The 72,089-nt window shown below is 45.8% G+C and overlaps 1 protein-coding gene across 2 annotated transcripts; it reads left to right on the plus strand.

The window, feature by feature from the left end:
* Positions 1 to 19,584: 19,584 nt before the first annotated feature.
* On the plus strand, positions 19,585 to 50,671 carry LOC123043485 (F-box/LRR-repeat protein 15). Of its 2 annotated transcripts, none has more exons than XM_044465951.1 (17): positions 19,585 to 20,396; positions 22,150 to 22,411; positions 22,506 to 22,638; positions 23,747 to 23,846; positions 23,927 to 24,124; positions 24,209 to 24,479; positions 24,590 to 24,688; positions 24,773 to 24,861; positions 25,307 to 25,406; positions 25,510 to 25,680; positions 25,883 to 26,035; positions 47,834 to 47,994; positions 48,098 to 48,296; positions 48,760 to 49,223; positions 49,317 to 49,380; positions 50,070 to 50,159; positions 50,247 to 50,671. In XM_044465951.1, the coding sequence occupies exons 1-17, from the start codon at positions 19,978 to 19,980 to the stop codon at positions 50,304 to 50,306; spliced, it is 3,033 nt and encodes a 1,010-aa protein (XP_044321886.1). In that variant the 5' UTR covers positions 19,585 to 19,977; the 3' UTR covers positions 50,307 to 50,671. The 2 variants fall into 2 exon arrangements, with proteins under 2 accessions (XP_044321886.1, XP_044321893.1); XM_044465958.1 differs by lacking the exon at positions 19,585 to 20,396 and adding an exon at positions 21,514 to 21,539.
* Positions 50,672 to 72,089: the final 21,418 nt, after the last annotated feature.

Genomic DNA, 72,089 nt, shown 5'->3' on the forward strand with positions numbered 1-72,089 from the left:
CGAATATAAGATGAAAGCTTTATTGATCAAGGTGGGGTTCTGTGACGCCTTTGTCTGGTCGTTGAACACAAACGAAGTACGCGAAGTTGCAGCTATGGCGAACTTTTAATCTAAACAAAACCCAAAGTCTAAACGATGCCCTAAGGGCTATATATATGGAGGAAGAGGGGGGAATTTCGTGGCCCTTGGTGGAGGGGTCCGAAATCAACCCTATCTCTTGTTTCCCCTAGCATCACATTCAAGCTCAAAAGTCTTATTAAAATCAGGAAGTTGGAGTAAAGGAGCATGTGTCAACTTATCTTTCAATACCGAGAAGGCTTCTTCCTGTGCGGTACCCCAAAGAAAAGGCACATCTTTCTTTGTAAGCTCATTGAGAGGTGCAGCAATGGTGCTGAAATCTATGACAAAATGCCTATAGAGTCCAGCGAGGCCAAGAAAACTCCTCACTTGTGTGACCGTTTTGGGTTGCGGCCAACTCTCAATAGCTTCAATCTTGGCTTTATCAACTTCAATTCCCTGTGGAGTAACAACATAGCCAAGAAAAGATACTCGGTCGGTGCAAAAGGTGCACTTCCCAAGGTTACCAAACAAACGTGCATCACGTAGAGCAATAAAAACAGCACGTAAATGTTCCAAATGTTCTTCCAAAGATCTGTTATAAATCAATATGTCATCAAAGTAAACTACCACAAATCGTCCAATGAAAGCACGTAAAACTTCGTTCATTAATCTCATGAAAGTACTAGGTGCATTAGTTAACCCAAAAGGCATGACTAACCACTCATATAATCCAAACTTAGTTTTAAATGCTGTTTTCCATTCATCTCCCAATTTCATACGAATTTGATGGTAGCCACTACGCAAATCAACTTTGGAGAATATTGTAAAGCCACTCAATTCATCAAGCATATCATCTAGCCTAGGAATAGGATGACGATAACGAATAGTAATATTATTAATGCCTCTACAATCAACACACATACGTGATGTACCATCCTTTTTCGGCACTAGAATAATAGGAACAACACAAGGACTAAGGGATTCGCGTATATAACCTTTGTCGAGAAGCTCTTGTACTTGACGCATAATCTCCTTCGTCTCCTCTGGATTGGTACGGTATGGTGCACGGTTTGGCAGTGAAGCACCGGGAATTAAGTCAATCTGATGCTCAATCCCTCGAATAGGCGGTAATCCCGGTGGCACGTCTTGTGGAAAGACGTCAGCAAACTCCTGCAAAATGTTAGTGACAGCAGGAGGCAAAGAGGAAGGCACGTCCTCGAATGAAAATAATGCCTCTTTGCACACAAAAGCATAGCAAACAGATTTGCTGGAATCTAGCTCATCAATATCAGATTTGGTGGCAAATAAACATGCACTTTTCAATTTAATTTCAGAAGCAACACTAGATGGTTTATTATTAGGCTTCATTTGTTGCTCAAATTCTTTTGCCACAATCTGATTTTCACTCTTATTCGTCTCCTGTTTTGCTTTATTAGCTCTATTAATATCATCTTTCAAAATGGAATCAGGAGTCATAGGAAGCAAAGTAATATTTTTATCCTTATGAACAAGAGTATAGTGATTGTTTCTACCATGGTGTACAGAATTTTTATCAAATTGCCATGGTCTACCAAGTAATAAGGAACATGCTTGCATAGGTACCACATCACAATCAACATAATCAGCATATGTAGAGATACTAAAATGCACACGAACAGTACGTGTTACCTTAACCTTGCCGCTGTTGTTGAACCATTGGATGTAGTAAGGATGTGGATGTGGTCTTGTGGTGAGAGAAAGCTTCTTGATAGAGGCAAAGGTGTCCCGTCTTTCGATGAGATAGTGGATTTCGCTTTGGTGGAAGTCGACTTTGACGATCCGACTACGAACGTGCGAGGACGTCGCGCCTTAGCAATCGCTAAACCAACTCCGAGAGGTTATTGACCACGCCGGAGCACGATCAACCTGACCACGAGGGTCTGTTTCCTGCGAGCAAACGAAGAACAAGCAAGAAACTGAGATTGCAATCTGGATATTGCGAATATAAGATGAAAGCTTTATTGATCAAGGTGGGGTTCTGTGACGCCTTTGTCTGGTCGTTGAACACAAACGAAGTACGCGAAGTTGCAGCTATGGCGAACTTTTAATCTAAACCAAACCCAAAGTCTAAACGATGCCCTAAGGGCTGTATATATGGAGGAAGAGGGGGGAATTTCGTGGCCCTTGGTGGAGGGGTCCGAAATCAACCCTATCTCTTGTTTCCCCACACATACGGACTCTAAAAATAGCCTATACTTATGTATTTCGAAATTACATGGGCCTGGCCCAATAATAAGGTGACGCAGCACCTAAAATAGCCTCGGGACGAAATTTATGAAGTGGCATCTTGTATATTTCGTCCAAGGCTTCATGCACCCATTATGGTGGCTTCAAAGTCCTGAAATCATCACTTGTAACTCCGTTCTTGTTCCCTTTGCGCATGCCATCATCTCCATGCTTGTTCTTGCTCCAATGTTCATCCTTCTCCAAGCTAGGCCCTTCATTTGTAAGCAAAACAAATGTATCCAATTTAGGCAGCATCATATTCTCATGAACATTAGAATCATTACCAAGAAACGAAAGTACCTGGTAATTTAGTTGGCGTGCACGAGCTCTAGTAATTGGTCCAGTATGTATAGCAGCAGGGGCTGTGGGTGTAACAATTGTATTGATGTCCTCATCATCCTCCCCTTCTTGAAATGAAGTCGTCCTCGACGGAAGTTCATCTTCCTCACCCAAATAAGGCTTCAAATCTGCAATGTTAAAAGTGGGACTAACCCCAAAATCTGCAGGCAGCTCAAGTTTATATGCATTATCGTTTATTTTCTCTAACACCTTAAAGGGACCATCAGCACGTGGCATTAGCTTTGATTTGCGCAAATCAGGAAATCTATCCTTACGCAAATGTAACCAAACAAGATCTCCAGGTGCAAACACAACATGTTTTCTACCCTTATCTCCAGCAAGTTTATATTTAGCATTCATACGCTCAATGTTTTCCTTAGTTAACTCATGCATTTTTAAAATCAATTCAGCACGTTGTTTAGCATCAAAATTAACCTTCTCCGAAGATGGAAGAGGCAACAAATCAATAGGTGCACGAGGTAGGAAACCATACACAACTTCAAAAGGGCACATCTTTGTAGTAGAATGCAATGAACGATTATAAGCAAATTCAATATGAGGCAAGCATTCCTCCCACATTTTCTTATTATTCTTCAAAACAGCCCTAAGCATAGTAGACAACGTTCTATTGACTACTTCAGTTTGTCCATCAGTTTGGGGGTGACAAGTAGTACTAAAAAGCAGTTTAGTCCCCAACTTAGCCTGATGAGGACATCAATACAATTGTTACACCCACAGCCCCTGCTGCTATACATACTGGACCAATTACTAGAGCCCGTGCACGCCAACTAAATTACCAGGTACTTTCGTTTCTTGGTAATGATTCTAATGTTCATGAGAATATGATGCTGCCTAAATTGGATACATTTGTTTTGCTTACAAATGAAGGGCCTAGCTTGGAGAAGGATGAACATTGGAGCAAGAACAAGCATGGAGATGATGGCATGCGCAAGGGGAACAAGAACGGAGTTACAAGTGATGATTTCAGGACTTTGAAGCCACCATAATGGGTGCATGAAGCCTTGGACGAAATATACAAGATGCCACTTCATAAATTTCGTCCCGAGGCTATTTTAGGTGCTGCGTCACCTTATTATTGGGCCAGGCCCATGTAATTTCGAAATACATAAGTATCGGCTATTTTTAGAGTCTGTATGTGTGGGGAAACAAGAGATAGGGTTGATTTCGGACCCCTCCACCAAGGGCCACGAAATTCCCCCCTCTTCCTCCATATATACAGCCCTTAGGGCATCGTTTAGACTTTGGGTTTTGTTTAGATTAAAAGTTCGCCATAGCTGCAACTTCGCGTACTTCGTTTGTGTTCAACGACCAGACAAAGGCGTCGCAGAACCCCACCTTGATCAATAAAGCTTTCATCTTATGTTCGCAATATCCAGATTGCAATCTCAGTTTCTTGCTTGTTCTTCGTTTGCTCGCAGGAAACAGACCCTCGTGGTCAGGTTGATCGTGCTCCGGCGTGGTCAATAACCTCTCGGAGTTGGTTTAGCGATTGCTAAGGCGCGACGTCCTCGCACGTTCGTAGTCGGATCGTCAAAGTCGACTTCCACCAAAGCGAAATCCACCATCTCATCGAAAGACGGGACACCTTTGCCTCTATCAATGAACTTCTATGGTTTGTGGTGGAGGGGCAAAATTTCGACAAAATTGTGTGAATTTGTGGATTGAAAGAGTGAAAAGACTGGGGAAAGCTAGGTCTACCTGCTACAAACGAAATCCACGGATCAAATCCAACAAAACTTCATCACAAAAAAATTTGGGGCTATTTTTGGTGGGGAATTTTCGAACTTGGGGAAGAACACAACAAAACAAGGCTAGAAACAAGGGTAGGGGCTCCAAATCCGTGACCAACCAAAGCTCATGATACCAAGATGATGTAGGGTGGATACCCTAGGGCCGACCTTTCATGATTGGAGCAGATCCCACGAAGAACACGAGGGGAAACACGAGGGGAAAACGAGAGGAAACACTCAAAATCAACGAGAAACGATCACACATGTGCTAGATCCACAAACATAAAGAGTGATACAAGATCCAAATGCAACAAAGGACGATACAAGAGGCGGTAGTTCTTCTCCATGAGGAGGTCTTGAGGGGTCTTCCCGTTAGGGGTCTTGAATCCACTTGGGGGATCTTCTCCGTAGAGGTCGCGAACTCCGATGGAGAAGGTATCAAGTGGATCAGTAAAGCTCTATCTCTCAAATGAGCTAATCCTTTGCTAACCCTGGAAAGAGGGAGGAGGAGTATATATAGTCTAAGTGGGCGAAGGGGTACATGGCAGGCATCGGTCGTCCGGCAGCTACCGAACGTCCGGTGGCTCGTGAGGGTCCAGACGTCCAGTAGTGGTTGGACGTCCGACATTTTGGCTCGGATCAGGCGGGGTCGGATTTCCGGAGGCGGTCGGACGTCTGGTCGTCGGTCGTTCGGAGACTTCGAACTTCCGTTAATTTCCCTTCTATTAGGTGACACCGGTCATCCGGTGGCTGGGAGGTGTCAGACATCTGGTCCACGTCGGTCGTCCAGCCGTTGTACCGTTCGCAGTCTGGGACTTGGCTGGCTGGCTGGCGCTTTAGGCGTCGGACGTCCAGCCTGGTCCGGTCGTCCGGTGGCTGGAGATTTTCCGGCAGCTCTTCTTCTTGTTCCTTGTACTTGGTGTCCTCGCCATCTCGCCCATTGGGTGTAGTTTCTCCGTGGCTATCCTCTAGGTACCTAATCACACATATTGTTTCCGCTTGAGGTAGTAGCCATGTCTCACATGTAGAAAGTGATGGTTCGGAGAGGAGCGAGTTCACCTTAGTTTCAATAGCCTTTGCTCGAGCTCTTGTCATTGGTCCAAGTGGTGTTGTGGGAGACGTAGGTAGGTCCATGGGGATGACCGTAGGATGCTCCACATCACCTTGCCTCTCTGATCACCGTTGATGTTTGTGCTAGCCTTCTTAAGGCAAACTTGTTAACTTATGTCTGTACTCAGATATTATTACTTTCGCTGACTCTTGTGTATTCAAGCTTATGTATTCGAGCCCTCGAGGCCCCTAGCTTGTAATATAAAGCTTGTATTATTTTAATTTGTGTTTAGAGTTGTGTTTGTTGGGGAACGTAGTAATTTCAAAAAAAATCCTACGCACACGCAAGATCATGGTGATGCATAGCAACGAGAGGTGAGAGTGTTATCTACGTACCCTCGTAGACCGTTCGCGAAAGCGTTATATCAACGTGGTTGATGTAGTCGTACATCTTCACGTCCGACTGATCCAAGTACCGAAAGCACGGCACCTCCGAGTTCTGCACACGTTCGGCTCGGTGACGTCCTCGCCTTCTCGATCCAGCAAGAGGGGCGAAGTAGTAGATGAGTTCCGGCAGCACGACGGCGTGGTGATGGTGTTGGTGAAGAAAAAACTCTGCAGGGCTTCGCCTAAGCACTACGAAAACTATGACGGAGGATAAACTAGAGGGGACGGGGTTGCCGGCACACGTCTTGGTGTTTCTTGATGTGTCTTTGGTGCTAGCCCTACCCCTCTATTTATATGTTGAGCCCTGGGGTCGAAACTTGGAGTAAAAAGCCTCCTCAAAGTCGGTTTCACCCGAAAGGCAATAGTCCTTCTCGGACTCCAGGGCTAGACGCCAGGGTTCCCAGTGTCTACCCCCTAGACGCTAGGGTTCCTGGCGTCTAGCCTCTGGTCTCCGCGAAACTTCCTTTTGCACTTTCCAAAAGCCTCGTGCGCTTTCCCCTTTGGCCCAGATAAAGTGTTCTCGTGCCCCAACATTTCGAGAATCATCCGGAACCCCTTCCGGTGAATTCTGGAACCCTTCCGGAGATCAAACACCACTATCCCATATATCAAACTTTATCTCCGGACCATTCCGGAGTTCCTCGTCATGTCCGTGATCTCATCCCGGACTCCGAACAACATTCAGTCATCAACATACATAACTCATATAGTACTATATCGTCAATGGATGTTAAGCGTGCGGACCCTACGGGTTCGAGAACTATCTAGACATGACCGAGACACCTCTCTGGTCAATAACAAATAGCGGGACCTGGATGCCCATATTGGCTCCTACATATTCTACGAAGATCTTTATCGGTTAGACTGCATAACAACATACGTTGTTCCCTTTGTCATCAGTATGTTACTTGCCCGAGATTCGATCGTCGGTATCTAAATACCTAGTTCAATCTCGTTACCGGCAAGTCTCTTTACTCGTTCCGTAATACATCATCCCGCAACTAACTCATTAGTTGCAATGCTTGCAAGGCTTATAGTGATGTGCATTACCGAGTGGGCCCAGAGATACCTCTCCGACAATCGGAGTGACAAATCCTAATCTCGAAATACGCCAACCCAACAAGTACCTTTGGAGACACCTGTAGAGCACCTTTATAATCACCCAGTTACATTGTGACGTTTGGTGGCACACAAAGTGTTCCTCCGGTAAACGGGAGTTGCATAATATCATAGTCATAGGAACATGTATAAGTCATGAAGAAAGCAATAGCAACAAACTAAATGATCAAGTGCTAAGCTAACGGAATGGGTCAAGTCAATCACATCATTCTCCTAATGATGTGATCCCGTTAATCAAATGACAACTCATGTCTATGGTTAGGAAACATAACCATCTTTGATCAACGAGCTAGTCAAGTAGAGGCATACTAGTGACACTCTGTTTGTCTATGTATTCACACATGTATTATGTTTCCGGTTAATACAATTCTAGCATGAATAATAAACAGTTATCATGATATAAGGAAATAAATAATAACTTTATTATTGCCTCTAGGGCATATTTCCTTCAGTCTCCCACTTGCACTAGAGTCAATAATCTAGTTCACATCGCCATGTGATTTAATACCAATAGTTCACATCATCATGTGATTAACACCCATAGTTCACATCGACATGTGACCAACACCCAAAGTGTTTACTAGAGTCAATAATCTAGTTCACATCGCTATGTGATTAACACCCAAAGAGTACTAAGGTGTGATCATGTTTTGCTTGTGAGAGAAGTTTAGTCAACGGGTCTGCCACATTCAGATCTGTACGTACTTTGCAAATTTCTATGTCAACAATGCTCTGCACGGAGCTACTCTAGCTAATTGCTCCCACTTTCAATATGTATCCAGATTAAGACTTAGAGTCATCTGGATCAGTGTCAAAACTTGCATCGACGTAACCCTTTACGATGAACCTTTTGTCACCTCCATAATCGAGAAACATATCCTTATTCCACTAAGGATAATTTTGACCAATGTCCAGTGATCTACTCCTAGATCACTATTGTACTCCCTTACCAAACTCAGGGCAGGGTATACGATAGGTCTGGTACACAGCATGGCATACTTTATAGAACCTATGGCTGAGGCATAGGGAATGACTTTCATTCTCTCTCTATCTTCTACCGTGGTCGGGTTTTGAGTCTTACTCAACTTCACACCTTGTAACACAGGCAAGAACTCCTTCTTTGACTGTTCCATTTTGAACTATTTCAAAATCTTGCAAGGTATGTACTCATTGAAAAACTTATCAAGTGTCTTGATCTATCTCTATAGATCTTGATGCTCAATATGTAAGCAGCTTCACCGAGGTCTTTCTTTGAAAAACTCCTTTCAAACACTCCTTTATGCTTTGCAGAATAATTCTACATTATCTCCGATCAACAATATGTCATTCACATATACTTATCAGAAATGCTGTAGTGCTCCCACTCACTTTCTTGTAAATACAGGCTTCACTTCAAGTATGTATAAAACTATAAGCTTTGATCAACTTATCAAAGCGTATATTCCAACTCCGAGATGCTTGCACCAGTCCATAGATGGATCGCTGGAGCTTGCATATTTTTTTAGCACCTTTAGGATTGACAAAACCTTCTGGTTGCATCATATACAACTTTTTTTAATAAATCCATTAAGGAATGTAGTTTTGTTTATCCATTTGCCAAATTTCATAAAATTTGGCAATTGCTAACATGATTCGGACAGACTTAAGCATAGATACGAGTGAGAAACTCTCATCGTAGTCAACACCTTGAACTTGTCGAAAACCTTTTTGCGACAATTCTAGCTTTGTAGATAGTAACACTACTATCAGCGTCCGTCTTCCTCTTGAAGATCCATTTAATCTCAATGGCTTGCCGATCAATGGGCAAGTCAATCAAAGTCCATACTTTGTTCTCATACATGGATCTCATCTCAGATTTCATGGCCTCAAGCCATTTCGCGGAATCTGGGCTCATCGTCGCTTCCTCATAGTTCGTAGGCTCGTCATGGTCAAGTAACATGACCTCCAGAACGGATTACCGTACCACTCTGGTGCGGATCTCACTCTGCTTTACCTACAAGGTTCGGTAGTAACTTGATCTGAAGTTACATGATCATCATCATTAGCTTCCTCACTAATTGGTGTAGTAGTCACATGAACAGATTTCTGTGATGAAATACTTTCCAATAAGGGAGTAGGTACAATTACCTTATCAAATTCTACTTTCCTCCCACTCACTTCTTTCGAGAGAAACTCCTTCTCTAGAAAGGATCCATTCTCAGCAATGAATAACTTGCCTTCGGATCTGTGATAGAAGGTGTACCCAACATTTCCTTTTGGGTATCCTATGAAGATGCACTTCTCCGATTTGGGTTTGAGCTTATCAGGTTGAAACTTTTTCACATAAGCATTGCAACCTCAAATTTTAAGAAACGACAACTTTGGTTTCTTGCCAAACCACAGTTCATACGGTGTCGTCTCAACGGATTTAGATGGTGCCCTTTTTTAACGTGAATGTAGTTGTATCTAATGCACAACCCCAAAACTATAGTGGTAAACCGGTAAGAAACATCATAGATTGCACTATATTCAATAAAGTACGTTATGACGTTCGGACACACCATTACATTGTGGTGTTCCAGGCGGCGTGAGTAGTGAAACTATTTCACATTGTTTTAACTGAAGGCCAAACTCGTAACTCAAATATTTTACTCTGCGATCATATCGTAGAAACTTTTTTTTTGTTACGATGATTCTCCACTTTACTCTGAAATTCTTCAAACTTTTCAAATGTTTCAAAATTGTGTTTCATCAAGTAGATATACTCATATCTGCTCAGATTATCTGTGAAGATCAGAAAATAATGATACATGCCGCGAGCCTCAATATTCATCGGACCACATACATCAGTATGTATGATTTCCAACAAATCTGTTGCTTGCTCCATTGTTCCGGAGAACGGAGTCTTAGTCATCTTTCCCATGAGGCATGGTTCGCAAGCATCAACTGATTCATAATCAAGTGATTCCAAAAGCCCATCAGCATGGATTTTCTTCATGCGCTTTACACCAATATGACCTAAACGGCAGTGCCACAAATAAGTTGCACTATCATTATTAACTTTGCATCTTTTGGTTTTAATATTATGAATATGTGTATCACTACGATCGATATCCAACGAACCATTTTCATTGGGTGTGTAACCATATAAGGTTTTATTCATGTAAACAGAACAACAATGTATTCTCTTACTTAAATGAATAACCGTATTGCAATAAACATGATCAAATCATATTCATGCTCAACACAAACACCAAATAACACTTATTTAGGTTCAACACTAATCCCGAAAGTATAGGGAGTGTGCGATGATGATCATATCAATCTTGGAACCACTTCCAACACACATCGTCACTTCACCCTTAACTAGTCTCTGTTCATTTTGCAACTCCTGTTTCGAGTTACTACTCTTAGCAACTGAACCAGTATCAAATACTGAGGGGTTGCTACGAACACTAGTAAAATACACATCAATAATCTGTATATCAAATATACCTTTGTTCACTTTGCCATCCTTCTTATCCGCCAAATACTTGGGGTAGTTCCGCTTCCAATGACCAATCCCTTTGCAGTAGAAGCACTCAGTTTCAGGCTTAGGTCCAGACTTGGGTTTTTCACTTGAGCAGCAACTTGCTTGCCATTCTTCTTGAAGTTCCCCTTTCTCCCCTTTGCCCTTTTCTTGAAACTAGTGTTCTTGTCAATCATCGACACTTGATGCTCTTTCTTGATTTCTACCTTCGTCGATTTCAACATCACGAAGAGCTCGGGAATCGTTTTCGTCATCCCTTGCATACTATAGTTTATCACGAAGTTCTAGTAACTTGGTGATGGTGACTAGAGAACTCTGTCAATCACTATCTTATCTGTAAGATTAACTCCCACTTGATTCAAGTGATTGTAGTACCCAGACAATCTGAGCATATGCTCACTGCTTGAGCTATTCTCCTCCATCTTTTAGCTATAGAACTTATTGGAGACTTCATATCTCTCAACTCGGGTATTTGCTTAAAATATTTAACTTCAACTCCTAGAACATCTCATATGGTCCATGACGTTCAAAACGTCTTTGAAGTCCCGATTCTAAGCCGTTAAGCATGGTGCACTAAACTATCAAGTAGTCATCATATTGAGCTAGCCAAACGTTCATAACGTCTGCATCTGCTCCTGCAATAGGTCTGTCACCTAGCGGTGCATCAAGGACATAATTCTTCTGTGCAACAATGAGGTTAATCCTCAGATCACGGATCCAATCCGTATCATTGCTACTAACATTTTTCAACATAGTTTTCTCTAGGAATATATAAAAAATTAAACGGGGAGCAATATCGCGAGCAATTGATCTACAACATAGATATGCTAATACTACCAGGACTAAGTTCATGATAAATTAAAGTTCAATTAATCATATTACTTAAGAACTCCCACTTAGAAAGACATCCCTCTAATCTTCTAAGTGATCACGTGATCCAAATCAACTAAACCATAACCAATCATCACGTGAAATGGAGTAGCTTTCAATGGTGAACATTAATATGTTGATCATATCTACTATATGATTCACGCTCGACCTTTCAGTCTCAGTGTTCCGAGGCCATATCTGCATATGCTAGGCTCGTCAAGTTTAACCTGAGTATTCTGCGTGTGCAAAAACTGGCTTGCACCCGTTGTAGATGGACGTAGAGCTTATCACACCCGATCATCACGTGGTGTCTGGGCACGACGAACTTTGGCAACGGTGCATACTCAGGGAGAACACTTTTATCTTGAAATTTAGTGAGAGATCATCTTATAATGCTACCGTCAATCAAAGCAAGATAAGATGCATAAAAGATAAACATCACATGCAATCAATATAAGTGATATGATATGGCCATCATCATCTTGTGCTTGTGATCTCCATCTCCGAAGCACCTTCATGATCACCATCGTCACCGGCGCGACACCTTGATCTCCATCGTAGCATCGTTGTCGTCTCACCAATCTTATGCTTCCACGACTATCGCTACCGCTTAGTGATAAAGTAAAGCATTACAGGGCGATTGCATTGCATACAATAAAGCGACAACCATATGGCTCATGCCAGTTGTCGATAACTCGGTTACAAAACATGATCATCTCATACAATAAAATTTAGCATCATGTTTTGACCATATCACATCACAACATGCCCTCCAAAACAAGTTAGACGTCCTCTACTTTGTTGTTGCAAGTTTTGTGTGGCTGCTACGGGCTTAGCAAGAACCGTTCTTACCTACGCATCAAAACCACAACGATAGTTTGTCAAGTTGGTGCTGTTTTAACCTTCGCAAGGACCGGGCGTAGCCACAGTTGGTTCAACTAAAGTTGGAGAAACTGACACCCGCCAGCCACCTGTGTGCAAAGCACGTCGGTAGAACCAGTCTCGCGTAAGCGTACGCGTAATGTTGGTCCGGGTCGCTTCATCCAACAATACCGCCGAACCAAAGTATGACATGCTGGTAAGCAGTATGACTTATATCGCCCACGACTCACTTGTGTTCTACTCGTGCATATAACATCAACGCATAAAACCTGGCTCTGATGCCACTGTTGGGGAACGTAGTAATTTCAAAAAATTTCCTACGCACACGCAAGATCATGGTGATGCATAGCAACGAGAGGGGAGAGTGTTGTCTACGTACCCTCGTAGACCGTTCGCGGAAGCGTTATATCAACGCGGTTGATGTAGTCGTACGTCTTCACGTCCGACCGATCCAAGTACCGAAAGCACGGCACCTCTGAGTTCTGCACACGTTCGGCTCGGTGACGTCCTCGCCTTCTCGATCCAGCAAGAGGGGCGAAGTAGTAGATGAGTTCCGGCAGCACGACGGCATGGTGACGGTGTTGGTGAAGAACAAACTCCGTAGGGCTTCGCCTAAGCACTACGAAAACTATGACGGAGGATAAACTAGAGGGGACGGGGTTGCCGGCACACGGCTTGGTGTTTCTTGATGTGTCTTTGGTGCTAGCCCTACCCCTCTATTTATATGTTGAGCCCTGGGGTCGAAACTTGGAGTAAAAAGCCTCCTCAAAGTCGGTTTCACCCGAAAGGCAAGAGTCCTTCTCGGACTCCAGGGCTAGACGCCAGGGTTCCTGGCGTCTAGCCTCTGGTCTCCGCGAAACTTCCTTTTGCACTTTCCAAAAGCCTCGTGGGCTTTCCCCTTTGGCCCAGATAAAGTGTTCTCGTGCCCAAACATTTCGGGAATCATCCGGAACCCCTTCCGGTGAATTCCGGAACCCTTCCGGAGATCAAACACTACTATCCCATATATCAAACTTTATCTTCGGACCATTCCGGAGTTCCTCGTCATGTCCGTGATCTCATCCCGGACTCCGAACAACATTCAGTCATCAACATACATAACTCATATAGTACTATATCGTCAACGGATGTTAAGCGTGCGGACCCTACGGGTTCGAGAACTATCTAGACATGACCGAGACACCTCTCTGGTCAATAACAAATAGCGGGACCTGGATGCCCATATTGGCTCCTACATATTCTACGAAGATCTTTATCGGTTAGACTGCATAACAACATACGTTGTTCCCTTTGTCATCAGTATGTTACTTGCCCGAGATTCGATCGTCGGTATCTAAATACCTAGTTCAATCTCGTTACCGGCAAGTCTCTTTACTCGTTCCGTAATACATCATCCCGCAACTAACTCATTAGTTGCAATGCTTGCAAGGCTTATAGTGATGTGCATTACCGAGTGGGCCCAGAGATACCTCTCCGACAATCGGAGTGACAAATCCTAATCTCGAAATACGCCAACCCAACAAGTACCTTTGGAGACACCTGTAGAGCACCTTTATAATCACCCAGTTATGTTGTGACGTTTGGTGGCACACAAAGTGTTCCTCCGGTAAACGGGAGTTGCATAATATCATAGTCATAGGAACATGTACAAGTCATGAAGAAAGCAATAGCAACAAACTAAACGATCAGGTGCTAAGCTAACGGAATGGGTCAAGTCAATCACGTCATTCTCCTAATGATGTGATCCCGTTAATCAAATGACAACTCATGTCTATGGTTAGGAAACATAACCATCTTTGATCAACGAGCTAGTCAAGTAGAGGCATACTAGTGACACTCTGTTTGTCTATGTATTCACACATGTATTATGTTTCCGGTTAATACAATTCTAGCATGAATAATAAACAGTTATCATGATATAAGGAAATAAATAATAACTTTATTATTGCCTCTAGGGCATATTTCCTTCAGTGTTGTGATATCTTCCCGTGAGTCCCTGATCTTGATCGTACACATTTGCGTGTATGATTAGTGTACGATTGAATCAGGGGTGTCACAGTGTGCAGCGCCCCTTATTCGGGCCACGTCGCGTCGAACTTCGAAATCCAGTCGTGCCCGGCGTTGGTTGCGAGCTCTATCATTTCGGTCGAGCCATGCTTGGTATCCGTTTATTCTTTTAGAAGGGTAGTCTCCTGATCCATAAATGGACCTTGATGGACCCGCTCTAACGGCCAGGTCGTGTCGCATATCATATTTATATGCTGATCGTGCCGCCTCCTTGCCTTTATGGCGAGGAGGGCTTGTGGGTATTCGGGCTCTCCAACCGGCTTGTCTCTTCCTCAAGGGGGCGGTCAGGCTAGTCGCCTTGAGTCCATCTAGGCGGTGCGGGCTCGAGGGCCTCGTCGTCGAACTATGGCAGTAGTTTATGCTTGGGGTAGCTCTTTGTTTGTCGCTCATAGTCGTACCCTTCTTCGGCTTATAGGACTTCCGTCCATCTCTTGTTGAGGGTGTCTTGTTTGGCTTTTATCCGTTGCTGCTTCTTATTCAAGCTTTGTGCAATAGCTATTAGCTGTTGTTTGAACCTCCTTTGCCCTATTGGATCTTCTGGGATGATAAAGTCATCAGGTCCTAGGCTGACCTCCTCTTCGGAGAGGGGCATATAATTGTTGTCCTCGGAATCGTTGGGGTCCTTGGGAGTATGCTGACCCTCATGTCCCTCTAAGCCATCCTGTTGGTGTTCGGGGACGAGGGCGCCGAGGTCTTCCGCATTATCCGGGGTGTCATGTTCTACGGTGCCCGTGTTGCTTTCCCTGCCGTGTCGCCCCTTGGAGCATCAATGTTGCCTCCGGCGCTTGGGGGCTCCTCTCCAGGGTTACCATACCTTCTAGGGGCGCCGTCCCCATTGGCGCCATCGCCGTCGTCCTCGGGGGTGTCCACCATGTAGATACTGTAGGTGGATGTGGCCGTCCATCGGCCGGTGATTGGAGGGGTCGTGGCCTCACCCTCGTCGTCCATGTCATCAGCCTCCTTGGAGGCATAGTCCAGCATGTCGGTTAAATCTTCGACCTTGGCCATCAGGTGGGTGGTGGGTGGGATGTAAAATTCCCCGTGGCCTGCCTCAAGGCTCTGTCGAGCGTGAGCCGGGGACAGGTCATCGACAATGGTCATGGTATGGATCCGAGCAAGTGCCTCGTTTAACAGAGCGAGGCTGACCGGATCGGTGGAAGAGATTTCTTCGGAGCTGACCTCCGTGGTGGGGAGGGATGTGGGTTCGGCTAGGGTGAGATCCTGGTCTTCGGACGTTGTTCCTGGGTCGGAGCCCGTCACCGGATCTATAGCGAGTCCGACTGGGGCTGCCTCCCAGTCTTCGCGAGCCAAACTTCCGTTAGGCTCAAAGCCGGATCCTCGTCAAGGCAGGAGGGCCTGGACGGGGTTGATTCCTGGTTTTCGGCCCTAGGGGACGCTTCCGAGCTTGATGCTGATAGCGTGGTAGGGGCCAGTCCGAAGATCAGATCAGGGAAAGCCCCAACAGTTAATGCTTCGGAGGCCATGGTTGTTGCGGGTGGGGCTGAGAAGCTCGTGAAGATCGTGTCGCCTCGAGCATCGGTGATGTACTCGAAGTTGCCAAACATGATCTGCTGCTCAGGGGCGAAATTGTCGACCTGGTTGAGGTGGTCGGTTGCATCGGCATGCAGAACAACGCTGCCAAACGTGAAGAGCTGCCCGGGGTCAAAGATGTCTCCGATGCTAACGCCGTCTTCGATGATCAGGAGAGCCATCGATCCGTTGGCAATCCGACAATGGAACTTTCAATGAAAGCACCAATGCCGGTATCAAAACCGGCGGATCTCGAGTAGGGGGTGCCGAACTGTGGACCTTGGATCGATGGGAACAGTGGACGTGGGACACGATGTTTACCCAGGTTTAGCTCTCTCTAAGAGATAACACCCTACGTTATGCTTGATTTATGTTGCATGTGTATAATGGTGATTGATCCTCTAGCATCTACGGACTAAGCCCCTGATTTATATAGATACCAGAGGTGCTAGGATTTACAGATACTCCCTCCGTCCGGGAAAAGTTGTCATCCACTTAGTTCATTTACAATTTTGCAAAAAAACCTTCTAGCTTCAAATCTGTTCCTAATCAGACCCCGCTGCTTCTTCCTCCTTTCTCCGTCGCCGGCGCGCACCGTGGTCACCCGCGCCACCGTCGGCACCCACCATAGGGCCGAGTGCCTAACGAAGGCCAGGGCCTGCACCACCGCTGTGAACCACCGACGCCCATGCCCACCTGCGCCGCGCCGTCCATCTCCTCCTCCGCGGGACCACCTCGACGGGCGGCGGCTCCAGTGCTGAAGGGCGCTGCTCCGCCGCCATCCTCTCCCGCCGTGATCCCTCCCGCCACCCAGGGTTGCGTCTCTATCCCCTCTCGCCGCCCAGGGTTGCGCTGCTATCCCTCCCGCCGCCTAGGGCCTGCGCCAGTGCCGCACAGGACCTGCGCGCGCCTGGGTCTCGAGCGCCTGGACCTGGAGCTCCAGGCGGGCCTGGAACTCAAGCTCATCCTCAACCTCGAGCTTCTTCTACTGCTAGTCTGCAAGTTGCTGCTCCTCCCCGGCGGGCTTGCCCGTGCTGCAGCCCGGAGCTCCCCTGCATTCATTTTGATTCAGTCAATGTACAACCAGAGTGAATGATCCAGTGACTAAATTCAGTTTAGTTTAGTCAATGTACATTCTTTTGTGTGATCCAGTGACTAAATTCGGTGAATGATCTAAACAAGAGTGATCTGCTGGTACTACTGCATCCACATTGTAACAAATGCTATATGGAATTAGTTGGGAGTGTGCTATCTGTATGTGGTATAAAAAAAGGAAGATCTCTTTCCTGATACATGCATGTAATGGTGGAGTATAATATCTGAAAAACACATGAATCGAACTCTGAAACTGTTACTTTAAGCCATAGTTTGATGTATGGCCTCAAACTGTTGCTGTTAATTTTTCTGCTAAGCCATAGTTTAAATTTTCTGCTCGGCAAACTATTGCTACTTGGAGTAATTGACATGATGAACTTGCTGTCAATAAAAAAGAACTGTTGTGATGTTAGGAAAATTGGCTCCAGTAATAAAAGAATATGATCATGTTCAGTAGTGATCACTGCTTGTCAAGGAGTAGTTTGATGTTGATCATAGTCTTACCTTTCAGTGAGCTCTGTTTTGTTGTTGATTATTTCGATCAGATTTGAACTCAACATGATTACTATCAAATCTGAACTCAAGATTTGGGTTAGGAGTGACACCATAATGTAATTTTGTTTCCAGGCATCAAGCCCTGTAACCACTACTGTGATTTACACCTGACAATTTGAACTGGACATGATTACTATCAAATCTTTCTGAATGTTTATCCTACAGTAAAGTCTACTGAGATTGTCATCAACAATAGTACAAGCATTTTGCAGCAAAGAATTGTCATGTTTGGTCATTGTAATGTTCATTTCATAGCGAATTCAGAAGTTAACAACAATGTTACTGTATTTTATCAAAACTGTACAAATTAATGACACCAAATTCAGAAATTGACAGCAAATGGCACTTTAAGAAATCAACAACAAATTCCACAACATGTGCTGCTGCTACTACCAGAAGTATGCCACCGTGCTACCACAACAACAACATATTCAGTCTATCTGCATTGAACCACGCATGCCAGCCTGCTGCCCTTTTTCTGATGAATCTTCACTTCAGTTCAGGACATGTACAGGAGATGCCGTGCTTGGCGAGCTTGCCGGGGAGCACGAGGCGGACCGCGTTCTGCACGTCGCGGGCGCGTGAGCGTGGCGCGCCCGGCGTACTGCGCCAGCCGCGACACCTCCGTGGCCAGCCTCTTATTGGTCGCGTCGGTGGCCTCGTCCTTGTATGCGTAGGGCTCCTCCCGCGTCTCCTGGCTCTGCAGCGACTCTTGCGTCTTGCTGGCGCCTCTTTTGCGCTGTTGTTGCCCCGTCGGAGGCCAGCGACACCGCCGTGTATCCGGAGGCGCGGAGGGGGCGTTGAAGAGGATCTAGGAAGCAACGGAGGCCGCTAGCAGCAGCGCGCTCAGGTCCGCCCGGCCTCGGCGCCACAGCACGTCGGAGCCGGCAAATCGAGCGCTTTGGAGAGAAGGGGGTCCCTTTCCTCTTGATCTCCCCTCCCCTCCCCCAAGTCGGGATCAGGCAACGAGGACGAAGAAAGGCGGCAATATGAAGGGGAGAAGGCAGCCGGCGCGCGGCGAGGCGACGGAGCAGGCGGCCGGGGGAGAGGATGTCGCCGTCGCCGTCGCAAAATCGAGGAGGAGAGGATGGGGGGACGCGGTGCGGGCTGTGTCGTTTGTCGGATTAAAGCAAGGTTTTTTTTCGTAAATTGTCATCGGAGACAACTTTTATCGGACTGAGGGAGTAGTTGGTTACACAAATAAAACATCGAATTTTTCATCTCGCCTTGAGGTGTGCTCAAATGCACAAAAAGGTCTTCGGTCCGAATAAAATGCGGCCCACCAAGGCCGGCCTCCGGAGAAACCTCTAATTCAGGACTCCCTCATCAAGCGCGAGATCAAAATGAGTTGGTCACAAACGTGACGGGAGCACAACATCTCTTGCTTGCAGTGACAGGAGATCCATGTCCCACCTGCAAAAATGGGGGGGAGATCCATGTCCCACAAGGCAGAGCGATGGCATCCACTCGTCTTCACAACTCCGGCCCTGTTTGGATACTCTAACTCAGTTAGAGGTTAGAGTTAGATTCTAACCTTGAACTAACCCTAAACTAACTCTAACCAAGGAGCTATTTGGATGGTAGGGTTAAATTGACAATAAATATTCTTTCTCAATCATTTGACTACTTTGGACCATGTTTGAATGGGAGGGATAACTTTTTTTACTATTTTTTCTAGTGGGCCTAGGAGAACTAACCCAAATAAGCTCCTCTAGTGTGGGCTAGTTTTTTGGGGTGGGTTAAATCCAACTTACCCAAACTAACCTACCATATTTGAATACTTTTGGGTTATTTGAGTCCCAACTAACTAAAACTAACTCTAGCTTAGAGATCCAAACAGGCCTCCGAACTATCTGCCCATCGGTCATGGTGAGCGACCCCAGAAGCATCGCGTAGAACGAGATGCGTTCCGCAAATGCAAGGCCCACACAGGAGCAAAGCCCAGTAAAAACTTGACTGGCAACAGGGCCCGTGCCCCCATGCGCCACCTGTCAGAGGCAATATCGAGCAGATTGGCCGCAACCTACAACTCCCACGGCCCAAGAAGTCTCTCTCTCTCTCCCCCCTCTCACCCTCGCCTCCGCTCCCCCATTTCCGAAGTACTCGCGAGCCAGCGGCCTCCAGCTCACCACCGTTTCCGCCGCGCGCAGATCCGCCCAATCCGTGCAGCCTCAGGCCACCGCTCTGGTACGGACGCCGCTTACCCTTGCTCCTTACCTTGCTGGCGTGTCCCTCCTGGATCGAGCGTCAGCCGCCGCCCTCCAGCATCCCTAATCCGGTTCGACCAAATTCGTTGTAATTTGGCGAGGCGTCGGCCCCAATCGTTGGAGTTTGCTCGTGGTTCGTGGCGGGCTGGTGTCTGGGTTGCCGGAGGTTGGCCGAGGATGCTGGCGGAGGGGGTAGTTCTAGGGTTAGGATTTGGTGCGGTGGTGTGAGGCGATGGCGGACGGCGGAAAGATGAAGGGCGTGGAGGGAAGCGGCGAGGGTACCGGGCATGGTGAAGATATGGATGAGGAGGCGCGGGAGGAGCTGGAGCTCGCACTGTCTCTGGGGCGCCAGGGTTGGCATCTGCCGCCAGTGCCGGTGCCGCCGCCGGCACCCGCCTTGAGATGGTCGATGGTCTTCCCGGCATGGGACCCTGACGCTGCTGGGAGTTCTCGTGCTGCTGAGAGCGTTTGGGATTCACCTCCTGTCCCGCCACTCAGGTTCCGTGACATGTGGCGAGGTGGTGGCGCAAACACTGATGCAGGAGGCGCTGGTGAGGCTGAGGAGCACAACAATGTCGAGGAAGAGGAGGGGAGTGAGGATGGAGATCGGGACCTGCAGAATAAACGTCCTAAAGTGGGTGCTTTCGGCGAGTAAGTTCCTCAAAGACTGCTACTCTTTCTATTGCATTGCAGCCTTGCAGCTGTGTGGATTGTTAACAAATTTGTTTGGTGGATTTTTTGTTGCTACTAATTCTGTTTGCAGGCAAGGATTGTCACTTGATGTCATTTTCATGTAGTTTGGTTTAGCATAGCCACCCTGGAAAATCAGGGAGTGTGGTAGAGAGAATGTAATATTTTGTACTTGTCACTAGAAATGCTGAGATGGGTAACAAATATCTTTGCTTGCAGCGGAAAGAGTGTCCCCCTATGGTTTTCTTGGCACATATATCCTTCTGTAGAGCTAACACTATTTAATTTACTGCGTTGAAGGGACTATCTCTGAGAAACTCTAGAATTAATCTTGCATACGGCAACTTGTATTAACCACGTAACACGCTTCTTCCATAATTCATTTTTTCCTAATTATGTTTCATCCAGTAGTTACTTGCCTCTATGCTAGCCCATTTCTTTGCGTGCTGCGTCCTTGCAAGATCTTTTGTATTCTCTCTGACTACGCACAGTACTAGGGCAGATCAAGTTGATGAACCTAAATAAAATATGAAATATTTTCTTGATATTTCAAGTACATTTTCTTATTTATACATGTATTGTTTAGGTTTATTCCCGAGGAGGAAGAAAACTATAAAAAAATATGGAGTTCCAAGCACAATTTTTTATCTTACATTCGACCTTTATTTGTAGGTTTTCTAGCACTGCATAAATGAAAAATAAGAAATATTTTTTTTCGGCAATGACATTTTCTTTAACCATAGGAAACACCAATTTCTTTTTATGTGGTAATTGAAAATTGGGATTAATTAAGAGACAGTAATTATAATAAGAAGGCAATAAGTATAGGAGTGATGGAGTGGGGGGGGGGGTGAGTCTAATCACACTGGATGGAGAAATATGGAATTGAGCCAAAGATTTTGGATGACTCAGATTGAAAGTATCCCATCCACTTGTGCTTTATAGTGCTTTATATTTATATTCTAATTCGAATGATATGATACGGTGTGGTATTGAAAATTGGGATCAATTAAAAGACATCAATTATAATAATGCGACAGTAAGTATAGGAGTGATTGGAGCGGGGAGTCCTAATCACACTTGATGGGCAAATATGGAATTAAGGTAAAGATTTTGGACGACTCAGATTGAAAGTATATCCACTCATGTTTTATAGTTCGTATGATATGATGTATAGGTTTTGCAATTTGTAATGCATATTTTTTCTGATATCTTGATTATTCCAAATAGTATCCCCTACATGTTTCACATAGTGTTGTGGTTTAGGGTTTCCTTCTCTAAGACATTAGACTAACAAGGAAAATGACCACCTTAGATTCTCCTGAGTGTTGATGATATCATATTTGAAGATAATGGACTGCATCAGTTGATTATTTTTGCTTTAGGCTGCCTTTTACTGCTGCTGTGATGGTTATAGGTGTATTAATGTGTTTACTGCTTGTGTTTAACTAGAAATTTTGATTGAATAGTTAGTTATTTCGCTTCATTTCTATCTGCTGGATTGCATTCGATGCACACCAGATGGGTGTCATCATACAGCTATTTTGTGAACACCTTTTAATTCTGTCTTACAGGGATCCCTGGAAAGTTGCTTAGATTGTTGTTGGAGTCTAGTGGGCTTACCAAAAAATTGTTCAACCTGTTAATCAGTTATGCAGATTTATTAATTATGGTTCTCTTGATTAGTAATCCTTGTGCACTTATATTTTTTCAGAGAAAGCTCTGGTGTTAATGCATCCTTCTTTGGATATGAAGCACCACATTTGCATGCTTTTGCTGAACATGACCATTTGAAGCTGTCACATGCTCCAGAAAATGAATTGGATTTTGGTTTGTCGCTTATCTCAAATGATGGTGGGAATGATATTCCAAGGGAGACCAACAGTCATGGTGTCTGTGATGTAGAAAGATCAGGTGGAACAAATGCAGAAGATCTTGAAATAAGAATGGACCTATCTGATGATCTCTTGCACCTGGTGTGCCTCTATGTTTCTTTAATTGTTCTCTGTATCCACATATTGCGACCGCTTCATTCAACTTTGACGTAGTTTTTTGAATGTGCCATTACAGATATTCTCCTTCTTATGCCAGAAGGATTTATGTAGAGCAGGGGCTACCTGCAAACAGTGGCAGTCTGCTAGTATGCATGAGGATTTCTGGAAATATTTGAAGTTTGAGAACACCAGAATATCTCTGCAGAACTGTATGCTATTTGCTTTGCTCTGTCGTTTTCATTTATTTATTGAATGCATGCGGCCTGAATACAATTGACATGTGCATGCTCTATGTAATAACTTCTGTTTCAAATACATTTGAATAATGCGTGCATTGAGACATCCATATATCTGTGAAGTAAGGAGGTGGTAATATGTAATCCATGATAGTGATGACTTACTTATCTACTGCCATTGCAATGAGCCATTAGTGGCATGCAAGGAAAGGCAATGATAACAATTGTCCAATTATTTAGGGTTTTCGGTTTAGTTGCATTGCCTGGCCTTTAACCTAATTAATAATGCCCCCGCAAAAAAAACCTAATTAATAATGGCAAGATCGAATTGCGTCCCACAAGATTTTTTCAGATTAGATTGCATTCTGTCGTTTAGCTGAGGTTGTTAGGACCTACCTCTATATAAGTTGAGGCAACCCATTGACATTAATTTATATAGATGAAACAAATAATCTGCAGCAACTGTAATCACTCCTAATTTCGTCTTCAATGGTGAAGTCACATTATCACTCTCTTTCAGCCTTCGGACGAGTGTTGAGAGGTCCTGATTGGATGTATAGTTGTGCACCAGTGTCATGGTTTAGCTAAGAATTGACTGTCTGAGTATCATTCTCATTATTTTCCTTTATTATATTCTGACCTCTGTTCGATTGTATGAATCAATGAATGTAGCTTCATTCATTGATATTATTGCAAGTATGTATATATTGCAAAGAATTTTCCTGTCTAGGGGATGGGGTGGGGGTGGAGGGAGGCGAAATAACATGAAGTTTCAAACAAATAATCAAGAGAACAAACATGGTTTTGACTCCTGGGAGCACATGTTTGTTTGAAATTATTTGCAAATTTATTGGATAGAAGTCTGTTGTTTCTTGTTTGAAACTTGTTACTATAATTTTATATATTACCATAAATGCATAGTTGCTCTACTAAGCCGTTCAGCTAAACTGCCCATCCTTCTCATTGTGAAAGCTACAGGTTGCAACTAGCAGTTTAAAAATGTTCATTTAAGATGTTCTTTGTGATCCCACTGAATTACCTTGTGTTGCTTACCCGGTTTATCATTATGTTGCTTTTGCAGTTGTTAATATTTGCCACCGTTATCAGAATGTGACAAATCTCAATTTGTTTGGTGTCTTAAGTGCAGAAAGCCTAGTGATTGAAGCAATAACATTCTTAAGGTTTTTCACCAGTCATTTTCTTTCTTCGCTGCTGTAATGATCTTCCCCCTTCTCTCTTTTTCTAATTGGGTGGTTTTCAGGCATCTTAAGACCTTGATAATGGGCAAGGGACAACTGGGAGAAACATTTTTTCAGGCTTTGGCTGAATGCCCATTGTTAAATACTTTAACAGTCAGTGATGCATCCCTTGGTAGTGGCATTCAAGAGGTAACTGTTAATCATGATGGATTGCGTGAACTTCAAATTGTGAAGTGTCGTGCACTCAGAGTATCTATCAGGTAATAGCTATTTGTGCAGTTAGTTCTCCTGTGTAATTAGGTTTGCATGTTTTCTTAACTAATGTATGCTCTTTTATCATCCAGATGCCACCAACTTCGAATACTGTCTCTGAGGAGAACTGGCATGGCTCATGTATCACTCAATTGTCCTCAGTTGCTTGAATTGGATTTTCAGTCCTGCCATAAGCTTTCTGACACTGCAATTCGTCAAGCAGCGACAGCCTGTCCACTATTAGCGTCAGTAGATATGTCATCCTGCTCGTGTGTTACTGATGAGACATTGCGTGAGATAGCTAATGCATGTCAAAATCTTTCTGTTCTTGATGCATCTAACTGCCCCAACATTTCTTTCGAGGTTTGCTACCCTATGACTTTGATTTATGCCTGTTAGATCATCCTTACCACTATTTACTGCATATATCATACATGTCTGACACATGTTCTCTTTGTTTGTTTCCATTAAAGTCGGTAAAGCTTCCAATGTTGGTAGACTTGAGACTATCAAGTTGTGAGGGAATCACATCTGCTTCAATGGGTGCAGTATGTTTTAGTCGTATACTTGAGGTAGTGATTCAGTCTCCCTTTGGTTATTGCTATGTGTATGATTTTTCTTGATATCTAATGGGATTTTTCCCCCAATCATTCCAGGCGTTGCAACTTGATAATTGTAGCCTGTTGACATCTGTGTCTTTGGATCTGCCACATCTCAAGAATATTAGTCTTGTACACCTCCGCAAGTGAGTGGGATGGCTTTTCATTATACTAGATGATACCCCGCGCATTGCTGCGGGAATTGGTCGCAATACATTTTAGTAAGATTTGGTTGTCTGGAATTTGGATTTGAAAATGAAAATTGAAAATACATATGATTTTTTGTATTTTGATATACAGAATATAAGTAGCATTTTTCATGCGTCTTGAAGAAATAGAAGTAGTGGAATTAATGAGGTGACATGTGTGCATGTTGAGCGAGAATACAATAGCATTTCCCATGCATGTTGGGAGAAATATAAGTAGTGGGGTGATGAGGTGCCATGTGCGGTGAGGTGGCATGTGTGCATGTTGATAGAAATTTAAGTAGTAGGGTTCAATTATTTAGGTATATAGGATTTGTTCGTTGTCAATGTTTTCTTACAGTTTTTCTCCCTGTTCAATATATGATTGTATTACCTGCCATGTTAGGTTTGCTGATTTAAATCTGCGAAGCCCTGTGCTTTCTTACATAAAAGTTTCCAGATGCTCAGCACTTCGTTGTGTTACCATAACATCAAATGCTCTTAAGGTTAGTTCATTTTTTGCATGCGTTGCAATTTTATGATTATGTTTACTAATTTAAATGAATGTTTTTTTAAATTACGGAGTGCTGAATTTGTGACTATCTGCAGAAACTGGTGCTTCAAAAACAAGAGAGCCTATGTAATTTATCATTGCAATGCCACAATTTAATTGATGTTGATCTTAGTGATTGCGAGTCATTGACAAATGAGATCTGCAAAGTTTTCAGTGACGGAGGGGGTTGCCCCATGCTCAGGTCATTAATTCTTGATAATTGTGAGGTATGATGTATGCACAGGCAACTTACGTTCTGGCCATTTATAAATCAACACATGGAACATCACCACCTCTCTGCTAGAATAATTTCTTAATTAAGTAAATGTAGCGTTTTAATAGATACGATGTGACATTATTCCATTCCATCAAGTAGTGTCATTTGCTGGCAGCCTGTATATTCTTGTTGATAAATTTTCCTCATCTCAGAGTTTGAGTGTCGTGGAACTGAATAATAGTTCTTTGGTTAATCTCTCACTTGCTGGTTGCCGTTCCATGACATTCCTGAAACTTGCATGCCCAAAGCTTCAAGTGGTGATTCTTGATGGTTGTGATCATCTTGAAAGAGCATCATTTTGCCCGGTGAGTTTTTTGTTCGTTCTGCTTTTGAGATGTAGGACAGTTTTTTGGAGCTATGCCTGAATTGTTTTGCTGGTATGAACTACTCTTATTGTGTATGATACTAGCTAAAACCTTTGTAATTAGTAAACATAATCATAAAACTGCAACACATGCTTTTATTCACCCCCACCCCCCTCCCCCCCTTCCAAAAAAGAGCTAGTAGTTGCACTGATATGGGGATTAGACATGGGGATGTGGGATACAACATCATAAAAAGATCCGGTCACAAGGAAAGTTTGTAGTAAAAAATTCCAGAAACAACCTTATGGGACACAAGAAGCATAAATAATTAATTGAGTATGCAGCATGTATACAACAACAACAACAACAACAACAACAACAACAAAGCCTTTAGTCCCAAACGAGTTGGGGTAGGCTAGAGCTGAAACCCATCTCGCAACCAACTCATGGTTCTGGCGCATGGATGGGCTTCTAGTCATCCCTTTCCATGGCTAGTTCTTTGGTGATATTCTAGTCCTTTAGATCTCTCTTTACTGACTCCTCACATGTCAAGTTTGTGATGGATAAGTCTGTGTACTAGGGTCCTTGTGGGGCTGCAACACATGGTCCTTGTGGCAGTTAGGAGGATAAAGTCCTGGACCATCAAGGACTGGCTGTTAGGATAGAGTTCTGTTCTTGACCATCAAGGACTGTCAGTTAGCATCTTAGACTAGCATCTTAGACTAGCATCTTAGACTGGCATCTTAGCAGCATCTTAGCATATGCCTTGGCTGGCTAGCAGCCTATAAATATGTATCCCCAACCCCTCAGGTTGGCATGGCATTGTGTGAGAAATAAACCAACGAAAATTGTCTCAACTCTCCTAGTGGAACTATCAATGCTCAGGCTGAAAGGTCTAACAAGTGGTATCAGAGCCTCGTTAACCTGCACCCTGAGCATTTTCTGTGAGCAGCCCAAGTCGGTAGCAGCAGCTGCTCCGTCTGCCTCTGGTTACCTTCCTCCCTCCGGACTGTCGAGCAGCAGCTCGTCTTCCTCAGCCTCCTCTTCACGCAACAGCCCCCCTGCAGCGAGCCATGTCTGCAGGTCGCTCTCAGCACACGGCTACCTCGAGCATGCGGCGCCGGCAAGAGGCCGAGCGCGCCGTGGCAGAGGAGCGTGAGCGAGCGGCTGTAGCAGCGGCTGCTGCGGCGGCAAGAGTGTCGAGGCTGGCTGCAGCGGAGCTGGCAGCAGCCAGAGCGGAGGTAGAAGCAGCCAGGGCGGAGGTAGAAGCAGCAGCAGCAGCAGAAGCAGCCCGTGAGGCTACGACGGATGCCAAGGCACTCCGCGGCAGCCCCGGCAGCTCCAGCAGCTCCGCGCCTGCGGACGACGGCGCCGACGCAGATCGCGCCTAAGTGGCGCAGGAGCGGACGGCGCAGTGGGCAGCCGAGCACGCCCGCGCTCCAGGTGGAGGCGCGCACCGCGACGGCGGCTGCAACGACCAGGACCGCGGCCTCTACGAGGTCCGGACTGTGGTCAGGGATGTTGGTGCCAGTGTTGGGTGGCCTACCCTCACTAAAACCAACTACGTCGAGTGGGCCGGGATCATGAAGGTCAGGCTTCAGGTGCGGCACATGTGGGAGGCAGTCCAGGACAGCAACGTCGACCACCTAGAGGATCGACGGGCACTGGACACCCTCATCGCCGCAGTCCCGCCCGAGATGCAGTTCTCGCTTTCCAACAAGCGGACTGCCAAGGAGGCTTGGGACGCCATCGTCGCAGCACGCATCGGCAGCGACCGTGCTCGCAAGTCCACCCTGCAGGCACTTCGTAAGGAGTGGGAGAACCTGGGCTTCAAGCCAGGTGAGGACGTTGATGACTTTGCTCTCCGTCTCAACACTCTGCTGCAGAAGATGGTGAAGTTTGGTGATGCCACCTACACCGAGGAGAGAGCTGTCGAGAAGCTTTTTTGGTGCATTCCCGAGAAGTACAAGCAGATGGCTCGCTCGATCAAGTCGTTGCTGGACCTCTCCACGATGACGATCGAGGAGGCGATAGGTCGACTCAAGGTCGTCGACACCGACGAGCCACAGCCTCCCTCGGGGCCCGTCACCACCGGAGGGAAGCTGCTCCTAACTCGGGAGCAGTGGGATCCCAGCCTTGGTGACAGGAAGAAGGGGGAGCCTTCCTCCTCGACGGGCGGCCGCAAGCGTGGCAAGCAGCGTAAGGCGCGAAGAGGCCCCCCGGGCAGGGCACAAGGACGTGCCGAAGGTGACGCCCGCGGAGGCGCCAAGGACGGCGCCGCTGGCAAGCCCAAGCCGGCACAAGACAACAGTTGCCACAACTGTGGCCGGTTTGGCCATTGGGCAAATGAGTGTCGGCAACCACGACAAGGCCAGGCTCACGTCGCACAGGCGAAGGAGGAGGAGACGGCTCTGTTCATGGCGCATGCAAGCATTGAGCTACCCTCGGCGACTCCAGTCGCAAAGGCTTTCATCCACCTCGATGAGCCAAAAGCACACGCTCTTCTCGGCGATGGCTTCGGGAAGGACAAGGCTACGGGGTGGTGCCTCGACACCGGCGCCACCCACCACATGACCGGTCGAAGGGAATTCTTCGCCGAGCTCGACTCCGATGCGCGAGGCTCCGCCAAGTTCGGGGATGCCTCCGCTGTGGAGATAAAGGGCGTCGGCTCCGTCATCTTCACCACCAAGATGGGAGAGCACCGGCTGCTCACCGGTGTCTACTACATCCCCGCGCTAAGGAATTCCATCATCAGCTTGGGACAACTGGATGAGAACGGCTCACGCGTGCTGATTGAGCATGGGGTCCTACGCATCTGGGATCGCCAGCGTCGCCTTCTCGCCAAGGTGCCCAGAGGTGAAAATCGACTCTACGTCCTTGATGTGCAGGTGGCACAACCGGTCTGTCTCGCTGTCCGTCGAGACGACGAGGCGTGGCAGTGGCATGAGCGTTTTGGGCACCTTCACTTTGAGGCCCTGAAGCGTCTAAGTGCCAAGGAGATGGTGCGAGGCCTGCCATGCCTCGACCATGTGGAGCAGTTCTGCGACATCTGCGTACTGACAAAGCAGAGACGACTCCCCTTTCCCCAACAGGCGAGTTTTCGGGCTAAGGAGAAGCTGGAGCTCGTGCACGGAGACCTGTGCGGCCCGGTGACGCCAGCCACACCAGGAGGTCGACGCTACTTCCTGCTGCTCGTCGACGATCTCTCCCGCTACATGTGGGTGATGATCCTCGTCAGTAAGGGAGAAGCGGCGGACGCCATCAGGCGCGCGCAGGTTGGTGTGGAGGCGGAGAGCGGCCGCAAATTGCGCGTGTTGCGCACTGACAACGGCGGCGAGTTCACGACGGCTAAATTCGCGTCGTACTGCGCCGATGAGGGCATCCAGCGCCACTACTCCGCGCCGTACAACCCGCAGCAAAACGGCGTCGTCGAGCGGCGCAACCAGACGGTTGTGGGGATGGCTCGGGCTCTCCTCAAGCAGAGAGGGATGCCGGCTGTCTTCTGGGGAGAGGCGGTGCTAACGGCCGTCTACATCCTCAACCGCTCTCCTACTAAGGCACTCGACGGCAGAACTCCGTACGAGGCTTGGCATGGGCGGAAGCCGGCGGTCTCTCATTTGCGGGTCTTTGGCTGCCTTGCGTTCGCCAAGGAGCTCGGCCACATCGGCAAGCTCGACGACAGGAGCACTCCGGGAGTCTTCATCGGCTACGCGGAGGGCTCAAAGGCCTACCGCATCCTCGACCCAAAGACACAACGTGTGCGCACAGCGCGAGACGTCGTGTTCAACGAAGGGCGAGGGTGGCAATGGGACAAGGCGGTGGACGACGGCTCGACGCCGACGTATGACGACTTCATTGTTGAGTACGCTCACTTCAAGGAAGCTGGAGGAGCAAGCAGCTCCTCTTCACCGGGCACGTCTACCCCGGCCCCCAAAACTACATCGACTCCGGCGCCTGCTACACCGACGACACCACAACCGGCGACGCCGCATACTCCAGCCCCGGCGGTCGCCACTCCGGGCTCGTCTTCATCAGCACCAGCTCACGCAGAGCACAATCCGATGAAGTTCGCTTCCCCGCTCACTCACGACGAGGAGCGGGTCGACGCATGGTATGGAGGCGAACCGCTGCGGTACCGTACGATGGATAATGTGCTCGGCGACCAACCGGTGCCAGGACTGGTGCCACGTGGCCTGGAGGCGCAGCTACAGCTCGTGTGTGAAGACGGCGAACCACGGTCCTTTGCAGAGGCCGAGAGAGACGCGGCATGGCGCGCCGCGATGAAGTTGGAGATGGATGCGGTCGAGCAAAACCGCACCTGGGAGCTTGCTGATCTCCCTCGAGGTCACCGCGCAATCACCTTTAAGTGGGTGTTCAAGCTGAAGAGGGATGGAGCCGGCGCCATCATCAAGCACAAGGCTCGTTTGGTAGCCCGAGGCTTCTTGCAGCAGGAAGGAGTCGACTTCGACGACGCTTTCGCTCCCGTGGCACGGATGGAGTCCGTGCGACTTCTCCTTGCGCTGGCTGCCCAGGAGGGCTGGCGTGTCCACCACATGGACGTTAAGTCGGCATTCCTCAACGGCGACTTGAAGGAGGAAGTCTACGTGCATCAGCCACCGGGGTTTACGATTCCCGGCCAGGAGGGCAAGGTGCTTCGTCTGCGCAAGGCTCTCTATGGCCTGCGGCAGGCACCCAGGGCGTGGAACGCCAAGCTGGACTCCACGCTGAAGAAGATGGGTTTCGAGCAGAGCCCGCATGAGGCTGCCGTCTACCGACGGGGGAGTAGAGGAAATGCCCTGCTGGTGGGCATCTACGTTGACGACCTGGTGATCACCGGCACCAAAGATGCAGAGGTGGCGGTGTTCAAGGAAGACATGAAGGCCACGTTCCAGATGAGTGACCTGGGGCTCCTCTCCTTCTATCTAGGGATTGAGGTGCACCAGGACCACTCCGGGATCGCGCTTCGACAGTCCGCCTACGCCAAGCGCATCGTTGAGCTAGCTGGGCTCACCGACTGCCATCCAGCTCTCACTCCGATGGAGGAGAGGCTGAAACTAAGTCGCGGCAGCACGACGGAGGAAGTGGATGCTACGCAGTATCGACGCCTTGTGGGGAGCCTTCGCTACCTCACTCACACACGGCCGGACTTGGCATTCTCCGTCGGCTATGTCAGTCGGTTCATGGAGCGACCAACGTCGGAACACCAGCAGGCAGTGAAGAGGATCGTCCGCTACATAGCAGGGACCCTCGACCATGGCCTCCATTACCCTAGGTGCCCTGGGGCGGCACACTTCGTCGGGTACAGCGACAGCGACCACGCCGGCGACATCGACACCAGCAAGAGCACGAGCGGGATCCTCCTCTTCCTCGGTAAGTGTCTCGTGAGCTGGCAATCAGTCAAGCAGCAGGTGGTGGCCCTGTCCAGCTGTGAGGCTGAGTACATAGCGGCCTCCACCGCCTGTACTCAGGCGCTCTGGCTTGCTCGACTGCTTGGTGATCTTCTCGTTCAAGACACCAGAACGGTGCAGCTCCTGGTGGACAGCAAGTCCGCCCTGGCCCTGGCAAAGAACCCCGTGTTCCACGAACGGAGCAAGCACATCCGACTGAGGTATCACTTCATCTGCAGCTGTGTGGAAGAAGGGAGCATCGAGGCGAGCTACATCAACACCAAGGATCAGCTCGCAAACCTGCTCACCAAGCCCCTTGGGAGGGTCAAGTTCCTCGAACTTTGCTCCAGGATTGGGATGATTCAACTCTCCCACAAGATGACGTACAAGACTTAGGGGGAGAATGATGGATAAGTCTGTGTACTAGGGTCCTTGTGGGGCTGCAGCACATGGTCCTTGTGGCAGTTAGGAGGATAAAGTCCTGGACCATCAAGGACTGGCTGTTAGAATAGAGTTCTGTTCTTGACCATCAAGGACTGTCAGTTAGCATCTTAGACTAGCATCTTAGACTGGCATCTTAGCAGCATCTTAGCATATGCCTTGGCTGGCTAGCAGCCTATAAATATGTATCCCCAACCCCTCAGGTTGGCATGGCATTGTGTGAGAAATAAACCAACGAAAATTGTCTCAACTCTCCTAGTGTCATCCACAACTATCAATGCTCAGGCTGAAAGGTCTAACAGTTTGGTCTACCCCGGCCTCTCTTGACATTATCAACACGTTTTAGCTGTCCATTATGCACCGGAGGCTTGCGCTGAATATTCTCAAACCATCTCAGACGATGTTGGACAAGCTTCTCTTCAATCGGTGCTACCCCAACTCTATCTCGTATATTGTCTTTCAGGACCTGATCCTTCCTTGTGTGGCCACACATCCATCTCAACATGCGCGTCCTCCACTACACCTAGCTGTTGAACATGTCGCCTTTTAGTCGGCCAGCACTCATCGCCATACAACATTGCGGGTCAAATTGCTGTCCTATGGACCCGCCTTTTAGCTTTTGTGCCACTCTTGGCACAGAGAAACGCCAAAAGCTTGGCGCCACTTCAATCATTTGTCTTTGATTTGATGGCTCACATCTTCATCAATATCACTATCCTTCTGTAGCATTGACCCCAAATATCGAAAAGTGTCCTTCTGAGGTACTACCTGCCCATCAAAGCTAACCTCCTCTTCGTGCCTAGTAGTACTGAAACAACACCGCATGTACTCGGTTTTAGTTCTACTAATCCTAAAACCTTTTAATTCCAAAGTTTGTCTCCATAGCATCAACTTCCTATTAACCTCCATCCGACTATCATCGACTAGCACCACATCATCTGCAAAGGGCATACACCACTTGTATATATCCCTTGTGCTCATCCATCACCAAATCAAAACAATAGGGGCTCAAAGCTGACCCTTGGTGCATTCCTATTTTAATCGGAAAGTCATCAGTGTTGCCATCACTTGTTCTGACACTTGTCACAAAATTATCGTACATGTCTTTGATGAGGGTAATGTACTTTGTTGGGACTGTATTTCTCCAAGGCCCACCACATGGCATTTTGTGTTATCTTATCGTAGCCTTCTCCAAGTCAATGAACACCATATCTAGGTCCTTCTTTTGCTCCATGTATCTCTCCATAAGTTGTCGTGCCAGTCGTACCAAGAAAGTGGCTTCCATGGTCGACCTTCAGGCATGAAACCAAACTGATTTTTGGTCATGCTTGTCATTCTTAAGCGGTGCTCAATGACTCTCTCCCATAGCTTCATTGTATGGCTCATCGGCTTAATTCCACGGTAATTGGCACCATTTTGAACACCCCCCTTTTCTTGAAGATTGGTACTAATATACTCCGCCTCCATTTTTCTGGTATCTTATTTGCTCGAAAAATGAGATTGAAAAGCTTAGTTAACCATACTATCACTGTCTTCGAGGCCTCTCCACACCTCAATGGGGATACAATCAGGGCCCATCGCTTTGCCTCCTTTCATCCTTTTTAAAGCCTCCTGACCTTAGACTCCTGGATTTGCCGTACAAAACGCTTGCTAGTATCATCAAAGGAGTCGTCCAGTTCAATGGTAGAGCTCTCATTCTCTCCATTGAACAACTTGTGGAAGTACTCGTGTCATCCATGCTTAATTTCCTCGTCCTAAGAGTTGACCTGCTTCGTCCTTGGTGCATTTGACTTGGTCAACATCCCTCGTATTCCCCTCTCGGATCTTGGCCATCTTATAGTTGCCCCTTTCGCCTTCCTTCGTGTCTAAGCTCTCGTGGATTTCCTCATACACCCGATCCCTGCTTCACTCATAGCTCGCTTGCGGCCTTCTTTGCCACCTGGCACTTCTATGTTTTCTGCACTCCTATCCATGTGAAGGCATCTGAAACAATCTTTCTTCTCCTTAATAGCCTTCTGGACATCATCGTTCCACCATCAGGTATCTTTAGCTTCACTTCTACTTCCCTTGGACACCTTACGAATGCAAGTCGCCATCTTCATCCACATATTGTCTGCGTCATGTCCTTCCTCCCAAGGGCCCTCCTTAATGACCCTCTTCTTGAAAGCCTGAGCTACCTCCCCCCTTGAGTTTCCCCCACTTCGTTCTAGTGACTTTGGCGCGCTTATCCTGCTGGACATGAATCCGAAAGCGGAAGTCAGCCACCACAAGCTTATGCTGAGGGACAACACTCCCCAGGTATCACCTTACAATCTAGGCAAGCATGCCTGTCTTCTCTTCTTGAGAGGATGAAATCAATCTGGCTAGAGTGTTGACAACTACAAGTCATTAGATTCGATTCTCTTTTTAAAGAGGGTGTTAGCTACGATGATGTCGTAGGCTAGAGCCAAGCTTAAGGCATCTTATCCTTGATTCTTGATGCCATAGTCAAAGCCCCCATGCACCCCTTCAAAACCCGTGTTAGATGTACCCACATGGCCATGAGGTCTCCTCCTATGAAGAGCTTCTCGCCAATAGGTACACTCCTAACCATGTCCTCCAGGCCTTCCCAGAACTCTTGGTGTTCTCATTGTGGCCTACTTGAGGGGCATACACGCTTATAACATTGAGAACTAAGTCCCCTACCAGTTTGACCAGGATAAACCGGTTCCCAACTCCCCATGCCTCTTGACGTCTACTGCTCCATACTTGAGGCTCTTGTTGATCAAGATGTCCACTCCATTTCTGTTTGCAGTTGTTCCCGTGTACCACAGCTTGAAAAACTTGACGGCGGTGGTATAAATATGCAGCATGTATAAAGCTAAAATATAATTTGAAGACATGAGATCAAACTATTGCCCGTTTGTTGTCTGGCTCTCCTTTTCATTGATAAATGATCCTTAATTCCTCATCCATGGTCTTTGCCTCTTTGGAGCTTGCAAAATATTCCTGCATCATGTTCTCAACGCCAACATTGCCATCTGCCGGTAGATACTAGCTACCGCTGGCCATACGAGTCCCTTAAGTCTCTAGCAATTGCATCAGCACCTCAGCAATGATAGCAACTCAGCAAAGAAGAAAACCAGCTAGAAAGCAGCAAGCCAGCATTGGCAGCAGCATGAGAGGGAGGGGGCAGGGGAGAGATTAGGATGTGAGGGGGGTAACGAGTAGAGGTGGCAGCATGGTCGCTGGAGTGGAGGCACTGTGGCAGTGCCGTGCAAGGCATGCCTGATGGGGTCATGTACCTAGGGTAGGGTCACAGACCTGATCTAAGTACCCTGCCTAAGGACACCCTTAGAAGAGGTCACCTTCCAGTCGACCAACGAGAGACTCACTCGACTGACTTGAAGGACTCGACCACGAAGACTCACTCGACTACCGGGAGGTCAAAAGGCACTCTGTACTGCAACGGCCTGTAGTTAAGTAGACTTTATGATAGTTAAAGACACTTTATGTGGGGCGTTACCTGTAACGCCCCGGACTTAATACACCTTAAACCCTTCATTACGTGGGCTGGCTGGGGTCCTGGCGCACTTTATATAAGCCACCCCCCTCCACAGGCAGAAGGGTTCGGCACCCTGTAATTCATACACACATAATTCACTCGACCGCCTCCGGGCTCCGAGACGTAGGGCTTTTACTTCCTCCGAGAAGGGCCTGAACTCGTACATCCCTTGTGTTACAACCTCTCCATAGCTAGGACCTTGCCTCTCCATACCTACCCCCCACTCTACTGTCAGACTTAGAACCACGACAGTTGGCGCCCACCGTGGGGCAGGTGTTTTAGCGATTTTGTGGAGAAATTGCGGTTCTTCCGAGTACTTTTATCATGATGACTGCTGGAGTTTTGGTTGAGGGTCGAGAGATCTGTCTCGGTGCTCTCACCTTCGTCGCCGACGACTCCGCCTGGCTCCAGGAGGCTCCACTCGACGTCGATGCGCTCCCCGTCCGCGGTGCGACGCATTTTCGCGCATGTGTCCGCGGCGTTCTGCTGCGGCAACCGTCGACTCCGTATCGGTCGACTCCCCCATCGACCACCCTCCCGATCTTCCGCCAGCGCAAGCGCTCGGGCCGGTCGAGGCTTCAGCGGTGGGTGAGGCACGCGGTGGCTCGCCAGACGGCCACCACCCAAGTTGCGGCAATTGAGCCCGACGAATCTCTCTACGGCCTGTTCGATCTGTCGAGTGGCTCCGTAGAGACTGCATCCGAGTGCGATAGCAGTGATCCAGCGGCGGAAATCCTGATTGTCGACGGGCCCCGCAGTCCCCCTGGCTTCGCCCGTGATGGTGGGGCAGGCGACGGAGGCGACCCCGCACGAGACCACGAAGAGTACCAGCCCGAGTCACTCGACTCTCTGCAGAGAGAGGAACTTCGCCGCAGGAACGTGGATGCCCTGCGTACTCCCATCGCAGGAGAAACCCCCGAGGCTCGCGCCTTGGAGGAGGCATGTTTGGCCAATTTGGCCGAACGCACTCGACTGGAGAATCTTCAGCGAGCACTCGACGAGCGCGCGCGGCAACGAGTTTCCGACACCAGTCGACGTCAACTCTTCCCGCCGACTCAGGTATATCGAACCCCAATCCAAAATTTAGCAGCTGCGACCCGTATAGCAGAGTCCAGCCAGCCCTCAGTCGGAAGCTGGCAGAGGCTTGATGCAGATCAGGGATCTGCTCCGGGCAGCAGGAGATCAGAATTCGACCGTGTCGCAGTCGCGCAACAGAATTCACAGTCGATCCGTCGCTGCGAATACGGTTCAGTCGGCTCACAGCCCCAGATCGCCTCCGCGGCGTGAAGGGCGCGAGAATCGGCGAGAGCAATATGGTGACCGACTCGACCGAGATGATAGGCGTCGAGTGCCCAATTCCCCTCCGAGGGGTGGGTCTTACACTCCTCGGCAGCAAGATGACAGGCGTCAGCCCAGTACGGGGCGAAGAGTTCCAGTCGACCCCCGAGAACCAGGCTTCGACGCGCGATCCATTATCGTGCAAGGTTTGGTCGACCGGAACAGAGCCCATCGAGGTGGACTCGACAGAGATGCGCCCACAAGCAGTCGAGTGCATGTTTCTGGTCCTGAATGTTTCAGCAGAGCCATCAGAGCCGCAGTTATCCCTCCCAATTTCAGGTTGGCAACAGGAGTCAGCAAGTTCACTGGCGAGTCTAAGCCTGAAACTTGGCTTGAGGACTACCGAGTGGCAGTTCAGATTGGTGGTGGGAACGACGAGGTGGCCATGAAGCATTTGCCCCTCATGCTGAAAGGTTCTGCCAGGGCATGGTTGACTCAATTACCTCCTAGCAGCATTTACACTTGGGAAGATCTGTCCCGAGTGTTCATCAGAACGTTTGAAGGAACTTGCAAGCGACCGGCTGGATTGACGGAGCTGCAAGTCTGCGTGCAGAAGAACAATGAGACTCTCAGAGAGTATATTCAGATATGGATCACTTTGCACCATATTGTGGAGAATGTGTCTGATCATCAGGCAGTCTGCGCCTTTAAGGATGGTGTCAAGAACAGAGAATTAAGTTTGAAATTTGGTCGATCCGGTGACATGATCTTGAGTCGGATGATGGAAGAAGAAGACCGACTCCGAAGCGGCAAGCACAAGCCGAGTCAGTCGGAAAAGGGAAACACCAGTCGGAAACAGAAGCGGAAGGCTGAACCGGCAGCTCTTAGAGAGGCTCTGGCCGTGACTCAGGGAAAGTTTAAAGGTAAACCAAAAGGATCCTGGAACCCTAAGAAGTTGAAGGATAAAGAAGGGAACGACGTGATGGATATGCCGTGTCACATCCACACGAAGAAAGACGAAGAGGGGAATATCATCTACCCGAAGCATACCACTCGCCAATGTCGACTCCTGATCCAGCAGTTTCAGGGAAAACAGTCTAAGAACAAGGAGAAGGAGTCGGACAAGCCCGCAGACAAAGAGGACAGTGAGGAAGGATATCCACATATCAACTCCACTCTGATGATCTTTGCAGATGTGGAAAGCAATAGTCGATTGAAAGTCATTAACCGAGAGGTGAACATGGTCGCCCCAGCAAAAGCAAATTATCTGAGATGGTCCCAAACACCCATCACATTCGACCAATCTGATCACCCGACTCATATTGCCACCCCTGGGAGGCAAGCTTTGGTGGTCGATCCAGTTGTCGAAGGCACTCGACTGACAGAAGTGCTGATGGACGGTGGTAGTGGGCTGAATTTGTTGTATGCAGACACGCTGAAAGGAATGAGCATTCCGATGTCTCTATTGAGCACCAGTAACATGAGCTTTCATGGAGTTATACCAGGAAAGAAAGCCGAGTCACTCGGCCAAATAGCTCTGGACGTGGTGTTTGGTGATTCGAAACATTTTCGCAAAGAGAAGTTGACGTTTGAGGTCGTGGATTTTCAGAGTGCATATCATGCCATTTTGAGGAGACCAGCTTATGCACGGTTCATGGCTCGACCATGTTACGTGTACCTCAAATTGAAGATGCCCGGCCCCAAAGGAGTGATCACTGTCACCGGTGATCGGAAAAAGGCAGAAGAGTGCTTTCAGAAGGGCTCAAAGATTGCCGATTCCCAGGTGACAGCGGTCGAGTTTGAAGAATACAAGCAAAACGCAGATCCGAGTGATTTGCTGCGATCCAAGAAACCCGCCACAGAATCTGCATTTCAGTCGTCCGGTGAGACGAAGCCTGTTCACATTCACCCGACCGACCCCGATGCAGCCCCGACCCACATCTCCACAACACTCGACCCGAAATAGGAAGAAGCGCTCATCCAGTTCCTCCGTGAGAACTGGGACATTTTTGCATGGAAGCCCGCTGACATGCCAGGTGTTCCCAAGGGACTGACTGAGCATCGCCTAAGAGTCGACTCATCAGCAAAACCAGTCAAAGAACATCTTCGGCGGTCCGCCGTCCAGAAGAGAAAAGCCATTGGTGAGGAAGTGGCTCGACTGTTGGCGGCAGGATTTATCCGAGAGATATACCACTCCGAGTGGCTCGCTAATGTCGTCATGGTTCCCAAGAAGGACAAATCGCTCCGAATGTGCATTGATTTCAAGCACATCAACCGGGCCTGCCCGAAAGATCATTTTCCTCTCCCTCGCATAGATCAAATTGTTGACTCGACCGCGGGATGCGAGAGATTGTCTTTTCTAGACGCCTACTCCGGGTACCACCAGATCCGTCTGTACGGACCCGACGAGGTAAAAACAGCTTTCATCACTTCATTCGGGTGCTTCTGCTATATCACCATGCCATTCGGCCTCAAGAATGCCGGAGCCACATTTATGCGAATGATTCAGAAGTGTCTACTCACTCAAATCAGTCGGAATGTGGAAGCGTATATGGATGATATCGTCGTCAAGTCACGAAAAGGTTCCGACCTGCTCGCTGACCTCGCCGAAACATTTGCCAACCTCAGAAGGTATGATATCAAGCTTAATCCATCAAAGTGCACATTTGGAGTTCCTGGTGGCAAGTTACTCGGTTTTCTCGTTTCCGAGCGAGGAATCGACGCTAATCCAGAGAAGATCGGCACTATTCTCCGAATGAAACGCCCTGTGCGAGTGCACGATGTCCAGAAGCTTACTGGATGCTTGGCCGCATTAAGTCGATTCATCTCATGACTCGGTGAAAAGGCATTGCCTCTTTACCGACTGATGAAGAAGGCAGACAAGTTCGAGTGGACTCCAGAAGCTGATGCAGCGTTTGCCGAGCTAAAAGCTCTGCTCTCCACTCAGCCGGTGCTTGCTGCTCCAATCAGCAAAGAGCCTCTGTTGCTCTATATCGCAGCCACAGGACAAGTCGTCAGTACTGTGCTTACGGTCGAGCAGGAAGAAGAAGGAAAAGCTCTCAAAGTTCAGCGCCCAGTGTATTATTTGTCTGAAGTCTTGACTCCATCCAAGCAGAGATATCCTCATTATCAGAAGCTTGTGTATGGAATATACATGACCACAAAGAAGGTTGCTCATTATTTCTCTGATCATTCCATCACAGTCGTCAGCGACGCTCCACTATCAGAGATTTTGCACAACAGAGATGCAACCAGTCGAGTGGCTAAATGGGCGATTGAACTTCTTCCCCTTGATATCAAGTTTGAGGCAAAGAAAGCCATTAAGTCCCAGGCAATAGCAGATTTCCTCGCCGAGTGGATTGAACAGCAGCAGCCGACTGAAGTTCACTCGGAGCATTGGACCATGTTCTTTGATGGCTCTAAGATGTTGAATGGTTCCGGTGCTGGGGTTGTCCTGGTTTCCCCCAGAGGAGATAAGCTCAGATATGTGCTCCAGATTCACTTTGATTCCTCCAACAATGAGGCAGAATATGAGGCCCTCTTATATGGGTTGCGCATGGCCATTTCACTCGGCGTCCGTCGCCTGATGGTTTATGGCGACTCGGATTTAGTGGTCAACCAAGTGATGAAGGAGTGGGACGTGAGAAGCCCAGCCATGACTGGATACTGCAGTGCAGTAAGGAAGTTGGAAAAGAAGTTCGAGGGGTTGGAGCTCCATCATATACCCCGACTGAAAAATCAAGCAGCTGATGATCTAGCAAAGATAGGTTCCAAGAGAGAAGCCATTCCGAGTGGTGTGTTCTTGGAGCATATACACACTCCGTCAGTCAAAGAAGATCCTTTCACCGAAGAAGCTCCACAGCCCAAGAGTGCCACAGATCCGACTGAGGTTGAAGTCCCAGCGGTGGTCGACTTGATCATGGAGGTCTTGGTGGTCATTCCCGACTGGACAGTTTCATATATCGCGTATATCCTGAGAAAAGAGCTTCCGGAGGATGAGGAAGAGGCTCGACAGATCGTCCGTCGATCTAAGGCCTTTACCGTAATCAAAGGACAATTATACAGAGAAAGCGCGACTGGAGTTGGTCAGAAGTGCATAACACCAGAAGAAGGTCGACTCATCCTCAATGATATCCACTCGGGGACCTGTGGCCATCATGCGTCCTCTCGGACCATCGTGGCCAAAGCATACCGAGCCGGATTTTACTGGCCAAAGGCGAATGAGATGGCAAAGGAGATAGTGGATAAGTGCGAGGGATGTCAGTTCTACTCGAATATATTGCACAAGCCTGCATCAGCCTTGAAGACCATTCCACTCGTCTGGCCTTTCGCAGTATGGGGGTTGGACATGGTCGGTCCTTTGAGAACAGGGCGAAGTGGCTTCACGCATGTACTGGTGGCAGTCGACAAGTTCACCAAGTGGATCGAGGCTAAACCAATCAAGAACCTTGACGCCGGTGCTGCTGTTAGCTTCATCAGAGAACTAATATTCAGATATGGAGTCCCGCACAGCATCATTACGGATAATGGGTCGAATTTTGACTCGGAGGAATTCAGAGATTTCTGTAACTCTCAAGGCACACGAGTCGACTATGCTTCAGTCGCTCATCCGCAGTCGAATGGACAAGCAGAACGAGCCAATGGCCTGATTCTCAAGGGACTGAAACCCCGACTGATGCGTGATCTCAAGCATGCAGCTGGAGCTTGGGTCGACGAACTTCCCTCGGTGCTTTGGGGACTGAGGACCACACCTAATCGGTCGACCGGAAGAACTCCATTCTTCTTGGTCTACGGAGCTGAAGCAGTCTTGCCGAGTGATCTTCTCCACAATGCTCCTCGAGTTGAAATCTACAACGAAGCAGAAGCTGAACAAGCGCGGTAGGACGCAGTCGACCTTTTAGAGGAAGAAAGGGAGATGGCTCTGATCCGGTCGACCATCTACCAACAAGATTTGCGTCGTTTCCACGCCAGAAATGTGAGAGGTCGAGCCTTCCAAGAAGGAGATTTAGTTCTCCGAGTGGATCAGAAGAAACAACACAAGCTTGCTCCTTCTTGGGAAGGACCCTTCATCGTCACCAAAGTTCTCCACAACGGGGCGTACCGTCTCTACAACGTCGAGCATAATATCGACGAGCCCCGAGCTTGCAACGCGGAACTACTCCGCCCATTTTACACTTAAGTTTTATCACTCGGATGAGTTGCAATAAAGTACTTCTGTAGTTCATGGACCTCAAAATAATAGTGTCATAGTTCCTCCATAATTTTTGTCACTTTTTATTTTGTCCAATTAAATTTTCCCCCAGCGGGTGACTTAGCCGCGAATCCGTTTCGCCTAAGTTTGTAAAAAATCCTACCGAGTGGTGAGCCAGACTCCCACTCGGAGGCTTAGCTGCGAATCCGTTTCGCCTAAGTTATCGAAAATCCTACCGAGTGGTGAGCTAGACTCCCACTCGGAGGCTTAGCTGCGAATCCGTTTCGCCTAAGTTATCGAAAATCCTACCGAGTGAAGAGCAAACCTCTCACTCGGGGGCTTAGCTGCAGTCCAAGTACTCGCCTAAGTTATGAAAATCCTACCGAGTGATAAGCCAGACTTCCACTCGGGGGCTTAGCTGCAGTCCAAGTACTCGCCTAAGTTATGAAAATCCTGCCGAGTGATAAGCCAGACTTCCACTCGGAGGCTTAGCTGCAGTCCAAGTACTCGCCTAAGTTATGAAAATCCTACCGAGTGAAGAGCAAACCTCTCACTCGGAGGCTTAGCTGCAGTCCAAGTACTCGCCTAAGTTATGAAAATCCTACCGAGTGATAAGCCAGACTTCCACTCGGAGGCTTAGCTGCAGCCCAGTGCTCGCCTAAGTTATCAAAAATCCTACCGAGTGAAGAGCAAACCTCTCACTCGGGGGCTTAGCTGCAGCCCAGTGCTCGCCTAAGATATAAAAACCCTGCCGAGTGAAGAGCAAACCTCTCACTCGGGGGCTTAGCTGCAGCCCAGCGCTCACCTAAGTGGATTAAGGAATAAGTCGATTGCAGTAAGCGTCCTGCTTTGAACCTGCAAAAGACATTTTGAGCCAAGAGCAATCATATTCAAACGACAAATTCAAGTTCGGATCGATACCTAAAGGAACCGGAAGTGCTCAGGCGCTAAGCCCGTTAAGGTTTATCGGTTACAATTCCACTCGGCATACCGAAGCAAATTTAAAGCGTCGAGCTTAGAAGAAGTTTTTTACCCCTCCTGTGGAGGGCTGGAAGGTGCAACAAACTCATCAAGATCAATCCCATCTGCGATCCGAGTGGCAGCCGCAAGGAAAGTTTCCATAAAGGACCTGAAGTCGTGTTTCTTGGTGTTGGCCACTCGGAGGGCCGCCAGCTTGTCTTCTCGCGCATCTTTGCAGTGAACTCGGGCCAGACACAGAGCAACATCTGCACCGCACCGAGCCGAGGATTTTTTCCACTCCTGCACTCGACCAGGGATCGTGTTCAAGCGAGCCATCAGCGACTCGAGGTCGTTCTGAAGTGTCTCCCCGGGCCAGAGCGTCGAGTCGATGCGAGATGTGGCGACCTTCAGCCTTGCAAGATAGTCCACGACAGCTGCAACACGGGACTCCAGTCGGAAAACATTCATGGCAACTTCGTCATCCATCGGAGAATTGACGGGGTCAAGGTTTGGTTCCAGCCGGCTAGTTTCTTCTTCAAAGTTTTGACAAAATTCTGCAAGGACGATCACCGAGTCAAGGCGATGGTCGAATGGAAAAACCACAGTTGGAAATGATCGCCGAGCATAGAGATTTACCTTCAAGCATAAGAAACAGCTTCTTGGCAAGACCATTCAGGAAGGCCTCCAGATCTTTTTTCTTCCCAAGAGCAGCTTTCAGATTGGCATTTTCTTGCTCAAGCTTGGCGACTGAAGCTAACTTCTCGTCAACAAGCTTGATCTTCTCAGCTAGTTCAAGGTCCTTCTTCCGTTCGGCCTCCCTCACCTTATCTGCAAGTTACAGCAAGATCAGATTTTGAAACAAATAAAGGGAAAAAGCAGTCGTCAAGGTCTCACCAAACATACCTTCGGTCTCCTTCTTTGCCTTCGTCAGATTCTCCTGAACCAGCTTCAAATTCAGCTCGAACTGAATGTGCTTGTTTTCCAGCTCAGAGTAGCGAGCCACAAGATCACAGGAGTTCTGTGAAGAACCAATCGACTTAAATGTCAAATATAATTCACTTCCGAGTGAAAAAGGAAAAATCACGCGTTTCTAAGACTACAGCCGAATACGAGCATTCGATCGTAGTCTCGGGGACTACACCCAGTGGGTGCACTCAGCGTGCCCCCACTAATCGACCAGTCGAAGACAGAGTTGACCAGTCGACCAGAGTCGACCAGTCGACCTCAAAAAAAAAAACAAGATGTATTCTTTAAGACTGTAACCGACTGCCAGCAGTCGACCACAGTCTCGGGGACTACACCCAGTGGGTGCACTCAGCATGCCCCCACCGGTTTGCGAAATCCATTCGCCGTAGTCGAATGACGGAGAGACTGAAATTATAAAGCCTAAGGCCGACTGCCAGCAGTCGACCTTAGCCTTGGGGACTACACCCAGCGGGTGCACTCAGCGTGCCCCCGCTTACACGGAGTTTAAATCGACACACCCAGTGGGTGACTACTATAAATTCTGGAAAGAAAAGTTTTTTGATAGCATATCCTAACAGAACAAGTGGTGGTCGACTGACATGAACATTCCTTTGAAGGGCGGAACTGGCGTCGTAAGCTGCCTAGCTCGCATCCCGGATGGTCTTCAACTGCTCCATCATGATCCCTGCCTGGCGTATCGCCTCCTTCGCGGCGCCAGCTTGGTCCTCTGGGACGTGGTGCGTCGTGAAGAGGGAGGGCTGCGGAGCATTCGTCAGCGGATCTGCGAAGGACACAGTGTGTCGAGTGGTGTTCTCCTCCTCCGCGACCAGAGTCTCAGGCACCGTCACATCCTGGGGCACCCTCCTGGCAGACGCTTTCCTTCTCATTCTGTGCTTTAGTGGTTCCTCGTCTTCATCATCATCAGGGAGAGTGATAACAACATTGGATGGAGCTACAGAAAAGAATCAGAATTAGAGATCATGAGTCAGTCGACTAGAAACGGTGTTAAGAGTATAATACCAGGTTTTGAGGTTGCTGCGTCCTCCATCGCATGGTCGTCAGCCCGGGCTGAGGTCTCAGAAGTAGCAGCACTGCAACTCCAAAGAGTCAGTCGACTAACTCCAGCGCCAACCAGAGATAAAGTTCACACAAAACAAGAAGATGTGAGCAATATGATTACCCTGATGTGGTGGGGATGGACACCTTCATCTTCGGCAGGTGCTTGGTCGGCTTTGACGGGGCCGCCCTGGGCTGCTTCGGCGCCTTTTCAGTCGGCGCCGGAGAGGTGGTCCGGGGGCGTTTGGTCGACTGAGTAACAGTCGCGACCCCCTCGCCGCGTTCAGTCGCAGGGTCATGGACAAGTTTCGACCGCCTTTCCGAGCGCGGTGGTGCGACCTCCTCCTCCTCCTCCTCTTCCCCGTTCTCATCGTCATCATCATCATCGTCATCGTCATCATCATCGGCCTCGGCGGCGTCCGAGTCCCACTCCTCCTCCTGGCTCTCGCCCCCGCTCGCTTCGCCCTCCTCAGTCGGAGCTTGCGCTCCGTTGGGCATCGAGTACAGTTCAGTGAGGGCCTGAGGGACAACAAGACAAAGATCAGTCGACCGATCAGCAGAGAAAACAGAAATAAATACGACAAAAATACAATGGGAAGTGGAGCAGACATACCTTGTTTGGGTCACTGTGGCAGTCGAGTGGAGGAATCCTTCTGGCTCCGCGAGGGTTATCCTTGTTCCCAGTAACAGCGGCCATCCACCTTTCCAGAGTGGCATCGTCGACTGTTTCTGGGTTGACCCGAGTCACGTCCTCAGTCCCACAGTACAACCACATGCAATGGCTCCGGAACTGAAGAGGCTGGATTCGGCGCCTAAGGAAAACTTTCAGGAGATCCATACCCGTCACTCCCTCCCGAACCAACTGAACTACTCGCTCCATCAGCATCTTCACGTCAGCTTTCTCCTCCGGAATCAACTTCAGAGAGGAGGGTTTGTTCACTCGGTCCATGATAAATTGAGGAAGTCCACTCGACTGCCCCGGCGTCGACTCATCCTGGCAGTAGAACCAGGTCGACTGCCAGCCTCTGACCGACTCGGGAAACGTCATGGCTGGGAAGGTGCTCTTGTTCCTCACTTGGATCCCCAGGCCTCCACACATTTGGACCACTCGGGTTCTTTCGTCGCCTGGACTCGCCTTCTTCACGGTTTGAGAGCGACATGTGAATATGTGCTTGAACAAGCCCCAATGCGGTCGACAACTCAGAAAACTCTCACACATGGACACAAACTCCCCAGGTATCACCTTACAATCTAGGCAAGCATGCCTGTCTTCTCTTCTTGAGAGGATGAAATCAATCTGGCTAGAGTGTTGACAACTACAAGTCATTAGATTCGATTCTCTTTTTAAAGAGGGTGTTAGCTACGATGATGTCGTAGGCTAGAGCCAAGCTTAAGGCATCTTATCCTTGATTCTTGATGCCATAGTTAAAGCCCCCATGCACCCCTTCAAAACCTGTGTTAGATGTACCCACATGGCCATGAGGTCTCCTTCTATGAAGAGCTTCTCGCCAATAGGTACACTCCTAACCATGTCCTCCAGGCCTTTCCAGAACTCTTGGTGTTCTCATTGTGGCCTACTTGAGGGGCATACACGCTTATAACATTGAGAACTAAGTCCCCTACCAGTTTGACCAGGATAAACCGGTTCCCAACTCCCCATGCCTCTTGACGTCTACTGCTCCATACTTGAGGCTCTTGTTGATCAAGATGTCTACTCCATTTCTGTTTGCAGTTGTCCCCATGTACCACAGCTTGAAAAACTTGACAGCGGTGGTATAAATATGCAGCATGTATAAAGCTAAAATATAATTTGAAGACATGAGATCAAACTATTGCCCGTTTGTTGTCTGGCTCTCCTTTTCATTGATAAATGATCCTTAATTCCTCATCCATGGTCTTTGCCTCTTTGGAGCTTGCAAAATATTCCCACATCATGTTCTCAACGCCAACATTGCCATCTGCCGGTAGATACTAGCTACCGCTGGCCATACGAGTCCCTTAAGTCTCTAGCAATTGCATCAGCACCTCAGCAATGATAGCAACTCAGCAAAGAAGAAAACCAGCTAGAAAGCAGCAAGCCAGCATTGGCAGCAGCATGAGAGGGAGGGGGCAGGGGAGAGATTAGGATGTGAGGGGGGTAACGAGTAGAGGTGGCAGCATGGTCGCTGGAGTGGAGGCACTGTGGCAGTGCCGTGCAAGGCATGCCCTCTTGAGCAGAACGCTGGAGTGGTGGGGTTGGCACGGTGCGACTAGATGTGGAGGATTCCAGCAAGCAAGAATATGCAGGCCACACTGGGGGAGGTGGGCAGACAAGCTCAGGAGAGATGCCAACATGGTTGTTTTTTTTTTGGAGGGGGGGGGGGGGGGGGGGGACACTGGGGCAATGAGTGACGGCTGGCTGCCTGGCAGGATACCTTTTAGCCTAGGATTAGCTTCGTACTGGTCCTTGCCTGATCTGAACGTATCCCATGTGCATCCCAGCCATATTTCTTATTCTGCTTAATAATTTTCAACAAAAAGCGGGATACTTGGGGATGCGCATGACGAGGACACTACCTCCATGTCACCGTATTGGAGCTTCGGAGTTGCAGTTATTATTATTATTGAACTTATAATTTTATTTGTCAGTTTAACCGTGTGAGGAGCTTGCAGAGGCTGTTTGGACACTGCCCCATGTTGGTGTATTGGTGCTTTAGGTGCACAGTTGTTTTGCTGAGCTTATAATTTCATTTGCCTGTTTACCCTTGTGAGGAACCTTGCAGAGGCTGTTTGATTTGTTATTTCGCTACATAGGCGGGTGGTTACTGATGCTTCAGAGGGTGGTTTTGTCTGTTCGATTTTTGTGGAAAGATATATTTGTGAAATAAATGTTGAAGCAAACCATTGTAGACAATTGGAAAAACGAGCTTCTCTTTTTAATTATTACCTAGCTAAATAAATATATCTCTATGTTCTGATACTTACTTATTTTCTAGGTTGGTCTTGAATCCCTAAACCTTGGAATTTGTCCAAAGTTGAGTGTTCTACGCATAGAGGCCCCAAATATGTCTATATTGGAGCTGAAGGGCTGTGGTGTCCTTTCTGAGGCTTCAATTAATTGTCCTTGCTTGATATCTTTAGATGCCTCTTTCTGCAGGTTGTACCGTGCTTCTGAATTTCTCCTGAACATTTTCTAATTAAAGCAAACTGCTAAACATTATTTGCTGGTATTAATGGTTTCTGTACTATTTTGTGTTCAGACAGCTTATGGATGATTCGCTGTCCCAAACAGCAGAAGCATGTCCTCTTATTGAACATCTTATATTGTCTTCATGTTTATCCATTGACGTCCGTGGATTGTCTTCTCTGCATTGCCTTCAGAAGCTGGCCTTGCTTGACCTATCATATACATTTTTGATGAACTTGAAGCCGGTTTTTGACAGTTGTCTGCAGTTGAAGGTACCTGATTCGGGTTTCTTTTTAAAATATTTTTTTGTTGTCATGCAGCATATGGCAAATGCAAAATCTTATTGAACTGGACTTGCTAATGTTATACACACGGCAATTGACGCCATTCTTTGTAATACTTGTATATTAAGACATCACACCATATGCCATATGTTCATTCTTTCGTCGATATGTTGTTATATTGTACATCAAGAAATTGTTCCCCATCTATGTGGTACCATAGGGAAGATGGTGTGATGAGTGTATTCTCTGCAACATTTATTAGTAGGAGTCATGGCAATTCATTTCTATTCTATCTTCTTGTGAACTGGTCCAGCATTTAGGGTTTTCTAATATGTGATGCTGTTACCATAATGGTACATGGACGAGTAGATATGTAATATGTCATGGTAAAATGAAATTACTCTGTTCTTACCGTATCTTTTTTTTTTTGGGGGTGGGGGGGGGGGGGCAGGTCTTGAAACTTTCAGCTTGCAAGTATCTCAGTGATTCATCTCTGGAACCACTCTACAGAGAGGGTGCTCTACCGATGCTCGTTGAGCTAGATCTGTCCTACTCGTCCATTGGGCAGACTGCAATAAAAGAGCTTCTTGCGTGTTGTACAAATTTGGTTAATGTGAACTTAAACGGATGTACGAACTTGCATGAATTGGTATGTGGATCAGACTATTGCCGGTCCGGTGACATGCCAGTTGATGCTTTCCCCCCTGATTCTGCACCAGACAAGACCAAAGAGATCAGGGAGAGTTCGGATTGTCAGCTTGAAGTTCTCAACTGTACTGGTTGTCCAAATATTAAGAAAGTTGTTATTCCTTCAACGGCCAACTATCTGAATTTGTCTAAGATCAACCTTAATTTGTCTGCAAACTTGAAGGAAGTAGATTTGAAGTGCTCCAATCTTTACAATTTAAATTTGAGGTGATGCTAACGTCAATTTTTGTACTGTCCTAAGTTTGTCTTTTCAACATCTTTTGCTCTTACACTTTATACTATTCTATTTTTTTTTTGCAGCAATTGTAACTCACTGGAGATTCTGAAGCTTGATTGCCCAAGATTGGCTAACCTCCAACTTTTGGTACTTTTCTTAATGCAACTCTCACCTGAACTTATTGCGAGCATGTATGATCTCTTAGTGTATAGGAAATTCAGGGATTAAATTTAATGCTGCTTCTGTTGATTGTATTGATGGTGTTTGTTCTAATTCTTGAAAGCATGATTATACCAAATTATCTGTTATTCTTCATTTTTACCCATTCTTTTCGATGATCGCCTTTTAGCCTTTATGTTGTAATAAGGTGTAAATGGTTTTACTGTTAATTTCAGAGTATGAGTTTGCAGTAACAAAAAAAGTATCTAATTTATTTATCTTTTACAATAATTAACAGACCTGTAGATTATCCTCTGGTGACATGAATGAGGAGGTCCTGATACTTTTCTACACTTGCTAATTCCTTACAGCCGATGCCATCATTATTAGTCATCTTACCCAGGATGTGAATGTATCTACAACTTAAAAGTAGCATTTATGTATGTTGTATCTCATACTGTGCTAAGTAATGATTAGCCCCTCCTTTCTTCCTCGGTCAAATACTTAAAATTTGTAAATGGACCTCGTAGGCTTAGACAAGCTTCTGTCTAAACAAACTATTTATATGGCGCAAAACTTTGAAATATTGATAATTGTAACAGATAGGCTAAACATGTCATGTCTGTGCTTCATCTAGTATTATTAAATATACTTTATTCTTCCAATATGACTTATAGGCATGCACAATGTTGCAAGAGGATGAACTGAAATCTGCACTATCCTTTTGCGGTGCATTGGAGATCCTCAATGTGCACTCTTGTCCACAAGTAAGCTTTAATATTTGCTGTGCACTACTAGTCTAATCATGTGTATGAATTTCCTTGTTCTAAGTAGCCCCTTTTATTTCTCAACAGATAAACACGCTGGATTTTGGCAGGCTACAGGCTGTTTGCCCAACTCTCAAGCGCATCTAGAGCAGCCTCATCGCATAGTATGAAGGATTCTGGTCTTCTTAATGGACTCTAGTAAATAGTCCAGATTTGAAACAGAAAAGGCCATTGTTGTCTTGTACATATGCAGCACCGCCAATATATTGCATGGCTGCATTTATTAGGGAGCCAGGGCTGACATGAAACCTGTTCTTCCAATCGATTTCTTGTGCTGAATCTAGTTGTATTTGCTTCTGACATGGAAACCGCACTTCCTAGTTTGTATTTGCTTCTGAGGTGCAGCGATGGAGTAAGCAGATCTGTATTTATATGAATGAATAACCATCATGTTTGGATCGTTGATGCTGTATGCTTCATTGATGACATGGGAAACATGGGAAATTACACCAGATTCTATGGTTCTCTCGTAAGGCGCGGTCTTTGTCAATCTGTCTCAACTGTGACGATGCGACTGAGACATTTCCACCTGTCGGCTGCTGTGCTGTGAACTCTTACTAAAAAACCTGGCGTACTTGATCCAAGAGCATTAGTTGTGTCACTTGTCTCCTTGAAAATTGAGTAACTAATAAATGCTGTTGCGTAAAAAAGTGTTTTCTTTAAAGGTTGCAAGACCTGCGTAGAGCGCTGATAATTGATACTTAACACAGGTCACACGCCCATACCCCCACCCGCACCCCTTTTTTTTAAGGGAAAGCCTTCATGGCTAGCTTTATTAATTATTAAATAATACCTCCTCCGTTTCAGTTTACAAGTCCCACGTGTATACCTAGATTGCCAATTTTATCACACTAATATAAATTATATAACACAAAAATTACACCGTTTGAAAATAGAACATCTAAAGTTTATATTGGTATATTTTTTGTAATATATAACTTGTATTAGGTAGATCAAATTGACGATCTAGGAATACGCGCATGCCTTGTAAACTGAGAGAGAGGAAGTACTAAATAATGCTTAGATTGTCTGCTAATGATTTAGCAATAAACACCGGGGTGCATCAATACACAGAGAAGGATTGTTCGCATGCCCCCACTCAGCTAGCTCACGAGCAACTACATTAGACTATATTACAATGCTCGATAGTAACCTTCCCGAAATCTCTCAACATCTCTCTGCAATTATCTATAATTGGAGCCGCCACCATAGAATATCCCTCATTAAGGCGTATAGCATCGACCACAATGATGTTATCCATCCTTACCATGATATTGTTAATTACTAAACTTTGGACAAGCTTCATGTCTTCAAGCAATGCTGCCGCTTTCGCTGCTACAACATCAACCACATGCTCAATGCGAGAAGTGGAAGTTGTGATGAAATTACCATTGTTATCCCGAACTACAGCTCCACATGAACCCGAATGAAGTTCCTCGCTAAAAGAAGCGTCAACATTTAGCACTTGATGTGTGGCCAAAATAACGGGCCAAGAATTCCTTTTAGGTGTTTGAGTTGTTTTCCCGGCCGCTCGAGTGAAATTCAAAGCCAAGGCGTGAATCGGCGACGCTGATCTCTGAGGTGTTTGCATGGTCTCCCCACCTATGCAATGTCGGTCTTTAAAATTCCTAAAAAAATTTGCAAATGAATTATTGACGCGATGGCGCATTTCTGGTGGGGAGATGAGGACAACCAAAGGAGGATGCATTGGATGGCTTGGTGGAAAATGTGTGTACCCAAGAACCAAGGAGGAATGGGTTTTCGGGATATCCATTGTTTCAATTTGGCTATGCTTGCTAAACAGGCTTGGAGTCTTCTCGAGAATCCGGATTCTTTATGTGCTACTATTTTGAGAGTCAAATACTATCCTGACGGTGACTTGTTGAACACTGACATGAAGAAGGGATCTTCCTTCACTTGGCAAAGTATTATGGCGGGTGTGAGCTCCCTGAAGCGTGGTCATATTTGGCGAGTGGGAAATGGGCAGAATATTGATATTTGGGAGGACACATGGATTCCAAATTGTGCAAACCGTAAAATTGTTACCCCTAAAGAAGGCCAGTTGTTACGAAAGGTAGCAGATTTGATTGATCCAATCCTAAATAGTTGGGACGAAAATCTTCTCAGACAGACTCTATGGCCTATTGATGTTCAGCGAGTGCTTACGATCCCGATATCGCAACATGATATGCCAGATTTCGTAGCTTGGAATTTCACAAAAAATGGGATTTTTCGGTTCGGTCTGCTTATTTTATGGAATGGGACCACCAATATGGGAACAAGTTACGACATACCAATGGGATGGGACGTACCACGGTCAATCCTATTTGGGCGAGGATTTGGCAACTTGCTTGTCCAGCAAAGGTTAAAATATTTATTTGGCGTACACTTCACGACACTATTCCGTGTCGTGTTAACTTAGCTAATAGACATGTGAAAGTCTCGCCTAAGTGTCCTGCCTGCTCATCTGGGCCAGAAGACACAAAACATTTATTGTTTCTATGTGACAGAGCAAAAGAAATCTGGAGAAGACTAGGGATGGACGATATTATCGACAGAGCTTGTAAAATAGACTATGCGGGTGAGGCAATCTTGGAATATTTACTTTCATTACCAGATCAGGAACTATGTATTATGGGCACTCGTAATGTGCGTGACATGATTGCCATATCAGCCTGGTACTTGTGGTGGGAAAGGCACAAATTGGTACACAATGAGACTACTCAGAATGCACAACAGATATCCATGGGGATACGCGCTCTCGCTGCCAATTTTGTTAATGCCTCCTCGCCGAAGGCTTCCATGAAAAGAGGAGGATGGTCTAACCCCCCGACGGGATTTGTTAAACTTAACGTTGATGCTTCTTTTGACCACGACCTTCTCAGGGGTACGATCGGGGCTGTCTTAAGAGATGACAAAGGTAGGTTCATCGGTGGGGGAAATGGTAAGATTGACTGGTGTGTAGATGTGTTGATGGCTGAAGCTTTGGCGTTAAAATTTGGCCTATCGCTTGCACAAAGGATGGGTTGTAATCGCATAATTATTAACTCAGATAATATGGAGGTGATCGAGACCATGGACGAAGGAGGACGATCGTCGGGGGCAGCAGCTGCAATTTTTGATGACTGTTTTCACTTAGCTTGCGATTTTCCTATTTCTAGATTCGAGCATTGTAATAGAGAAGCAAATAAAGTTGCTCATGAACTTGCCAAGTTGGCTAGATCTTCATTCATTTCTGATTGGTTTGAGGAACCACATAATGCAATTGTACCAATCCTCATAAACGATGTAATGATTATTTCTAATGAATAAAGCTCGAACTTTCTTTCGAAAAACCCCAGCTAGCTATAGCTATCAGTTCCGGGAGTTCAACCAGGCCATTGTACGCCTGCTGTGATGAGCAATCACACATGAGGAATTCCAACACCCCAAGCCCCCCACAATCAACCAGGGATCCACCCGGAATGATATGCCAGATCCCTAATGCAGTCCATACCGCCCGAGCTCGAGAGCAAGTGACGAGTGCATGCTTGATAACCTCTGCTCCCTCTGCACAAACTGGACATTATGATACATTGCTGATATGACGATTAGCCAGAACACATAAACAAGGCATTGCCTTGTGTAGACATCTCCATAGGAAAATTTTAATTTTTCCCGGAAGCTTCAAACTCCAAATTTTGTTCCATACCGGATGTGGCCGAGAGCCACCTTGTTGATTTTCATTAGTGGTTCGGCCATATGTGTCTTCCCACTGTCTATAGTAGGCTGATCTAACATGCAACATAGTCCTATGTTGATTGATGATGCAAAGGGATTTGCAGTACACGTTCTGCATCAATATTCCAAAGGGTATCCTGAACTAGTTTCTCGTCCCACTCACCCGTAGCAGGATCAATGAGATTAATAACTCTTGACAAGACTTGGTTATCCCTCACAGTTACTACTTTCCTTGACGAACTGCTTGGGATCCAACAATCTGTCCATATGTCTATCTTAGCACCATCTCCTACTCTCCATATGCAACCTTTCTTAAACGTTTGGATTCCTGCCCAAATGCTTCTCCGTACATATGATAATCCTTTCTTCAGCACACAGTTAAGTATATCTCCGTTTGCATAGTATCTAGCTCTAACACTCACGCACATAGTGAATCATTATGTTCCATCAATCTCCAACACTCTTTCGCTAGTAATGCCAAGTTGAATATGTGAACATCACCAAAACTCATACCTCCATGTTCCTTTGGAACACACATCTTCCACCATGCAAACCAATGCATTCTTTTCTTTTAACTAGCAAAAGGGCATGTGTGATGCAAATGTTCACAAGTGATGATATTTATCCATCTTGAACATTCCGTGAAGAATTGCAACGCATGACCATGATACTCCCGTAGGATAGGCTCACATTTGGTTCATGTATGCGGATGTCATGTATAATGATAATATTTATCCATCTTGAATGTTCATGTGAAGAATTACAACGCATGATATTAATAGAGCTAATAAAGCAAAACAGGAGACAAATAAGAGTGAAAATCAGATTGTGGCAAAAGAATTTGAGCACCAAATGAAGCCTAATAATAAACCATCTACTGTTGTTTCTGAAATTAAATTGAAAAGTGCATGTTTACTTGCCACCAAATCTGATATTGATGAGCTAGATTTTAGCAAATCTGTTTGCTATGCTTTTGTGTGCAAAGAGGCATTATTTTCATTCGAGGACGTGCCTTCCTCTTTGCCCCCTGCTGTCACTAACATTTTGCAGGAGTTTGCTGACGTCTTTCCACAAGACGTGCCACCGGGATTACCACCTATTCGAGGGATTGAGCATCAAATTGACTTAATTCCCGGTGCTTCGCTACCCAACCGTGCACCATACCGTACCAATCCAGAGGAGACGAAGGAGATTATGCGTCAAGTACAAGAACTGCTCGACAAAGGTTATATACGCAAATCCCTTAGTCCTTGTGCTGTTCCTATCATTTTAGTGCCGAAAAAGGATGGTACGTCACGTATGTGCGTTGATTGTAGAGGCATTAATAATATTACTATTCGTTATCGTCATCCTATTCCTAGGCTAGATGATATGCTTGATGAATTGAGTGGCTCTACAATATTCTCCAAAGTTGATTTGCGTAGTGGATACCATCAAATTCGTATGAAATTGGGTGATGAATGGAAAACAGCATTTAAAACTAAGTTCGGATTATATGAGTGGTTAGTCATGCCTTTTGGGTTAACTAATGCACCTAGTACTTTCATGAGGTTAATGAACGAAGTTTTACGTGCTTTCATTGGACGATTTGTGGTAGTTTACTTTGATGACATATTGATTTATAGCAAATCTTTGGAGGAACATTTGGAACATTTACGTGCTGTTTTTATTGCTCTACGTGATGCATGTTTGTTTGGAAACCTTGGAAAGTGCACCTTTTGCACCGACCGAGTATCTTTTCTTGGCTATGTTGTTACTCCATAGGGAATTGAAGTTGATAAAGCCAAGATTGAAGCTATTGAGAGTTGGCCGCAGCCCAAAACGGTCACACAAGTGAGGAGTTTCCTTGGCCTCACTGGTTTCTATAGGCGTTTTGTGAGAGATTTCGGCACCATTGCTGCACCTCTCAACGAGCTTACAAAGAAGGATGTGCCTTTTGTTTGGGGTACCGCACAGGAAGAAGCTTTCACGGTATTGAAAGATAAGTTGACACATGCTCCTTTACTCCAACTTCCTAATTTCAATAAGACTTTTGAGCTTGAATGTGATGCTAGTGAAATTGGATTAGGAGGTGTGTTATTACAAGATGGAAAACCTGTTGCATACTTTTCTGAAAAATTGAGTGGGCCTAGTCTGAACTATTCTACTTATGATAAAGAATTATATGCTCTTGTTCGGACCTTAGAAACATGGCAACATTATTTATGGCCCAAGGAATTTGTTATACATTCTGATCATGAATCTTTGAAACACATTAAAAGTCAAGCAAAACTGAACCGTAGACATGCTAAGTGGGTTGAATTCATTGAGACTTTCCCTTATGTCATTAAACACAAGAAGGGTAAAGAAAATGTTATTGTTGATGCCTTGTCTCGTCGTTATACTATGCTTTCACAACTTGACTTTAAAATATTTGGTTTGGAGACCATCAAAGATCAATATGTTCATGATGCTGAATTTAAAGATGTATTGCAGAATTGTAAGGAAGGGAGAACTTGGAACAAGTTCATTCTTAACGATGGATTTGTGTTTCGTGCTAACAAGCTATGCATTCCAGCTAGCTCCGTTCGTCTTTTGTTGTTGCAGGAGGCGCATGGAGGAGGATTAATGGGACACTTTGGCGTCAAGAAGACGGAGGATATACTTGCTACACATTTCTTTTGGCCAAAGATGAGATGGGATGTTGAGCGTTTTGTTGCTCGCTGCACTACATGTCAAAGAGCTAAGTCACGACTCAATCCTCATGGTTTATATATGCCTTTGCCTGTACCTAGTGTTCCTTGGGAGGATATATCTATGGACTTTGTTTTAGGTTTACCTCGAACAAAGAAGGGGAGGGATAGCATATTTGTTGTCGTGGATAGGTTCTCGAAAATGGCACACTTTATACCATGTCATAAAAGCGATGATGCTGTTAATGTTGCTGATTTGTTCTTTCGTGAAATTATTCGCTTACATGGTGTGCCAAATACTATTGTTTCAGATCATGATACTAAATTTCTTAGCCACTTTTGGAGATGTTTATGGGCTAAGTTGGGGAGTAAGCTGCTTTTTAGTACTACTTGTCACCCCCAAACTGATGGACAAACTGAAGTAGTCAATAGAACATTGTCTACTATGCTTAGGGCTGTTTTGAAGAATAACAAGAAAATGTGGGAAGAATGCTTGCCTCATATTGAATTTGCTTATAATCGTTCATTGCATTCTACTACTAAGATGTGCCCTTTTGAAATTGTGTATGGTTTCCTACCTCGTGCACCTATTGATTTGTTGCCTCTTCCATCTTCAGAGAAGGTTAATTTTGATGCTAAAGAACGTTCTAAATTGATTGTAAAAATGCATGAGTTAACTAAGGAAAACATTGAGCGTATGAATGCTAAATATAAACTTGCTGGAGATAAGGGTAGAAAACATGTTGTGTTTGCGCCTGGAGATCTTGTTTGGTTACATTTGCGTAAAGATAGATTTCCTAATCTGCGCAAATCAAAGCTAATGCCACGTGCTGATGGTCCTTTTAAGGTGTTAGAGAAAATAAATGATAATGCATATAAACTTGAGCTACCTGTAGATTTTGGGGTTAGTCCCACTTTTAACATTGCAGATTTGAAGCCTTATTTGGGTGAGGAAGATGCGCTCCGTTGAGGATAACTTCATTTCAAGAAGGGGAGGATGATGAGGACATCAATACCATTGTTACACCCACAGCCCCTACTGTTACATATACTGGACCAATTACTAGAGCTCGCGCACGCCAATTAAATTACCAGGTACTTTCGTTTCTTGGTAATGATTCTAATGTTCATGAGATTATGATGCTGCCTAAATTGGATACATTTGTTTTGCTTACAAATGAAGGGCCTAGCTTGGAGAAGGATGAACATTGGAGCAAGAACACGCATGGAGTTGATGGCATGCGCAAGGGGATCAAGAACGGAGTTACAAGTGATGATTTCAGGACTTTGAAGCCGCCATAAGGAGTGCATGAAGCCTTGGACGAAATATACAAGATGCCACTTCATAATATTCGTCCATAGGCTATTCTAGGTGTTGCGTCACCTTATTAATGGGCCAGGCCCATGTAATTTCGAAATACTTAAGTATAGGCTATTTTTAGAGTCCGTATGTGTGGGGAAACAAGAGTTAGGGTTGGTTTCGGACCCCACCCTCAAGGGCCACGAAATTCCCCCCTCTTCCTCCATATATACAACCCTTAGGGCGTCGTTTAGACTTTGGGTTTTGTTTAGATTAAAAGTTCGCCATAGCTGCAACTTCGCGTACTTCGTTTGTGTCCAACGACTAGACCAAGACGTCACAGAACCCCACCTTGATCAATAAAGCTTTCATCTTATATTCGCAATATCCCGATTGCAATCTCAGTTTCTTGCTTGTTCTTCGTTTGCTCGCAGGAAACAAACCCTCGTGGTCAGGTTGATCGTGCTCCGACGTGGTCAATAACCCTCGGAAGTTGGTTTAGCGATTGCTAAGGCGCGACGTCTCGCACGTTCGTAGTCAGATCGTCAAGGTCGACTCCCACAGAAAACGATAGCCACCATCTCATCGAAACATCGGGACACCTTAGCCTCTATCAACAAATGTATCCAATTTAGGCAGCATCATAATCTCATGAACATTAGAATCATTACCAAGAAATGAAAGTACCTGGTAATTTAATTGGCATGGGCGAGCTCTAGTAATTGGTCCAGTATATGTAACAGTAGGGGCTGTGGGTGTAACAATGGTATTGATGTCCTCATCATAAGCCTAGCATAAAGATCGTGTAGTTCATATGCTAAAGCTTTTCTAATGTCAAGTATCATTTCCTTAGACCATGAGATTGTGCAACTCCCGGATACCGTAGTAGTGCTTTGGGTGCGCCAAATCTCACAAACGTAACTGGGTGGCTATAAAGGTTCACTACTGGTATCTCTGAAAGTGTCTGTTGGGCTGGCACGAATCGAGACTGGGATTTGTCACTCCGTGTAACAGAGAGGTATCTCTGGGCCCACTCGGTAGGACATCATCATAATGTGCACAATGTGACCAAGGAGTTGATCACGGGATGATGTGTTATGGAACGAGTAAAGAGACTTGCCGGTAACGAGATTGAACAAGGTATCGGGATACCGACGATCGAATCTCGGGCAAGTACAATACCGCTGGACAAAGGGAATTGAATACGGGATTGATTGAATCCTTGACATCGTGGTTCATCCAATGAGATCATCGTGGAACATGTGGGAGCCAACATGGGTATCCAGATCCCACTGTTGGTTATTGGTCGGAGAGTTGTCTCGGTCATGTCTGCATGGTTCCCGAACCCGCAGGGTCCACACACTTAAGGTTCGATGACACTAGGGTTATTAGGAAGACTTGTATGTGATTACCGAATGTTGTTCGGAGTCCCGGATGAGATCGCCGATGTCACGAGGAGTTCCGGAATGGTCCGGAGGTAAAGATTTATATATGGAAAGTTGTTGTTCGGGTTCCGGGAAAAGTTTGGTTTTTTCCGATATTGTACCGGGAAGCTTCCGGAAGGTTCCGGAGGATTCCGAAGGGGTCCGGAGGTCCGGAAAATGTTCCACCACGTCCAATACAGCAGCATGGGCTGTAGGGGGGCGCCCTAACCTTAATGGGCCAAGGGCACCAGCCCCCCCAAGGCCCATGCGCATGAGAGAGGGGAAACCCTAAGGGGGAGGGCCTCCACTTGACTTGGGAGGCACTCCTCCCCCCCCTTGGCCGCCGCCCCCAACCCTAGATGGGATCTAGGGGGGCCGACCCCCTCTCTCCCCACCTATAAATAGTGGAGGGGTGGGAGGGCGGCCACACCCTTGAACCTGGCACAACCCCTCCCCTCCAATACCTCTCCTCCTCCGCGTGAGCTTGGCGAAGCCCTGCCGGAGAACTGCCACTCCATCACCACCACGCCGTCGTGCTGCTGTTGGACTCTCTTCCTCAACCTCTCCCTCCTCCTTGCTGGATCAAGGCATGGGAGACGTCTCCGTTCCGTACGTGTGTTGAACACGGAGGTGTTGTCCGTTCGGCGCTAGGATCATCGGTGATTTGGATCACGACGAGTACGACTCCATCAACCCCGTTCACATGAATGCTTCTGCTTAGTGATCTACAAGGGTATGTAGATGCACTCTCCTTCCCCTCGTTGCTAGATTACTCCATAGATTGATCTTGGTGATGCGTAGAAAATTTTAAATTTCTGCTACGATCCCCAACATTGTCATCTTCTCCTTGGACGGCCATGGCAATTCGACAGAGGAGTCGTACACAACGGCCGAACGAACCACTACATCTTCAAGATGAAGGGCAAGGAGTACGTCCTCCGTCCAATGTCGCCAAGTCAAGTGATCGCCGACAAGCAAGCCACTCATCGTGGAGATCATAGTGAGAGAGCGAGCCACCAAAACGAGAGTGAGCGCCACAAGCCAAAATTGAGTGCCTCCATGATGAGCGAAAACAAGAATCTAGTTCTATTTGCCACCAAACGTGAGATGAGAGAAGTGTGTGAGAACCCATCTAGTGTCCTACACTACGTCCTCGTGTGCAAGGACAATGCATCACAAACTAACACTTCTCACACTCTTCCTCTAGTGTTGTCTTCTCTTTTGCAGGAATTTCAAGATGTTTTTCCTGATGAGCTACCTCCGGGTCTACTCCTCTATGAGGCATTGAGCACCGAATCGACCTCATCCTTGGAGCACCTCTTCCGAACAAAGCTCCATGTCGTTTCAACCCCGATGAAACAAAAGAAATACAAAGGCAAGTAAAGCATCTCATAGACCACGGACATGTGCGTGAAAGTTTGAGCCCTTGTGTCGTTCCGGTCATTCTTGTGCCAAAACGTGATGGTAGTTTTTGCATGTGCTCCGATTGTAGACCTATCAATGCTATCACCGTTCGCTATAGGTATCCCATTCCACGCCTAGATGATATGCTCGATGAGCTTAGCGGTGCCACTATATTTTCCAAAATTGATCTTAAAAGTGGTTACTATCAAATCCGCATACAAGAGGGTGATGAATGGAAAACCGCCTTCAAAACCAAGTTTGGTTTGTATGAGTGGTTAGTCATGCCTATGGGTCTTTCAGAAGCACCGGGCACTTTTATGCGCCTCATGAATCATGTCTTTCGCCCTTACATTGGTATATTTGTTGTGGTCTACTTTTATGATATTCTTGTGTTTAGCAAATCTATCAAAGAGCATGTCACCCATGTCCGCACCATTTTGCAAACTCTTAGAAAAGAGCGCCTCTATGCTAATATGGAGAAATGCCTTTTTGGTGTTGACAAGCTCGTTTTCTTGGGTTTTGTTGTTTCTTCTAAGGGTGTTCATGTTGATGAGTCCAAGATTAATGCTATTAAGACTTGGCCGCAACCAACCAACTTTCATCAAGTGCGTAGTTTTCTTGGCCTTGCGGGTTTCTATCGTCGCTTTGTGAAGGATTTTAGCACCATTGCTTCGCCTTTGCATGCTTTGAGCAAGAAGAATGCTCCTTTTGTTTGGGGACCATCCCTAGATACCGCATTCAATGAGCTTAAGAATTTTCTTACTCATGCCCCCGTGCTTGCTTTACCAAACTTCGACAAGCCTTTTGAAATTCATTGTGATGCTAGTGGTAATGGCATAGGAGGTGTGTTAACGCAAGAGAAGTGCCTCATAGCTTACTTTAGTGAGAAACTTTTCGGAGCGCAACTCAATTATCTCATCTATGAAAAAGAGCTATATGCTTTAGTCCGCGTTTTGCATGAATGGGAACATTACCTTCGTCCCCATGAGTTTATCATTCATACCGATCATGAGACTCTCAAGTATCTTAAGGGACAAACTAAGTTGAACAAGCGTCGTGCTAAATGGAGTGAATTTATTGAGTCTTTTCCCTATGTCATCAAGTACATCAAGGGTAAAGAAAACATAGTAGCGGATTCTCTTTCCCGCATATGCATGCTTGTCACGCAACTTGAGTTAGATGTCATTGGCTTCGAGCATATCAAAGACTTGTATGAGCATGATGCAACTTTTGCTACTCCTTATGCCAAGTGTTTGTCGAATACATCTTGGAAACGCTATTACATCAAAGACGGCTATCTTATGAGAGCTAACAAACATTTGCATCCCCGAGTCGTCTCTTCGTTTGTTGCTTTTGCAGGAATCACATGGAGGAGGCTTAATGGGACACTTCGGATGCGACAAGAAGTTCGCCACACTCTCGAAGAGCTATTTTTGGCCAAAGATGTTTCGGGACGTCAATCGCTTCACCAACCGGTGTTCTACATGTCGCAAAGGTAAGTCCAAAGCTCAATCTCATGGTCTCTATATGCCTTTACCAATTCCATACCAACCATGGGAAGACATTAGCATGGACTTTGTACTTGGTTTGCCTAGAACTCGAAATGGGAAAGATTCCATATTTGTCGTTGTGGACCGTTTCTCAAAAATGGCACATTTTATTCCTTGCCACAAGATAGACGATGCTTCACATGTTGCTAATCTCTTTTGTAGGGAAATTTTGCGTCTCCATGGTGTGCCAAAAACCATCGTCTCGGACCGTGACGTCAAGTTCCTTAGCTACTTTTGGAAGACCCTATGCGCCAAGCTCGGAATCAAGCTACTCTTCTCCACGGCGTACCATCCTCAAACTGACTGCCAAACTGATAGAGGCTAAGGTGTCCCAATGTTTCGATGAGATGGTGGCTATCGTTTTATGTGGGAGTCGACCTTGACGATCCGACTACGAACGTGCGAGACGTTGCGCCTTAGCAATCGCTAAACCAACTTCCGAGGGTTATTGATCACGTCGGAGCACGATCAACCTGACCACGAGGGTCTGTTTCCTGCGAGCAAACGAAGAACAAGCAAGAAACTGAGATTGCAATCGGGATATTGCGAATATAAGATGAAAGCTTTATTGATCAAGGTGGGGTTCTGTGACGTCTTGGTCTGGTCGTTGGACACAAACGAAGTACACGAAGTTGCAGCTATGGCGAACTTTTAATCTAAACAAAACCCAAAGTCTAAACGACGCCCTAAGGGCTGTATATATGGAGGAAGAGGGGGAATTTCGTGGCCCTTGAGGGTGGGGTCCGAAACCAACCCTAACTCTTGTTTCCCCACACATACGGACTCTAAAAATAGCCTATACTTAAGTATTTCGAAATTACATGGGCCTGGCCCATTAATAAGGTGACGCAGCACCTAGAATAGCCTATGGACGAATATTATGAAGTGGCATCTTGTATATTTCGTCCAAGGCTTCATGCACTCCTTATGGCGGCTGCAAAGTCCTGAAATCATCACTTGTAACTCCGTTCTTGATCCCCTTGCGCATGCCATCAACTCCATGCGTGTTCTTGCTCCAATGTTCATCCTTCTCCAAGTTAGGCCCTTCATTTGTAAGCAAAACAAATGTATCCAATTTAGGCAGCATCATAATCTCATGAACATTAGAATCATTACCAAGAAACGAAAGTACCTGGTAATTTAATTGGCGTGCGCGAGCTCTAGTAATTGGTCCAGTATATGTAACAGTAGGGGCTGTGGGTGTAACAATGGTATTGATGTCCTCATCATCCTCCCCTTCTTGAAATGAAGTCGTCCTCGACGGAAGCGCATCTTCCTCACCCAAATAAGGCTTCAAATCTGCAATGTTAAAAGTGGGACTAACCCCAAAATCTACAGGTAGCTCAAGTTTATATGCATTATCATTTATTTTCTCTAACACCTTAAAAGGACCATCAACACGTGGCATTAGCTTTGATTTGCGCAGATTAGGAAATCTATCTTTACGCAAATGTAACCAAACAAGATCTCCAGGCGCAAACACAACATGTTTTCTACCCTTATCTCCAGCAAGTTTATATTTAGCATTCATACGCTCAATGTTTTCCTTAGTTAACTTATGCATTTTTAAAATCAATTCAGAACGTTCTTTAGCATCAAAATTAACCTTCTCTGAAGATGGAAGAGGCAACAAATCAATAGGTGCACGAGGTAGGAAACCATACACAATTTCAAAAGGACACATCTTAGTAGAATGCAATGAACGAATATAAGCAAATTCAATATGAGGCAAGCATTCTTCCCACATTTTTTTGTTATTCTTCAAAACAGCCCTAAGCATAGTAGACAATGTTCTATTGACTACTTCAGTTTGTCCATCAGTTTGGGGGTGACAAGTAGTACTAAAAAGCAGCTTAGTCCCCAACTTAGCCATAAACATCTCCAAAAGTGGCTAAGAAATTTAGTATCACGATCTAAAACAATAGTATTTGGCACACCATGTAAGCGAATAATTTCACGAAAGAACAAATCAGCAACATTAACAGCATCATCGCTTTTATGACATGGTATAAAGTGTGCCATTTTCGAGAACCTATCCACGACAACAAATATGCTATCCCTCCCCTTCTTTGTTCGAGGTAAACCTAAAACAAAGTCCATAGATATATCCTCCCAAGGAACACTAGGTACAGGCAAAGGCATATATAAACCATGAGGATTGAGTCGTGACTTAGCTCTTTGACATGTAGTGCAGCGAGCAACAAAACGCTCAACATCCCGTCTCATCTTTGGCCAAAAGAAATGTGTAGCAAGTATATCCTCCGTCTTCTTGACGCCAAAGTGTCCCATTAATCCTCCTCCATGCGCCTCCTGCAACAACAAAAGACGAACAGAGCTAGCTGGAATGCATAGCTTGTTAGCACGAAACACAAATCCATCGTTAAGAACGAACTTGTTCCAAGTTCTCCCTTCCTTACAATTCTGCAATACATCTTTAAATTCAACATCATGAACATGTTGATCTTTGATGGTCTCCAAACCAAATATTTTAAAGTCAAGTTGTGAAAGCATAGTATAACGACGAGACAAGGCATCAGCAATAACATTTTCTTTACCCTTCTTGTGTTTAATGACATAAGGGAAAGTCTCAATGAATTCAACCCATTTAGCATGTCTACGGTTCAATTTTGCTTGACTTTTAATGTGTTTCAAAGATTCATGATCAGAATGTATAACAAATTCCTTGGGCCATAAATAATGTTGCCATGTTTCTAAGGTCCGAACAAGAGCATATAATTCTTTATCATAAGTAGAATAGTTCAGACTAGGCCCACTCAAGTTTTTAGAAAAGTATGCAACAGGTTTTCCATCTTGTAATAACACACCTCCTAATCCAATTCCACTAGCATCACATTCAAGCTCAAAAGTCTGATTGAAATTAGGAAGTTGGAGTAAAGGAGCATGTGTCAACTTATCTTTCAATACCGTGAAGGCTTCTTCCTGTGCGGTACCCCAAACAAAAGGCACATCCTTCTTTGTAAGCTCGTTGAGAGGTGCAGCAATGGTGCTGAAATCTCTAACAAAACGCCTATAGAAACCAGCGAGGCCAAGGAAACTCCTCACTTGTGTGACCGTTTTGGGCTGCGGCCAACTCTCAATAGCTTCAATCTTGGCTTTATCAACTTCAATTGCCTGTGGAGTAACAACATAGCCAAGAAAAGATACTCGGTCGGTGCAAAAGGTGCACTTTCCAAGGTTTCCAAACAAACGTGCATCACGTAGAGCAATAAAAACAACACGTAAATGTTCCAAATGTTCCTCCAAAGATTTGCTATAAATCAATATGTCATCAAAGTAAACTACCGCAAATCGTCTAATGAAAGCATGTAAAACTTCGTTCATTAACCTCATGAAAGTACTAGGTGCATTAGTTAACCCAAAAGGCATGACTAACCACTCATATAATCCAAACTTAGTTTTAAATGCTGTTTTCCATTCATCACCCAATTTCATACGAATTTGATGGTATCCACTACGCAAATCAACTTTGGAGAATATTGTAGAGCCACTCAATTCATCAAGCATATCATCTAGCCTAGGAATAGGATGACGATAACGAATAGTAATATTATTAATGCCTCTACAATCAACGCACATACGTGACGTACCATCCTTTTTCGACACTAAAATGATAGGAACAACACAAGGACTAAGGGATTCGCGTATATAACCTTTGTTGAGAAGTTCTTGTACTTGACGCATAATCTCCTTCGTCTCCTCTGGATTGGTACGGTATGGTGCACGGTTGGGTAGCGAAGCACCGGGAATTAAGTCAATTTGATGCTCAATCCCTCGAATAGGTGGTAATCCCGGTGGCACGTCTTGTGGAAAGACGTCAGCGAACTCCTGCAAAATGTTAGTGACAGCAGGGGGCAAAGAGGAAGGCACGTCCTCGAATGAAAATAATGCCTCTTTGCACACAAAAGCATAGCAAACAGATTTGCTAAAATCTAGCTCATCAATATCAGATTTGGTGGCAAGTAAACATGCACTTTTCAATTTAATTTCAGAAACAACAATAGATGGTTTATTATTAGGCTTCATTTGGTGCTCAATTTTTTTTGCCACAATCTGATTTTCACTCTTATTTGTCTCCTGTTTTGCTTTATTAGCTCTATTAATATCATCTTTTAAAATGGAATCAGGAGTCATAGGAAGCAAAGTAATATTTTTATCGTTATGAACAAGAGTATACTAATTGTTTGTACCATGGTGTACAGAATTTTTATCAAATTGCCATGGTCTACCAAGTAATAAGGAACATGCTTGCATAGGTACCACATCACAATCAACATAATCAGCATATGTGGAGATACTAAAATGCACACGAACAGTACGTGTTACCTTAACCTTGCCGCTGTTGTTGAACCATTGGATGTAGTAAGGATGTGGATGTGGTCTTGTGGTGAGAGATAGCTTCTCCACCATCTCCATGCTAGCCAAGTTATTGCAGCTCCCTCCATCTATGATCACGCGAACAGAACGTTCCTTCACAACTCCCTTTGTATGGAACAAATTATGCCTCTGATTTTGCTCAGCTTGTGTAACCTGCACACTCAAAACACGTTGAGCAACTAAACATTCATACCTGTCAGCATCTTCAGGAGCCATGTATTGCGTCTCATGATCAGAATCGTCCCCACCGTGTTCTTCACGTGTAATAAGAGCCAAGGTCTCCTCATCATAGTCACTAGCGGACTCATACCCACCATCCTCAGTAACAATCATCACACGCTTAGATGGGCATTCTCTCGCATAATGACCTCCACCCTTGCAACGTCGACAAATAATATCATGTGTTTGCCCTGTTGATGCCATGGATGAAGAAGAGCTCTTTGCAGGCCCAGAAGGTGTGCTCTTGGCAGATAGTGGTGATTGTGCTTGCTTTATTGTATCACGGTTGGAGGTGGCAGCCGACGGAGGCGCCGGTGTAGCAGAACATGTGGAAGTAGATGATGCACGTGGTGTCCATGATGAAGGTCGACCTGCAGAAAAGTTAGTCCGCGCCAATGCCTGTCGATCCTGCACTTCACGTTCAGCCTTACAAGCAAGATGGAATAAACGAGTGATATTAGTATACTCCTTATACTCTAGAATCATCTGAATCTCTCTATTTAATCCACCCATAAAACGTGCAAGCATAGCTTCATTCTCCTCTACAATACCACATCTAATCATGCCAGTTTGTAATTCCTGATAATATTCTTCTACAAAATTTTTTCCCTGTCTTAAGCGCTGCAATTTTTGAAGTAATTCACGTTGATAATATGGTGGAACCCAACGAGTACGCATAGCAGTTTTCAAAGCAGCCCAAGTAGCCGGAATAGGATATAATCTACAATGCTCAGACCACCAAACACATGCAAAACTAGTGAATGCACAAACAGCAGCAGGAACACGTCTCTCCTCGGGATATTGTAAACATGTAAATCGTTGTTCAGTTTCTAACTCCCAAGTAAGATATATATCAGGAACATATCTACCCTCAAATGGTGGAATATTCAATTTTAGTTTAGGGAGATGGTCATGATCTCGTACCTGAGGGTGAGCCCTACCATTGCCATTATTTGCATGTGGACGACCTGGTGGTTGCTGTGCTGGTGGTGGCACGTAGTTCTGATTTTGATCAACCTCATCCTTGATAGAGGCGGAGGTGTCCCGTCTTTCGATGAGATGATGGATATCGCTTTGGTGGAAGTCGACTTTGACGATCCGACTACGAACGTGCGAGGACGTCGCGCCTTAGCAATCGCTAAACCAACTCCGAGAGGTTATTGACCACGCCGGAGCACGATCAACCTGACCACGAGGGTCTGTTTCCTGCGAGCAAACGAAGAACAAGCAAGAAACTAAGATTGCAATCTGGATATTGCGAATATAAGATGAAAGCTTTATTGATCTAGGTGGGGTTCTGTGACGCCTTTGTCTGGTCGTTGAACACAAACGAAGTACGCGAAGTTGCAGCTATGGCGAACTTTTAATCTAAACAAAACCCAAAGTCTAAACGATGCCCTAAGGGCTGTATATATGGAGGAAGAGGGGGGAATTTCGTGGCCCTTGCTGGAGGGGTCCGAAATCAACCCTATCTCTTGTTTCCCCACACATACGGACTCTAAAAATAGCCTATACTTATGTATTTCGAAATTACATGGGCCTGGCCCAATAATAAGGTGACGCAACACCTAAAATAGCCTCGGGACGAAATTTATGAAGTGGCATCTTGTATATTTCGTCCAAGGCTTCATGCACCCATTATGGTGGCTTCAAAGTCCTCAAATCATCACTTATAACTCCGTTCTTGTTCCCCTTGCGCATGCCATCATCTCCATGCTTGTTCTTGCTCCAATGTTCATCCTTCTCCAAGCTAGGCCCTTCATTTGTAAGCAAAACAAATGTATCCAATTTAGGCAGCATCATATTCTCACGAACATTAGAATCATTACCAAGAAACGGAAGTACCTGGTAATTTAGTTGGCGTGCACGAGCTCTAGTAATTGGTCCAGTATGTATAGCAGCAGGGGCTGTGGGTGTAACAATTGTATTGATGTCCTCATCATCCTCCCCTTCTTGAAATGAAGTCGTCCTCGACGGAAGTTCATCTTCCTCACCCAAATAAGGCTTCAAATCTGCAATGTTAAAAGTGGGACTAACCCCAAAATCTGCAGGCAGCTCAAGTTTATATGCATTATCATTTATTTTCTCTAACACCTTAAAGGGACCATCAGCACGTGGCATTAACTTTGATTTGCACAAATCAGGAAATCTATCCTTACGCAAATGTAACCAAACAAGATCTCCAGGTGCAAACACAACATGTTTTCTACCCTTATCTCCAGCAAGTTTATATTTAGCATTCATGCGCTCAATGTTTTCCTTAGTTAACTCATGCATTTTTAAAATCAATTCAGCACGTTGTTTAGCATCAAAATTAACCTTCTCCGAAGATGGAAGAGGCAACAAATCAATAGGTGCATGAGGTAGGAAACCATATACAACTTCAAAAGGGCACATCTTAGTAGTAGAATGCAATGAACGATTATAAGCAAATTCAATATGAGGCAAGCATTCCTCCCACATTTTCTTATTATTCTTCAAAACAGCCCTAAGCATGGTAGACAACATTCTATTGACTACTTCAGTTTGTCCATCAGTTTGGGGGTGACAAGTAGTACTAAAAAGCAGTTTAGTCCCCAACTTAGCCCATAAACATCTCCAAAAGTGGCTAAGAAATTTAGTATCACGATCTGAAACAATAGTATTTGGCACACCATGCAAGCGAATAATTTCACGAAAGAACAAATCAGCAACATTAACAACATCATCGCTTTTATGACATGGTATAAAGTGTGCCATTTTCGAGAATCTATCCACGACAACAAATATGCTATCCCTCCCCTTCTTTGTTCGAGGTAAACCTAAAATAAAGTCCATAGATATATCCTCCCAAGGAACACTAGGTACAGGCAAAGGCATATATAAACCATGAGGATTGAGTCGTGACTTAGCTTTTTGACATGTAGTGCAGCGAGCAATAAAACGCTCAACATCCCGTCTCATCTTTGGCCAAAAGAAATGTGTAGCAAGTACGTCCTCCGTCTTCTTCACGCCAAAGTGTCCCATTAATCCTCCTCCATGCGCCTCCTGCAACAACAAAAGATGAACGGAGCTAGCTGGAATGCATAGCTTGTTAGCACGAAACACAAATCCATCGTTAACAACAAACTTGTTCCACATTCTTCCTTCTTTACAATTCTGCATTACATCTTTAAAATCAGCATCATGCACATATTGATCTTTGATGGTTTCCAAACCAAATATTTTGAAGTCAAGTTGTGAAAGCATAGTATAGCGGCGAGACAATGCATCAGCAATAACATTTTCTTTTCCCTTCTTGTGTTTAATGACATAAGGAAAAGTCTCAATGAATTCAACCCATTTAGCATGTCTACGGTTCAGTTTAGCTTGACTTTTAATATGTTTCAAAGATTCATGATCAGAATGTATAACAAATTCTTTGGGCCATAAATAATGTTGCCATGTTTCTAAAGTCCGAACAAGAGCATATAATTCTTTATCATAAGTAGAATAATTCAGACTAGGCCCATTCAATTTTTCAGAAAAGTATGCAACAGGTTTGCCATCTTGTAATAACACACCGCCTAATCCAATTCCACTAGCATCACATTCAAGCTCAAAAGTCTTATTAAAATCAGGAAGTTGGAGTAAAGGAGCATGTGTCAACTTATCTTTCAATACCGTGAAGGCTTCTTCCTGTGCGGTACCCCAAAGAAAAGGCACATCTTTCTTTGTAAGCTCATTGAGAGGTGCAGCAATGGTGCTGAAATCTCTCACAAAACGCCTATAGAATCCAGCGAGGCCAAGAAAACTCCTCACTTGTGTGACCGTTTTGGGCTGCGGCCAACTCTCAATAGCTTCAATCTTGGCTTTATCAACTTCAATTCCCTGTGGAGTAACAACATAGCCAAGAAAAGATACTCGGTCGGTGCAAAAGGTGCACTTCCCAAGGTTACCAAACAAACGTGCATCACGTAGAGCAATAAAAACAGCACGTAAATGTTCCAAATGTCTTCCAAAGATCTGCTATAAATCAATATGTCATCAAAGTAAACTACCACAAATCGTCCAATGAAAGCACGTAAAACTTCGTTCATTAATCTCATGAAAGTACTAGGTGCATTAGTTAACCCAAAAGGCATGACTAACCACTCATATAATCCAAACTTAGTTTTAAATGCTGTTTTCCATTCATCTCCCAATTTCATACGAATTTGATGGTAGCCACTACGCAAATCAACTTTGGAGAATATTGTAGAGCCACTCAATTCATCAAGCATATCATCTAGCCTAGGAATAGGATGACGATAACGAATAGTAATATTATTAATGCCTCTACAATCAACACACATACGTGATGTACCATCCTTTTTCGGCACTAGAATAATAGGAACAGCACAAGGACTAAGGGATTCGCGTATATAACCTTTGTCGAGAAGCTCTTGTACTTGACGCATAATCTCCTTCGTCTCCTCTAGATTGGTACGGTATGGTGCACGGTTTGGCAGTGAAGCACCGGGAATTAAGTCAATCTGATGCTCAATCCCTCGAATAGGCGGTAATCCCGGTGGCACGTCTTGTGGAAAAACGTCAGCGAACTCCTGCAAAATGTTAATGACAGCAGGAGGCAAAGAGGAAGGCACGTCCTTGAATGAAAATAACGCCTCTTTGCACACAAAAACATAGCAAACAGATTTGCTGAAATCTAGCTCATCAATATCAGATTTGGTGGCAAATAAACATGCACTTTTCAATTTAATTTCAGAAGCAACACTAGATGGTTTATTATTAGGCTTCATTTGTTGCTCAAATTCTTTTGCCACAATCTGATTTTCACTCTTATTCTTCTCCTGTTGTGCTTTATTAGCTCTATTAATATCATCTTTCAAAATGGAATCAGGAGTCATAGGAAGCAAAGTAATATTTTTATCCTTATGAACAAGAGTATAGTGATTGTTTCTACCATGGTGTACAGAATTTTTATCAAATTGCCATGGTCTACCAAGTAATAAGGAACATGCTTGCATAGGTACCACATCACAATCAACATAATCAGCATATGTAGAGATACTAAAATGCACACGAACAGTACGTGTTACCTTAACCTTGCCGCTGTTGTTGAACCATTGGATGTAGTAAGGATGTGGATGTGGTCTTGTGGTGAGAGAAAGCTTCTACACCATCTCCATGCTAGCCAAGTTGTTGCAGCTCCCTCCGTCTATTAT

Source organism: Triticum aestivum, chromosome 1A, assembly GCF_018294505.1.
Source record: "Triticum aestivum cultivar Chinese Spring chromosome 1A, IWGSC CS RefSeq v2.1, whole genome shotgun sequence".
NCBI lineage: Eukaryota > Viridiplantae > Streptophyta > Magnoliopsida > Poales > Poaceae > Triticum > Triticum aestivum.

Excerpts from the sequence above, each read along its gene's own strand:
- LOC123043485 (XM_044465951.1), top strand. The coding sequence starts at position 19,978 with ATGGCGGACGGCGGAAAGATGAAGGGCGTGGAGGGAAGCGGCGAGGGT. Across the intron at positions 22,639-23,746 it reads CAGAATATCTCTGCAGAACT|TTGTTAATATTTGCCACCGT; the intron begins GTATGCTATTTG and ends TTGCTTTTGCAG. Across the intron at positions 48,297-48,759 it reads ACAGTTGTCTGCAGTTGAAG|GTCTTGAAACTTTCAGCTTG; the intron begins GTACCTGATTCG and ends GGGGGGGGGCAG.